Source organism: Lissotriton vulgaris, chromosome 7 (genome assembly GCF_964263255.1).
Source record: "Lissotriton vulgaris chromosome 7, aLisVul1.2, whole genome shotgun sequence".
Lineage (NCBI taxonomy): Eukaryota > Metazoa > Chordata > Amphibia > Caudata > Salamandridae > Lissotriton > Lissotriton vulgaris.
In genome coordinates, this window is record NC_141695.1 from 146,410,722 (window position 1) to 146,482,810 (window position 72,089).

Below are 72,089 nucleotides of genomic sequence, written 5' to 3' on the forward strand. Positions count from 1 at the left end.
GGGTTAGAACCCTGTTTTAGCTTCCTGGAGGTACACACTTGTCTCATCACCTGGAAGCTAAGAGCTGCATATCTTGAAGTGACCTGTGGAGGGTCCACTGACACAAGGGGGGGCCTCTGAGTTCCCTCCTTTGTCTGACATGCTTCTAGTGTGGTGTAAGTGATGCACCTACCTACACTATTTGTTTGCCTACTGATCCCTTGCTAAGAGTTGTAGTCAGGGTGTGCTAAGCCCTGTTGAACTACAACAGCTGGTTCAGTAGAACTCAGAGTATTCTAAGCTAAGTTATATGTACCTTTGTACTTATGTGATCTTTCAAATGATATTCTTAGGATACGTGTGGTAAAACAACAGCAAGCTCAAATCCCAACCGCTGCTTACCAATGTGAGAAGTTGGCATGATATGCAGTGCTCACTATTCTAGTGATCACTATGTATCAGTCCAAACAACCCTTATTGATGATTGGTTGTAAGTCAACCTTATAGACCAGCTATCCTAGTAGCATGGACAAGAGCAGTCTTTAGGCTAAACTCTAGAGGGCGTGTTAAGCTAGCTGTTATACCTTCACATATACCCCTTGAACACCAAGTGAAAGGACACCACACAAGTTGTTATGAAAATAAAAGGATATTTATTTAGAACACAACAGCCCTGGACTCTTTATGAGGACAGGGCGCTAAGCACAATACAAAGCTCTTAAAGAAATACTGAAAGTCGCACAGTTTACACAAATGCCCGAGGGGCACGGAAAACCATATACTACAAAAGTGGAATGCAAAATTACTAGCAGGTAAGTACTACTCTCAGAGACTTTGGAATCGCTAGGCCTACAATGCTGAACCCTTAGATTAGAAGCAGGAGGTCTAGGAACGCCGTGTGCAGAGTGGGAACTCTCACGCGTAAGGCGGGACAAAGTCTATGGATACTAGTAAATGCAAAAGTTAGTGTTCTCGGGCGAACCCGACTAGGTAGGTCAAAAACGAAAGTGGATCTAGACACTTAGAGAGTTGGTCTACGCTGGAGCACCGTAGCACTTGGTTTACCTAGCCCAGGGGCTGCGGCTGCATAGGGTTCAAGTGTCGTCGGGAATCCTCGTTGACGAACCAGGAGCCTGAAGTGGACGTTGCTGGCAGGCGACCAGTGAAGATTTTCCGGGCTGATCCCAAGACTGGATCAGCTGAAGAAGAGTACCCGTAAGCAGAGGGGACCAAGTTCTGAATCACTAGCCAGTGATTAGGTGGGCACCAGGATGGCACTGGACGAGGTCACTCAGCCAGGCGAAGAGGTGACACTGGATTCTGCTGCTGCACGGACCAGGGGCGCTGATGTCGACCAGGCTGGAGGTCTGCGAGCTGTCCCACGTCGGATGTCTGCTGCTGGCACTGCTGGATCCGGTGAAGGAGGCAACAAGCCTTGGCTACGGCAAGCCCACGTGACGACACAAAATGGCGTCTTGGGTGGACCGGGAGGGTCCGAGGAAGGTCCCCTTCAGGAGGAGACTAGGGCCAGTCTAGAGGAGCTAGACAAGCGGTGAAAACAATCATAGGTCGTCGTCTGGAGGGTCACTAGCCTACGGGCAAGTGACGAGACAATGTAGCAGCAACCCAGGAGCAAAAGGGCCCCACGCAGATCTGGTGGATACTGGGGGACTGGACTTCGGTGCTCGTGCTGCTTGGGGTTGGGGCTTCTCTTACCCCAGTGCACCCACTCGAGGGTCCCTCGGTGGTCGTGCTGGTTCAGTGTCGTGCTGGTTCTGATGATCGCCGGGTCCTCTGGTCTCGTCGCACCTACGGTTCTCAGCTGTGCTGTAGAGGCAGGTTGAGGTCAGAGAGGGCAGGGAGTCCGGGTCTCGTCGAGCTGTGCAGTCTGGTTCCGGAGGAAGGACGTTTCAGCAAACCACAAGATACTTAGGTGGTGTCTGCTGCTGCAGGGTGACAACTCCTTAGTCACAAGGGAGAAATCTTGAGAAGAAGTCTTGAGTCCTTTCATAGAAAGTAGTTTCAGGATTCAAAGATGATCTAATTTGGAAGGGTCCCCGCTCCCACCTTTATACTAAAGAAAGGGGCTGGTACGGGACTAGGTCCTGCCCGTGGGTGGGACCAGGAAGGGGGGTGGTTACACCCTTCTCCCATGCCGGACTTTCCCCAGCTCAGGGGCTGGTGTGTCCCTGGAACTGGTTCTAGCCGGCCTATGCATAGTGAGCACCGGGGTGCCACTTGCAGTCACCTTCCTATTCAGCCCCGCCTACCCAGGATACACAAAACCCTGTCAGGGATGGTGCTAGCACCGCCCCTGACAGGAAACCCTTTGTCCGAGCTCTCCTCGCTGGAAGGACTCCCAGCAGCAGGAGGTCAGACTTGTGTCTGTGGTGGCAGCATCCATTTTGTGATGCTGAGGCTTGAGTTAACTTTAACTGGGGTTCACAGTTACATACATGTTGTGTCCCTCTAGAAGGGTGGAATGCTAACCCCATCACCAGAATTGGCGAGGGGTTAGTATTCCAATTCGTATGACACCTTTCTCGACATGTTTTGATAAAGCGATACCAGAGTTGGCATATTACCGCCAGGATTATAATGCACTTAAGAGTATATGGTATGCGTTATCATGGAACAGCTATTAGGACTTGGTTCCGCAAGCCTCAAATGGGCTCAGCTCATGCCAGAGCACCATCTCACAAGATTCCCAGCACTCTGCCTTCAGGATTGTTAAGGCCTGCCATAGGAGTGACTGATAGGAATACGAGTGTCCATTTTAGGGTTAGATATAGGTATACTATATCTAAAGCAAAGGGTGATTACACCACCTTGCCCCAGCTGTCGTGCAGCCAGTTCTGTCAGATTTAGATGGCCAGCCAGGGGTGGCATAATACATGTCGCAGCCCCTGGTAGGCCCTGGGTACACCTATGCCCTGAGTTACAGGGTCTGATAAGGTGGCCCAGTACCAATTGGTAAATGCACCCAAGATACACGTGTCAATTTAGTGAGAGAACAGCTAGGCTGTGGGTCTGATTAGCAGGCCCACAGCCAGGGAAGTCGTAAACCAGTGAAGCAAAAAGCAAAAATCTGGGGTGATCATAGGATTGCAGACCCTATCTCCTACATGTTTGAGTCTGATAAAGGCCGCTTTATTGGAATCAGGTGCACCTTGCAGATTCCCCTCCTTGGCCTGTGCCGAACAAAACTATATCTCACTAAATAAACAAATGCCTGACAGCCCCCCACTCCCACCTCTAAATGGATCCCCAACATTGCAACATCATACAACATCCCATCTGTAACATACCCCCTACCTACCAACTGTAAATGACCTCAGTGTCCCCCACCACCTACTGAAACAGACCAGGCCTCCTGCAAATACCCCCCTTTCTTAGCTGGGAGAAGCACCACTCGAAAGCCGCTTAGCGACTTTCGACCCCCCCATAGGACTCCAGCCCCCTTGGATACCTGCGCACCCCCAAAGCCACATCCAGCGCCTCCTTCAACTGAACGATGTATAACTCCATCCCATACCTAGAGAGGTGAACCCCATCTTCCCTAAAAAAGTACACCCCGTACCTAAGCTTAGGATGCTCCATCCTACATATCCCCTCCCTGGCACAGAAATCCTTCATCTCCCTGTTAATCTTCTGCCTCGCCCTATTAATAGCCCCTGGGCACTCAGCTCCCCTCCAAAACCTCCTGGGTATAAACTTAGACCAAATCAGGTGACAACCTGCCCATTGCCTCCTTATCTCTAACAGGTCCCTCTTCATCTGCTTAACCAGCGCTAAGCTCTTACACTGTACCAGGTCATTTTCGCCCAAATGGATCACCACCACATCCGGACATACACCCCCCCCGACCACATTATTCAGTAAAGGCATCAACTCATGCCAACGCATGCCCCCTTTTCCCCGCCAATGACATTAAAACAATCTGTCATCCAATTCCAAGTTGAGTTTCAGATGCCTGTCCCACTCAGCCCTTTCTGCCCGCTTGACAAAGGAGTGTCCCACAATGTAAATATTCAAAACTGCCTCCTCCGGCCCCACCACAGCACCTGCAAAGACACACATGTAAGAGGGCGAACAGCAAAACACACAGCACCCCTTCAACCCCCCGCATCCTGACGTATGTCCGGTAACAATCCGATTTCTCCCTCCCCAACCGGTTGATCTCTTCCTTCCCCGACCCATTCCGCGCCGCTTCCGTCGCCGCCCTGATCCAAAAGGAATGCATCCCAAAAGCCTTCGGGTCCTCACGCATATACCGCAGGGCGTGCCGCAGAACCCACAAAGCCTGAGCTGCCGTCACCCTGCCGGCGCATCGTCGACCAAAGACCTCCTCATCCAAAGCGCACAGACCCGCCACCAACTGCCGTCCCCACACCGCCGGACACACCCCCTCCTTTCCTCCCAGGCCCAGCACCACCCATGTCCCCACTCCCCGTTGATCCGTCTTGGAGTGTCGCAAGCTCACCGCCACCTCCCAGGCCCGTATCTCCACATCCTCCCAGAGGATCCCGTTCCCCTTTTGGACCCACCAATTCCGACACCTGAAACGCGCCAAAGAACAGCCAGGACATTAGGGTAGAAAACAAAACCATCTCACGTCCATCCCTGCACACCGAGGGCAACGCACCAATCAGCCCCCCAAGTAAAGCCACTGTAATCGGCCGATGCTGATGCACCCTCGCACCCATCTCCCTCTCCCACCCCTCTAGCAAATGAGCCCCCAACTCCCCCGCCGACGGAGGGTACCCCTACCACAGCTTCCCCATGAACGCCACCGCCGTCAACTTGCCCGCAATCGTCACCGCGAAAACCTTTCTCCATCAACTTCAACATGAACCGCACCACCTGCTCCTCAAGTTGCCACTGATCCCCCTGCCTCACTGCACCAGACCGTCGAAACTCCTCCCAGGCCTGCACGTACGCCTTCCAAGTAGACGCGGCTACTGACGCTCTTACCACCTGAATGACCCGGCATCTCCTACCGACCAGAGCTCCATCGGGACCGGCGTCTTGACCTTCTCCGCCTCCGTGGCTAGCCCATGGAACCTCTGCCACTGTGAACGAGACAAAGCAGCTGCAATGTCATTGTCCACCCCCAGGACATGGCGAGCATGAAACAAAATGTCATTCTCCAGGCAGCACAGCACAAACAACCTCATCAACTTCAACACCTGCGGATCCTGAGCCGACTGCCTGTTCACCACCTGCACGATGGACATGCTGTCTACCCGGGACAAGACCATCTTATGCACCAGTTCGGCCGCCCACACCGTGACCACCACCACCAACGGGAACAATTTAAAAGAAGCAATACTATGCCCCCCCGCCTGCCACTGCAGCGGCCACTGCTCCGCGCACCATCTCCCGGCCCAATACAGACCGAAGCCTCCAACACCCGCTGTATCAGAATACAGTGTGACGTCCCACTCCCAGTCTTCCGCCGGCGCTATGGGCACCCCATTGAAGCGTCCCAGGAAAGCCTGCCACATGCACAAATCCTCCTTCATCCCTACCGATAGCACACATGGTGATGACAAAAAACATACAGGGAGGGGAGGGTCAAAGGGAAAAGATTAAAGACCTACTACTGGTTCATATCCCCAGCAACATCATGTAAATCACAAACAAGAACCCAGGAGGTCTATAAGCCATACACTATACTGGCCATGCTGACAGAATCTAATACTATGTCAGTTAGTGCTGCAGTCACCATATAATAACTACGAAAGGTCAAACAAAGAATAACAGAGGAGACATGTGTGGGAAGTGGGAAAAGTAATATCTAGAAAAATGTCTAGAACAACGATCACAGACAGGTCAACCAAATCCAGTGCATGAACTTTGTGGATAACCATCAAACAAACCAAGTGATCTGTCCTTTCATTTGGCCGTCCACACCGTGGCCTGGCGGGTCCCTAGATCCTCTAGACCCCACGCCACACAGTAGATCGTGAATACTGGGTACGGTCCACAGTGGAATGAACCTACAATTGTTGGCCAGTTTATGATGGTTGGTGAACAGTGATAAAGATACAGTGCAACATACAGAAAAAGTGGTGAATATAAAATAGGATGATGTGTCTAAACAACTCTTTAATCAGAAAATGGCACATCCCCTAATTAAAAAACAGGAACAGCGCAAAAGACAGTATAAAACAAATGACTGTCGAAAATAGGGCCAACATGTTTCTGCCTACCGGGCAAGACGTCCCTTGGCTTTCATCAGGGCCACTGTTCTTACAATAGTTGCTACTGTTGTATGTGTGTGAATGCAAATAAAACATCCAGCTAATCGGTGAAAAGAATATAAACAAATCCTGTAGGAACGATACAACCTGTACCTACATTCAAGTACTGATCCTCCTTGTCACTGGATATTCAACGTGATATGGAAAAACGTGTGTACATCACTCTTATTAATTACTAAAAACCTTTTTGCATAATTCCAACAACCACACATGCTCTTATTCTTATCTGGTACCAATAATAACATGAAAAAACTTTATTGCTCACCCGGAATGACAGGGGACTGGACCTCACCTCACCTGGACCGTGCTCAGGTACACGAGGCCCCGCACTGTGGAACAAATGAACGCAACCAGAGGTTCAAGCATCAAAACTCCATCCGTGATATATGAATATAAAGATGCCTATTTATATTCCCTGTGCAAACTATCACATAAGTCTACAGTGAAAGATAGGGACAATGGTAGAGTGCCCCCCATTGACTCGACTAATGCCCCCATGACAGATGCTTAAAGAAAGTACCTGTTCTATATCACAAAGACACATACCCATTATCAAATGAGCACAAGTTATCTTAACTTTAAATCATACCAAAGTTCTGAACTTGTAAAAGCTGTAGTGTAATGATGCCCACAAAACTTGACATCTGCTAACTTAACTTAACATGTCGCCTGTAACACCTCTCCGTCGGTGCCACCAAACTAACCTGAAGCTTGGGGGAGGCACCGATCGGAAGAGGTGTTTGGTTTAAGTATCCTTGCATGAAACCTAGAAAGGGACTACTTTACGTTCATGTAATCCCCATCTAGTGTCAAATTTCATCAGAGCTTAAACTGATGTGAAATCGATTAGAGAAGTGTATTACTGGATCCCTACTATTAACCCTTAGGGTATGATTGAAACCTAATGTGAGAATGTCCTAAGAGGTTGTGAGATTAGACATAATAAACAAGTGGGTCTTATAGACTGGTGTATGACAGGTGTTGCTCAAGCCCCAAAATAAGCCACAGTCTGCAATACACTTCTCTAATCGATTTCATCATCTAGAGAGTCTCCCACGGGCTAAGGACTACAAAAACGGCAGATTCTTTGTCATCCTGTAGTTCTAGTCTCGGTTTCACTCACTTTGCTTTGCTGAACTCTGCTGCCTGTTGTGTCCAGGACGGAGCGAAGGTCGGTGCAACATATAAATCTGCTTTTCTGGCTGCCGCCTCCCCTTGACGAGGACTCGCTGGTGTGAGCGAGCCCTGCAATCGGCAGGGCTAGCCTAGCGCTCCCATCTAGAGTCCCCAGGGTAGAGGCTTGGGCAAACACCATCAGCAAGCCGGGGGACTGCGAGGACCAGCAATCTCCACGTTGCTCAGCTGGTTCCTCTTCCCCCGGCGGCCACGCCCACGGACACGCCCACGCCCACCGCCGACCGATTCAAAACCTTTTGTGACACCCGCTTCGCGGGTGCCACTCACTTTGCTTTGCTGAACTCTGCTGCCTGTTGTGTCCAGGACGGAGCGAAGGTCCGCGCAACATAGAAATCTTCTTTTCTGGCTGCCGCCTCCCCTTGACGAGGACTCGCTGGTGTGAGCGAGCCCTGCAATCGGCAGGGCTAGCCTAGCGCTCCCAGCTAGAGTCCCCAGGGTAGAGGCTTGGGCAAACACCATCAGCAAGCCGGGGGACTGCGAGGACCAGCAATCTCAACGTTGCTCAGCTGGTTCCTTTTCCCCCGGCGGCCACACCCACGGACACGCCCACCGCCAACAAGTACATCATTACCATCACTTCACCCGCGACGCGGGACGCGCGCGGGGCGGAGCACGTTCTCGAAGACCGGGCAAAGAGCGGGCCGTTTGAGGCCGTTCGAGAACGTGAGAGTCCGGTCCGGGCCCCTGCTCTAAGCATTACATCTTCGGACTCCTTTTACAGGTACCTACCACCTCTCTGAAGCCAGCGACGACTCATCATTATTAACTAAAGACTTAGCATATTCCATCTACTGAAAATGAACACGAGGGGAAGTAAGCAAAAAAAAACTAAAAAAAAACGGGGTAGGAGAAAAACTGTTAGGACCAATGGATGACTTTATTTCTAAAGCAAACACATTCATTGATCAAAGTATCAGTCTGATTGAGAGTAGAGTATCAACTGAACTCGCAATCGCAAGGCGATCCTCAATGGGACTACTAGCAACCGCAAGAACCCCAGAAATACAGTCTGCCCCAACCCAAATCACAGCGGGCACAAACAGACTTAGTCTCCCAAATAATGTAGACCTTTCTGCCTCTCAACTCTCTGTAACATTCTCAGAAAACGAGTTAGAAAAAACACCCAAAATTTTCCCTGACCACACCCCGGAAGAAGTAAGGCAAGCTAGAGGGAGGAGGGAGGGAGCCATAAAGAAAAGGAAGGATAGGGAAAAGGTAGATAATACTGCAAACAACAAAGTGGTCGATCATATAGATCTGATCGACACCACAAATCCGGCAGGTTTATCTCACCAAATTGCTGACCCAGCCAATAATTTGATAACGATCCATCATCCACCACAGAACATCCAAGATACCATCACCTTAGAATCCCCCCCCACTAACAACGGGCAAGGAAAGAGAAGCATCAAGGCTAATAAAGGAGATAGCTTCCCTTCTAGATTCCTTTATTCGCCCAATAGAAACTAGACTGCTTAACATCGAGTCTCAATTGACAAAACTTGCTAGCTGTCCTAAGGCAATACCCATACAGGGACCGCCAAAAACGGGTATAAACACCTCGGCTACATTGCTTCCACAAAAGAAAGTTACAACTCTAGCCCGCCCGTCGCGTAAACAGCAACCCACAGTAAAGGCCCCTACAGCACCAAAGGCTCCCGCTGCACAGAAACCCACGCCTAAGGTCCTTACAATTCCCCCGCAGAGCAATATCGCACCAAATACACCTAAAGCAAACACGCCAACCATAAACACACTGGCCCCTAAAACTCCTGCCACTAAAAAAACAAATCTCCCAAACAACAAAGGAGGTATGAGAGGGACCACTGATAACAGGCTCCCGCTAAACATGCCACCTGAGGCATGCCCATATGTGGTAGTGATGACGGGGGTTCCTGAACTAACGGGAGAGGGGACGGAACCCAACTGGTAGTTGAAAAACAAAGTACAGTATTGGTTGAACACAAATCGACCTGTTCCGCCAACCTGGACAAGCAGGATAACATCAGTTTGTAGGACCCCTTGGGTGGGACACAGGAAAAAAAGTATACAGGGAGATTGTATAGTGATCACCTTCGAGGACCCTAGCATAGTCGAGTATATCTGTTCCTGGGACTATAATAATACAACTGGAGGGATCGCTACAAGATCCCTTTCCTTCTTTTACCCAAAAAGATATTATAATAACTATTCGAATGAATCTGATAATATCTGGCGAAAAGCATTCCCACAACCATGGGAACTAGACTTTGCTGGGCCTAAAACATTTCAGCGACATAGTGATCCTGACAATTCTTGGTGGTCAGTAAACCAGAATTATCAACAGCAAGAGGGCCCGTGGCAGACTGTGGGACCACAGAACAGAGGCAGAAACTGGGAACAGTGGGACAGACCGCGCTATTGATCATACATACCTATCTATAGAGATACCCCACATTGGCAAAATTGGCCAGGCATACCGACCATGAACCGGTTTATCAGCCTGGAAATGGTCGACTGACCACGAGTCGAAACTCCGAAGCCCCTACAGGCCAGCCCGGTCCTATCCGAAGATCCCCCAGATCCACCAGATCCTAAAACGGCAGATCCAGAGAAGGAAACCTTACAGCTCTCGGTGATTTTCTGGAACATTGCAGGCCTCCGACCAAAAATAGAGGATGGTTCTGCTGCCCGATTTTTGGAGGAAGGTAAAATTATATGCTTACAGGAGACATGGGCCACGACGCCCCTACATCTTGTAGGATATAAGACATATTCATCCCCTGCCCTTTCAAGCAGTTCAGGTAGACCCAGGGGGGGCTGGTAACTTACATAGCCAACACAATAACTGACTTGAAGGTATTAGAGGCAGATTATTTTCCAAACTTTCAATTGTTTACACTCATAATAGGGAAAAACATATTATTATACTAATCAATTTATACAATAATTTAGAGGATGACAATTTCTTAAACATCCTCTCCATAATTCAAGAAAAAATCACCCATCATAGACACCTTTATGAGAGAAAGGGTAACGTCCATATAATATGGGGAGGGGACTTCAACTTACACCCCTGCCCTTTGACGAACAACCAGACCTGTGGAATGGTGGACGGATACGAGAACCCCCTCGTGCACTTCCTCCATTCACGAACGGGGTTAGCTATGAACAAGATCCTCTCAGATCTGGAACTGCTAATAATAAACCCAATTCTACCACCAAAGAATCAACTAGAACCTACCTATCGAGGTAGGGGGCACAAGACCACAGTTGACTATATAATCATCACAGAAGGTCTAAAAGATCTAAGTAGGAACTTTAAAATTTTGGAAAACATCCTAAGCGACCACTCTGCTCTAAGGTTGAATTTACAGCTGAACCAACCAAGATCTTTTATGGCAACAATAGCAAATACCTTATCAAAAAATAGGCTTGAACTGGGCAAAAAAACGGATACACTATAAAATGGGAAAAAGTGGATCCTAACAAGCTCACTAACACATTAATAAAGACTGCTTATAATAATATAATGATATGCCTGGATCCTCAAGCAGATGCCAAGCTAATCCTGGAAAATTTTAAGATGATACTAGAACAAGTAAAAACACTGTTGACCAGATTACCCAAACAAAACAATCCAAGTACTACAGGTTGGTTTAATCATGATTGTACTAAGGCGCAGACCAACTTAAGAAAGGCGCTTGGAAAATCAAACAGAGACCATCTAGAGATCCAACACCTCCGGCGAGAGTATAATAACACCAGAAAGACTAGGAAAAAAGAGCTGAAACTGTCTTTGTGGAACGCTCTGCATAAAAGCGCACTCATGAAAGATAGTCAGTCCTTTTGGCGAATAGTTAAGTCTCCCCTGCTATCGGACTCTAATATTCCTCAGATCGACGTTGCCATCGATGAGGAAACCTGGGTGAACCATTTCTCAAAAATCTTTGAACTAACATCGTTAATAGAAGAACGCCATCTCAATCTTCCGCCGGCAGTATTCCCAATATTGATAGACTTTGAACTACAAGATGTCGAAATGGCACTATTGATGAGTAAGAGCGGCAAAGCACCCGGCCCGACGGGGTCCAGGTGGACTTATTTAAACATCTTCCTGATCTTTGGACACCAATACTCACAAGAGTCTGCACAGCAGCAGCGAAACTCGGACTGTTGGAGTCATGGTCATGTTCCATCATGGTCCCTATCTTTAAAAAGGGGGACCGCCAAGATACGAAATGTTACCGACCTATTTCGCTGCTTGACTCCCTAGGCAAAGTAGTCGGCAGAGTTGTCCTGGAAAAACTTCAGCAATGGGCAAAAGATAAAAATATCCTTTCGGATCTCCAGTTTGGATTTAGGGAAGGCTTTGGAACAGTGGAACAGGCCCTTAACTTAAGCATGCTAGTTTCGAAATACATTCACGCAAAGCCAGGGACAATTTACATGGTCTACGTGGATTTGTCCTAAGCGTTTGACTGCGTGTCGCATGCAAAGCTCTGGACTCTGCTGGGTACACTAGGGGTTGATCCTCCCCTCCTGGATTTTCTAAGGGAGCTATACGGTGAAGCCTCTGCAAGAGTGAGATATGGAACAAAAGGAGAGCTAACTGCACCGTTTAGGGTAGAGCGAGGAGTAAGGCAAGGATGCGTCCTAGCCTCCTTCCTCTTCTCCCTGTATACCAATGGACTGGAGGAGACCATGTTGAGGGGGGGTAGGACCTGCCCAGACTGAAACACCGCCTGATCCCCGCACTGCTCTATGCGGATGACGCAGTTATTTTAGCACGCACTCCTATCGAGCTTCAGAAATCTTTATCCAAGTATGCTGATTTCATGGGTGCCCTGGACTTACATATTAATGTAAAAAAAACATTTGTCATGGTAGCGGGTGGACAACGAAAAGCCACAAAGACCATCTATTTAAAAGACAAAAAAATCGAAAAGACCTCACAGTATCCTTACTTGGGCATCATGATTGATGACAGCCTAAATTGGAAGGCAGCTGTTGAGGCCAGGAGACATCTATTCAAACGAGCAATTCTAGCACTGATGAACTTCTCAAAAATACTTGGAAAAAGACCATCAGTAGAACTGTTACAGATTTATGCTGCAAAATGCCAAGCCATCGCCCTTTACGGGGCAGGGATTTGGGGACACACAGCTACTGGTTCACTGCAAAAAGAAGAAAACATTTTCATGAGATTCCTCTTGTCCACGCCAAAAGGCTCTTCCATCTATGCCTCGCATATGGAATTAGGAATCCCATGTATTGAAGACTTAATAAAGATCCAGCCACTATTACTTTGGAGGCGCGTTTGGTTGTCGGACAAAAACCTGCTGACCAAAAACATCTTACAGGACTCCATGGAATTGGATCATGTACATAAAATAGCATGGCTCTCATATATCAGACACTTCTTTTCCGATCTGGGATTACAAAAGTATTACTTCACCCCAGAAAAACTAAATGAAATATCTAAGAAAGATCTGAAACAAACTGCGCTGAGCCATCTAGAGTCCTTGAGACTGACCTTGCTGTTGACCAAAAAATCTGTGACCCATGCGAATATGATACAGCACTCCCCGAAAATCCAGCTTTATCTGACTCTAGAATTTACAACATACGATAAGATGCTCCTAACAAGGTTCAGACTGAATCTTTTTTACAGACCAGTGACTTTTCCTGAAAAAAACAATTGGGACTTAAACTTGGCCCCTTGTCCATGTGACGATTTGTCCCAACAGTCAACCATTCATACAATTTTATTTTGCAAATTTTTTCACACCCATAGAAAAATCTGGATAATCCCTTTATTAAAAAGTTGGGGCTATAGACAGTGTCGCCCAGCCATGTTAGCACTACAGATGTTGGATTCTGAATGTACCTGTTACCACGTACTCAACTTCCTAAAGTGTATTATGAGACATAGGAATAACCTTTGAAATAGAAGAAGAAACTCAGAGGGTTACTATTGTCCTATCATTTACTCAATTTGCACGGAACCTGGTCATATGTTTTAAAAAATGTGTGTAATAACTGTTTTTATATAAATACTCATGTATTTTGTATGTTGTGATAACTTTTATGGTTTTGCATTGCTAAAAACCGAATAAAGATTATTATTATTATATCACAAAGACACATACCCATTATCAAATCAGCACAAGTTATCTTAACTTTAAATCATACCAAAGTTCTCAACTTGTAAAAGCTGTAGTGTAATGATGCCCACAACACTTGACATCTGCTAACTTAACTTAACATGTCGCCTGTAACACTCACCTCTCCGTAAGAGGTGTTTGGTTTAAGTATCCTTGCATGAAACCTAGAAAGGGACTACTTTACGTTCGTGTAATCCCCATCTATTGTCAAATCTCATCAGAGCTTAAAATGATGTTGAGTAACACCTCTTGGCAAAGATTGCGATGCCAAGTGAAAGCGCAATCACAATATCGAACAACTACTCTTCCCAACCTACCGCAATTCGCGCAAATAAGGACTCTCACACAACTCTGAATATAGCATAAAAGGTCACCTTTATTACCAGGACAGCCAAAGACAGATCCGCAACATAAACTTTTCCAAACAAACCTTTTGCTTTATTTATTTTCCAAACCTTTTCCATATAAACCATTTCCATTTCCAATGCTTTATTTCCAAATAACCATGACTTGTTTTTATACCATCCGTATGTTTTCCTTCTTCTTTACATCTCTTCCCCAACCTACCCTCCCAAGCCCTCCCCCTTAGAGAAAGGATGAATCCGCTCTAGATTATCCAATCCCCTTAACACACGCCGACAACACAACAAAAAGAGTCTGCCTATAGTGTCCTGAGGTGACATCCTGACAATTGTCATGTATCAGAAATATTTATGCATGTACTCATTTATATATTTATTTCTTATCTTTTTCGCTTTTTTTTTTTTATAAACACATAACAAACAGTGACACGCGACAGTAGACAAGAACACCCTACCCTTTATTTGTGCAACCTTCAAACACGACACCACCGCTCCTCTCACTCGCTCAGAGTGACGTCAAACCCTCCCTCCCCTCCCTTCACTTGGACCTAGCCCCTCCCACCACCCTATTAGGCCGCGTGAGGTCGTCCCTCGCGCGAAATACCCCAGGGGGACATTGGCTTTGCCAAGTGCCCCTGGGGACCCATCTCGCAAATAAGGACTCTCACACAACTCTGAATATAGCATAAAAGGTCACCTTTATTACCAGGACAGCCAAAGACAGACCCGCAACATAAACTTTTCCAAACAAACCTTTTGCTTTATTTATTTTCCAAACCTTTTCCATATAAACCATTTCCATTTCCAATGCTTTATTTCCAAATAACCATGACTTGTTTTTATACCATCCGTATGTTTTCCTTCTTCTTTCCATCTCTTCCCCAACCTACCCTCCCAAGCCCTCCCCCTTAGAGAAAGGATGAATCCGCTCTAGATTATCCAATCCCCTTAACACACGCCACCCAGGAAAACCTCTGAGTTTTCCTGCCCCACCCAAAAAACCTTCCTCCCAAGTCGTAAATGGACCGCTCAAGTCACTGTAAGAATTCCCAGTGAAGGAAAACACTGCTTTTATTGTTTATCCACTCAATTTTTTTGGTTTGGAACACCACAAGTCCACACACCATAGATTGGCCAAAGTGTCTCTAAGTTCCATCAGGTAATAGGACTGACCCATCTGCGAGAGATGAACCCCATCATTCCTCAACAAAGGCAACATTTCATTGTTAAAATGCTCGTGTGCAATGACCGTGATGCCCATCGCCACACAGTACGATTTCAAGGCCTTGTTAACTTTTCGGCGAGCCCTTTCCACTGCCGCATGAACCCTTGCTCCTTTCCACTGGCTCCTGTACAAAAATTCTGTCCACACTACCCGGGTCCCTTCCCACCTGTCTTTTATCACCGCCAAATCAAGTTTCATTTGCTTGATTAAGGCTAATCCAGAACAGTCAACCAGATCGTTTTCTCCTAAATGCAGGATCAGCAAGTCTGGAATACCCCAAACTTCAGCCATTTTGTTTAGAACCGGGAACAACTCCCCCCATTTCATCCCCCTAAACCTTTCCAAATCACCTCATGGTCATTATCATACAAGCCCAGACCTCTCCCACACAGCTGCTGTTCAGCAAAGTTCGCTGCCCATTTCACTATCGAATGGCCGACAATCCAGGTCCTCTTTTTCCGAGGAAAATCCGCCACTCGACTTATGATGGAAAAAGGAACAGTAACCAACTCGAAACCCCTCTCTTTTTTTTTTTTTGAGAAGATTTACAACCTGACATATTTAAAGCAACAATTGGATTTCCATGGCCCGATTCGCTGCAACTCCTCCTTCCCCCAACCCAACCACGCTGCTTCGGTACCGGCACCGATTCTGAAAGAATGTGTCCCAAAACATTGTGGATTCTCCCCCGCCAACACCAAGGCCTTCCTTAAAACAGCTAAAAATTGGAAACAAGTCAATTGTGTTTTATTCTTATGGCAAAATATCCCGCCCTCTTGAGAGACAGCGGACTCAACAAATGACTCCCACTCCCCCACCGGGCAACAACCCCGAACTCCACTCCTACCCAGACGCACCAACATCCCCTTCCCTGCCTGGTCTGTCTTTGACTGCCTCAATGTAATTTGCAACACTCCATTACCCAGGATTTCGATATCTGATGACTGGATCCCCGCTTGATTTCGCAACCCCAGTAGTTCTGATATCCTAAGTGCACCAAAGAACAACCATACCATACATAACCTGAATCGAGTCCATTCCCTTTCATCATAACAGCAAACGGGCAGAACGCCCAACAATTTTTGTAACAACGTGAATGTAATGGGATTTCTCAACTTTTTCTCCCGCGAAACAGACCTCCCAAAACCTTTCAACATTTTTTGTAAACGGAAACCCATTCGAACCTCACACCCCAAGAACAATTGACTATAAAACGAAATTCCCGCCAAGTTGCCTGAAATGGTGGATGGCGACAAACCTTTGTCTATCAGATATAACACAAACTCCCACATAAACTTTTCATTTTGCACCGCTGTACCGTTTCTGCCTCTGCCGCGCTGTGCCGCATATCCCAAAAACCCAGACAATGCCAGCTGATAACTGCGTCGCGTGGAGACAGCTAAGGACTGTTCAACAAACTCTGCCATTCTCAGTTCCCCAGGTCCCACATGCTCGACGGAATCGGTGTCCTGCATCGGTCCGCTCCAGGTGCCAAGTCCCGAAACCTCTGCCACTGACAACGAGACAACGCGTCGGCAATTGAATTGTTGACACCAGGGATGTGTTGAGCTCAAAAACAATATTCAACTGCAGAACACGTAACATGAAAGCCTGCAACAATTGAAGCACCCGTGCATCTTTGGCCCGCTGCCCATTAACCAGGCTAACCACTGCCATGTTATCGATGTGAAACAGCACACAGCGGTCCCTGAACTCCTCACCCCAAACTTGCAGCGCCACTAACAAGAGGAAGAATTCCAAAAAGCGATGCTGCGACCTTGTTGTAACCACCCTGCCGGCCACCGCTCCGCGCACAACCTGCCTTCCCAAAACAAGCCGAAACCCATGGCCCTGGCCGCATCCGAGAATATTTGCACCGGCCAGACAGTATCTTCCGTCACAAAATTGACGGACACGCCATTGAACTCATCCAAAAAGCGCAACTATATGCTTAAGTCTTCCTTAATTTTCGTTGTCAAACGGATGTGATGGTGGGGCAAGGACGCCCCCGCCATAGCAAAGCCCAGACGCCTACAAAAGGTCCTGCCTGCCCTGACAACTCTAAATGCAAAAGTCAAGTATCCCAGAAGCCTCTGGACTTGCCGCAACTGCACTTTTTTGGCACCCAAAACTTCCCGAAGAAAAAGCCTGATCTCCTGTACTTTTGCTCGAGGCAAACGAGCCACCATTTCATTTGTGTCTATTTCTATACCCAAAAAGGTCAACGTGGACGTTGGACCTTCCGTCTTGTCTTCCGCCAAAAGCACACCAAACTCTTTGGCCACTGGCTGGAAACATGCCAAAACCTTAGCACACTGTTCCGTACCCGCTTTGCCCACAAACAAAAAATCGTCCAAGTAGTGACATACCGCCACATGCTCTGAGCGCTGGACTACACACCACTCCAGAAATGTACTAAATGTTTCAAAAAGTGAGCAAGAGATAGCACAACCCATGGGTAACACACGATCCACATAGTACTCTCCGTCAAAATACATGCCCAGCAACTCGAAATCCACCGGATGAATAGGCAACAGGCGGAAGGCAGCCTGAATGTCACATTTAGCAAGGTCAGCTCCCACCCCGGCCTTACGTACCAATTCCACCGCGTCATCCACTGACGAATATGACACTGCAGAGTCAGTGGTGGAGATGAAGTCGTTCAGTGACTGCCCTTCCGGCCAAGACAAATGATGTATCAGGTGGAACTCGCCCTGCGCTTTCTTTGGGATCACACCAAGGGGCGACACAATTAAGTTGGGCAAAGGGCAAACAGCGAAAGGGCCAACTATTCTCCCCAAATCCAATTCCTTCCTCAACTTCGCCCTCACCACTGGAGCCATCTCCTTTGCTGACCTGAGATTATCAGCCCATCGCAAGATTCTGGGGCCTTGGTAACCGATCCTAAATCCGAGCCGAAACCCCCAAAATAATTTGGCCGCTCCTTCCACATCCGGGTACCTCTCCAACGAACTCAACATGGCCTGCAATCTAATTGGGGTAGGCGCCTTTTGGCATAAGAGGCGGCACTGATCCTCGCCCCCCTTCTGACCTCTACCATGCTCTCCTGGATGCTGGTTGGGAAAGCACTGAAAGATGGCATGTCTGCCACCACACTGAGCGCATTCGTGCTTGAATTTACAATACTGGCGCACACAGGAACCCCTATTAAAGCTCCAACATGCTCCAGTTGTGGGCAACTGACCCCGTCCGACACTACCCGCCCCCATTGTGGCGGGACGCTGAGAAAAGGGCCGGTAAGGAATCGGCAACCCACTTGCCGTATGGATCGTGTTAGCAGAGGAATGACCCGACAACCACTGTAACCACAACTCCTGGTCGACCTCCCCCCACGGCTTATCGTTAAATAAACTCACTCTCGCCCGAAACTCCTCGTCATAGTTTAGCCACGCATATCCCCCTGCCTGCAAATGCGCCCTTCTAAAGACATCTATATATTTAAACAGCGAAACCGCCCTCTCAGGATAACGTTCGCAATACACGCTGGCATAAATAAGGAACGCCGCTGCCCAATTTTCAATCGTTTTCGGCACCTTGGGCCGACGGGACAATTCAGCTTCCTCCTCCTTGGAACCTTCCCTTGCCTGTAAATCCCTATGTAGCAGCCGGAAAACATCCACGTAATCATGATTCCAGATACGCTGCCTAGTTCTGTTCGACAAATGTATACCCAAAGGCATTGACACCCCCATATAAGGCAGTTTCGCGCCGCTTACTCTCGGAGTCTCACTCTGTCCTGAACTAGTCACCTACGACCTGGGGATCCCCTCCCTTCCTTATCCGTCCTCCCCCCTTGCCCTGACGTAGACTGTAGGCATTCCCCATGTTTTGACCCCAAACCTTCACCCCCAACCACCAACTCATGCCCACCCTCAGCAGGCGCCACACCTGTACCACCAGCCAACGGCCGTGTCCAAGCAGCCCACCAGTCTGTCTTACCTGCTACTAACTGCGCAGCCCGTTGACGAAAGTCTTCCAGACCATCACACTGATGATGTCCAATCTGCCCACGTGCCGGTGAGAGAACCGCTCCAGAACTCTGAAACACACTGGCAGAAGTTATTCGTCTCACCCCCCTCCCAGCCCCCTCTTTGCCTCCATGAGACAATCCACCTCTTGAATAATACTCATTTTCTTTATCTGATTCACCATCATCACCATCAAACTGTTTTTCATTTTCCGATATAGCAAAACTTGTACCTGGCCTAGTGCCAGACGCTAAGTTAAGAAACCGACTTTAAACCTCTGACTCAGGCCTCCGTGAAAAGCGCCCAGTCGCAGGTGTGAAATCCGCACCAGATCCATTTCTTGAACTAACCCCTCCCCCAACTACAGCGCTCAGCAGCGCTGACTGAGAGAAAAAGAACTGCTCATCCGTCACTAGACCAGCAGCCCCCGTGAGGTACTCGCCGCTCGAGCGAGGACCTATGACATACTTACCCGCTGTTTGCGAAGCCGAAGTGCCAGACCTTTTTGGCACTGGCAGCTCCGTGTGCTCCACCCACACCCATTGGCCTTGAGGAGTCGCAGACCCTTCGTCAAAGGATACCTCAGGACGCCCAGGCCGAGGCCTGGCGTCTGGAAACAATGCAGCGGCCTCCTTCAGTTGCCTACCCCCACCCCTGCCACCCATGTCCCCCCACCTCCCGCTCCTGAATTGCCTAACTTGAGGCTGCCACATCACACCCCCTCTCAGCTGCTGCTCCTGTGGAAATTGAGAATCATATGTTACATTGACATGAACATTTTCATTGAGAAATTGCTTAGGGGGGCCTCTAGACTGAGGGACAATAATGTCTTGGCAGTCCATGAACTCATCCCGTTGGAGCTGGTCATCGGCATCAGGGGAATCGCCCCTGCCATCGTCGCCTTCATCAGCTCCAGACAGAGCATATTTTTCAGACTCGCTATCGCTGGAATAGACCACCAAAGTCTGTCTCTACTTGTCAGCATCTAATTCTGGTGCTATTTCAATTCTCTTGCCGCTCGCCGACAGGCCATCCGACCTCTTGAGCACTTCTGACAAAACTTTCATGCTGGGTCGTGACCTGACCCCTCCGGACTCCTGTGACGCAGTGGCCATATGTTCCTCGAAAGCCCTGTCAGCACTTCCTTCAGCCAGCTGGAAATGCGACACGCGCATGTCAAAAACGCCACCGGTACTGCCTCCGCGCCTGCCGGCCCGCCGCCTGGTCGGTGTAGTGACCAACTTGCAGCCCTCCCGCAACGCACTTGGGGCCGAAGACGAGCGCAGGGGTGGAAGTTTCTTACCCCGACCTCCTCTGCTCACAGAACGCGCTCTCCTAGCTCTTGCTGCCGGCACCTTCACGCCACCTTCCTCCTCAGAAACATTACTGTGAACAGGCTGACAGGCGGCCACAGCTCTCGACACTCCCTCCGCTGCTAGGCGGCGAGGACGCTTCACCACCACTGAGGTATCTACCACAGCGTCAGGTCTCAGCAAATTGCACCGTCCCACAGCCATCAATGCTCTAACTGCCTCTAATGCAATATCCTCAGCCGCCATTCTTCAATTTCTGACAGAAAATCGTCGAAAAAACAGCTCACAGAACGTGTGACAGCGCTGACAGGATTACCTCACAGCTGCTCCTGTCAAACATGACACCACCGCTCCTCTCACTCGCTCAGAGTGACGTCAAACCCTCCCTCCCCTCCCTTCACTTGGACCTAGCCCCTCCCACCACCCAATCAGGCCGCGTGAGGTCGTCCCTCGCGCGAAATACCCCAAGGGGACATTAGCTTTGCCAAGTGCCCCTGGGGACCCAGTAGCAAACTGCTAACGTCCAAAACCGGCATTCGTATCCATGCGCGGAACTACAGAATGGCGTCATCGGGACTCGTTCTGTAGTTCCACAAGCGCACTCATTCGAAATGGTGCTTCTATCGGAAAAGACGCTGTTGGCAAGCCTCTTCCAAATAGATAAGAAGCGTCCACTTTGTTTTCTATACGTATAGTCACTCATTTCTCTTCTTGCCCGGCATGTCCCGATGCTAGTCTTGTGAAAAATGTTAAATGAATTGAAATCGAGACTAAAACTACAGGATGACAAAGTATCGGCCGTTTTTGTAGTCCTAAGCCCGTGGGAGGATCTCTAGATGATGAAATCGATTAGAGAAGTGTATTGAGACTGTGGCTTGTTTTGGGGCTTGAGCAACACCTGTCATACACCAGTCTATAAGACCCACTTGTTTATTATGTCTAATCTCACAATCTCTTAGGACATTCTCACATTAGGTTTCAATCATACCCTAAGGGTTAATAGTAGGGATCCAGTAATACACTTCTCTAATCGATTTCACATCAGTTTAAGCTCTGATGAAATTTGACACTAGATGGGGATTACACGAACGTAAAGTAGTCCCTTTCTAGGTTTCATGCAAGGATACTTAAACCAAACACCTCTTCCGATCGGCGCCTCCCCCAAGCTTCAGGTTAGTTTGGTGGCACCGACGGAGAGGTGTTACAGGCGACATGTTAAGTTAAGTTAGCAGATGTCAAGTGGTGTGGGCATCATTACACTACAGCTTTTACAAGTTGAGAACTTTGGTATGATTTAAAGAGATAACTTGTGCTCATTTGATAATGGGTATGTGTCTTTGTGATATAGGACAGCTACTTTCTTTAAGCATCTGTCATGGGGGCATTAGTCGAGTCAATGGGGTGCACTCTACCATTGTCCCTATCTTACACTGTAGACTTATGTGATAGTTTTCACAGGGAGTATAAATAGGCATTTTTATTTATATTCATATATCAAGGATGGAGTTTTGATGCTTAAACCCCAGGTTGTGTTCATTTGTTTCACAGTGCGGGGCCTCGTGTACCTGAACACGGTCTAGGTGAGGTGAGGTCCAGTCCCCTGTCATTCCGTGTGAGCAATACAGTTTTTTCATGTTATTATTGGTACTATATAAGAATAAGAGCATGTGTGGTTGTTCGAATTATGCAAAAAGGTTTTTTATTAATTAATAAGAGTGATGTACACAGGTTTTTCCAGATCACGTTGAATATCCAGTGACAAGGAGGATCAGTACTTGAATGTAGGTACAGGTTGTATCGTTCCTACAGGTTTTGTTTATATTCTTTTCACCGATTAGCTGGGTGTTTTATTTGTATTCACACACATACAACAGTAGCAACTATTGTAAGAACAGTGGCTCTGATGAAAGCCAAGGGACGTCTTGCCCGGTAGGCAGAAACATTTTGGCCCTATTTTAGACAGTCATTTGTTTTATACTGTCTTTTGCGCTGTTCCTGTTTTTTAATTAGGGGATGTGCCATGTTCTGATTAATGAGTTGTTTAGACACATCACCCTATTTTATATTCACCACTTTTTCTGTATGTTGCACTGTATCTTTATCACTTTTCACCAACCATCATAAACTGGCCAACAATTGTAGGTTCATTCCACTGTGGACCGTACCCAGTATTCACGATCTACTGTGTGGCGTGGGGTCTAGATGATCTAGGGACCCGCCAGGCCACGGTGTGGACGGCCAAATGATAGGACGGATCACTTTGTTTTTTTGATGGTTATCCACAAAGTTCATGCACTGGATTTGGTTGACCAGTCTGTTATCGTTGTTCTAGACATTGTTCTAGAAATTACTTTTCCCACTTCCCACACATGTCTCTTCTGTTATTCTTTGTTTGACCTTTAGTAGTTATTATATGGTGACTGCAGCACTAACTGACATAGTAGTAGATTCTGTCAGCATGGCCAGTATAGTGTATGGCTTATAAACCTCCTGGTTTCTTGTTTGTGATTTACACATGGTGATGAGGCAGGGTCAAACCTGACAATGCCAAACCAAACCTCCGACAAAATGTCCGTCCCACCCGCACAGCCGAAATCCCTCCCGAAAACCTTGACGCAACTCTGCCACATCATCCGCCCGCGGATATGCCGCCAGCCAAGGCTCCATCCGCTCCAGTCTATCCGGCGTATGAGCCTTTTCCCAAGGCTCCACCCTGCCCGCCACCCTGCGCCCCTTGGTTCTGCACTCCTCCCAGCGCGGGCTGTTGCCCCGGCGGAAACCAGACCCCCCAGCAGGGCACTACTGGGTGACTCCACCCGCATTTTGAGCACTCGTGCCGGAAACGGCACACTGTCCGACCTCACGCCACCTTATTGAAATCCCAGCAAGGCCCGACCGTGCCCTGGCCGGATGACTTACTCTGCCCCACCCCCCCACGGGCAGGGGAGGGCCAAAAAGGGGGTCGGCACCAGCGGCAAACCGCTGGCCATATAGACTGTGAGCCCAAACTTGGCACGTCCATCATCTGCTGGTATGTCAGAATCCAGCTCCCCCCATTTCACGTCCGGGACGGCCGCCATACGCGCCCGGAACTCCTCATCATAGTGGGACCAGGCGTACCCACCGTATGTCACCTGCGCCCTCCGCACCACATCCATGCACTTAAACAGAGATATGGACCGATCCGGAAACTTTTCACAATATACGCTTGCGTATATTAGGAAGGCCACCGACCAATTGTCAATCATCAGGGGCACTTTTGGGCACCTCGCCAACTCCTGTTCCTCCTCCTTAGACCCCTCTTTGGAAGTCAACACCCTGTGCAACTGCTTCAGGATGTCTATGTACTCCCCTTTCCAGATCTTTTCCTTCATAGTTAGTGACAGGTGCGCCCGAGCGGCTTCGTCACTCCCATGTACCACACAACACTCCTTTCCCCCACTTTTGGCTTCCCCGCCTTCGCGCCGCCCGCTGCTGTCTCCCCACCAGCACCCGACGCCACCCGGCGATGCCCCGCAATCCGTGCCTACACCTGTGTCCTTCACGTACCGGCCTTTTACCAGCCGCCCCCCTCATCACCCCCAGTGTCCGTCCCCACCAACACCTGCTCGCAGCGCCGCTTGCCCACACCACTCCCCATTCGGTCTCCAACCTTACCTGGCATCAAGGTTGGCGTCCGCACTGGGTCCCGCCGCCTAACCAGTGGAGCTGAGGGGGCCGTCACTCTGGCGTGTTCTGCCTTGACCATACCTGTAACACACTGTCAACAAGGTTACTCAATCCCCCCCTCCCATATCTCGCCTCCTCCTCAGACTCCCCTGCACCAACATCCCGGAAATCCCAGCCACCCCCTAGAGGCTCCAGCCGGCTCAACCCCGCCTTCTCCCTACACACCTGCATCAGGTCCACCAACTCCATATTCTCCCCCTGCCCCTCTGCCCCTCTGCTGCACTCGCACCAAACTCTGAAGTATTTGCGTCCACAGGCACCCCCCTATCCCCGGCGGCCGTCACGACCCTTCAAGGGGGGCTAGCGGGGACATATCCCGCCTCGTCCACTGTGGTCCCCTGACAAGTCCCGCTTTGGAGGGCGGCCGCCCGTACAAGGCGGAGCCGGCCCATCCTCTTGCTGGAGCCGAGCCGCATGCTGCTCATCTGAGCGCCTCGCCAACAGTTCCTACCAAGGAAAGAAGGTGGAGTCCAGCATTCCGGGGTAAAAAGGCCCCTCATCCCCCCACGCGCTGCCCCTACCCCAACCCCACTGTGCCCCCCGCCCCCAACCCGCCTAGTGTCCTCCTCGCCATGCCGGGTGCCCCACGCCCCACCCCACCCTCCAATCCCACCACTGTGGACACACTGGCCCCCACACCCCGTTCCACCAACCTGCCCCCCACCCCCTATCCCCCCAACCCAGCCCCGCTCCCCCACCGCGCCCCCCCCCGGCCCCCCACCGCTCCCCCGTACCCCACCATCTCTCTGCTCTGCCCCCCTGGTGCCAGGCCCCTACCAGCCCCCCCCCCCTCATGTCCCCTCCCCCCCACCCACTCCCTGAGCCCACCCCGGTGATGGAGACCTGCTCGGGCCCACCATGCTCGCCCCCTCCCCCGAAGACAAAGTCCCCCAGTCCAAATCGCTCTCCCCGCCCTCCTTCCCTCCCAACCCCCCGCACCCCCTTCCTCTTCCAGTTCAGAGTCCTCCACTTACAGCGGGGACACCTCCTCCCCCAGCATCTCTCCCCCCTCCAGTTGCCCCTCCCCCTATCCCCCTGTGGCACCCCCGTATCCTGCCCCATGCCCCCACCTCCACTGGCAGCCATGTCCCCTCTCTCCACCCCCAGGTCCACTCCACTGCCCCCTTACCCGCTCCCAACATCCAGGCCCTCCTCCTCCTGCCCCCCGGCCCTGTCTACAAACACCAGCGCCGGTCGAGCTTTCCTCCCCTTGCTCCCCCCAGCCCCACCCCACGTGCTCCGGCGCTTCGCGGCACAGCCTCGCTTCCCTTCTTCCCTCGCCCCCCCCGCCTCCCCTCCCGCCGCAAGGAGCCTTCCACGGCCAAGACCGCGGAGGCTCACAGGCCAACACCGTTGCTGCTGGCAGCGTGCCATGACGGCCTTACCTGGAGGTCGGGCCGCACCAAGTCCATGCTGCCCGCCTCCCCCAACAGCTGCAACACCTCCTGCACACGGGGGTTCCCTAAAGCCGCCATCTAGCCACTCCAGGACGGTCAATGGAGCGCACCAAGGATCGCCTCAACCCACTGAGCTATCGAAGGCTCCCGCGTCACCAGGGTCCCCCGCCGCAACCAGGTACCGTCTGAAATAGCGCAGCACACCGCCACAACCCTACACCACACGTAGCAACAGGACTTCCACAATCAAAAGCTCGTGCCCCAAACTGTCCTAGCCAGCTGCTGTGTCACTGCACACCAAAATGGTGGGCAGCGACACAAAATGTCCGGTCATATACACCCCCCAGCCCAAACAAAGCCCAAAAACAGCCCAACTGACCTCCCCAGCCCAAGGAGCCTAAAGTACTCTTTCCTGTTTACTAGCACCCCTTACGCCCTACTGCCCCAAAACTACCCGGGGGAGGCAGGCCTCCCCCTGGTCGGCCGCACCCCCAAATCCCCATTCACCAAACAGAGTATGTTTATTAAACTCGGCGGATTCTGTTCTTTTATGTTTCAAATCAACTGAAGTTCACCGGAATTTCCATGTCTTACAGACACGCTCCTGTGATGAATAGAGAGGAGAGTAGTCTGCTGTAAATACATGGACTGACTGGTCAAGCAAGCAGGAGGCCCTTGGGTGCGAACCCATTCTCCATATGACAGAAGAGGTAAAGGTTGTAGTGGTCAGAACAGATCTGTTCATGCGAAAACCTGGGCGCCGACAAACCAGCGTGAAAATCTGGGCGCCGACAAACTAATGCAGCAGATCCTACGCAGCTCGACTGAGTGTTGGTTTACTTTTCTTGCTCTGTATCTATACTCCTGTGCGTTTGTCTTCACTCTCGTGTTATCGCTTTCATTTGACGTTTTTACTTTTAGTGATGAATTTAGGCCCAAAGTAAACAGACATAAAATATTGTCAATCTGCAGTACAGCGAGAAAGGAGGCAACGGCTATCAAAGCAGCATGCAATGCCAGCCTTAGCAGAGGAAATTGAACCAAAACAAGCATGTGTTTTAGCGAAAAGCTTAAGCGATTTTAGGATCATGATGTGAGAACATTGTAAGAACAAGGGCGGCCCGCAGCTGCAAAAGTTAAAGCAACGCTGAGGGTGTAAAGATGACCAGGATACCACAGATGGCACCACTCAAAGGTGTTTAAGTGGCGCGCGCAGCCGGAAGTCCATGTATGGCGTTTACCTCGTGGGAGCCAGCGCGATAATTACTAACAGATGGCGCTGTTGCTGGCTCCCGCGAAGTAAATGCCATACATGCACGAGTACTAATAGGAAACCTTGCAAAACATGCACGAGTTTCAACTAAAGCCTGGAGCAATCCCAAGAGGTCCCTCTAAGCAGTGCTTACGCACTGCCTAGCGAGACCTAAAAAGGGGGATAAAGACAAACTGCTGTGCTACCGCCCTAATTCCCTCATTGATTCCGTAGTTAAGGTGCTGGGTTGAGTCTTTCTAATTAGACCCTCCTCATGTCCGACGCCAATCAAATAATATTGGAGGTCCAGTTTGGCTTTTTTCCGCGAAAGTCATTTATTGATCAATGTATCAACCTCTACCTTTTAATGAACAAATATACAGTTGCACAACCTGGAGCCCTGTTCTTAGCTTTTATGGACCTTACGTCCACTTTTGATTGAGTTAACCAGAAGAAGTTGTGGGACATACTGACCTTTTTAGTTGTTGATCCCTCTATTATATCCCTACTAATGAATCTTCATGCCTATACGAAAGTGGCAGAGTAAGATTCCGCCAAGGAGGGGGGGGGCTAACTGAAAATGTTATTTGCACCCGGGGGGTCTGCCAAGGTTGGTTTTAGCCCCTTTTTTAGTCTCAATGGATACTAATGCTTTAGAAGCTGCCTTCCTGGCTTTACAGTCTGATTCCCCCAGATTTTGGAGGTGATCTTTGACACTTTTACTATAAGCTGATGATGCAGTGCTTATGGCTTGCACAGCATTAGGATTGCAGGTTTTAATTGATGGGTTTGTTGCTTTTATGGATAGGTTGGACTTGTCAGTCAACTTCACAAAGTCGTACACTTTGGAAGTGGTCCCCCGGGGTCTCAGGTCAAAATTGTTTACAGCAGGCTCTCGCACTCTAGCAAAGGCCCAGTCTTTCCCCTATTTGGGAGTTTTATACAATGTCCAATAAAAATAGAAAACATTAGTTGAGAGACAGCTGACCGATCTGAACAAATCTATAGGCGCCATCGTTTGCAAAGCCTGCAGATTGGGATCTTGTGCACCTGAGGTGATCCTAAAATTGTACCAGTCCATAAGCACCTCAAAGGCACTATATGGTAATGAAGTATGGGTACATTGTAGTACAAAAGTAACAGGTGGCTAAAAATAAGTTTTTGCATCGAATCTTGCGGGTCCTTCTTGGCACGTCAGCCTATGTAGTGCAGGAAGAATTAGGCTGTTAACTTCCTAGTGGATCAGGTGGCAATTAAGCGTCTATTCTGTTGGATAAATATTTGGCCGAGGGAAAACATGGACCTAAATCTCCTTATCCTCTCAGATTGCCTAACACTAGAGCATGCAAATAAAATTCCATGGATATGTTATGTAAAAGAGTCCTTCTTTGCTCTAAGTAGGCCAGATATTTTTTCCTCATGCGTCCCGGTATGGCCTCAGTATTTTAACATTATAAAAGTCTTATACCTCCACCCACTGTGAAAACACTGAGCTTAGGAAACCAACAGTGAGGGTGCACGCCTTGTTAAAGTCTGCCCTCACTACTGCAGATGACTGGTTTTTAGTCACCCGCTTTAGGTTTCTCCTTCTACACCTCCTCCTGGCATCCCCGTTTGCCTTTATCCACCCCCCCTCCTCAAACTTGAGAGGACCCTGTGGCTGCGGCAGAATGACACGTCACATTTTGTCCTTCTGTGTACATTTTTCCCTCCCTAGAAGGCAGTTTCTTTGCCTCCTTTTAAAGAGCTTGAAGTTTAATCAAGCCTGAGTGGCACTTATGTTTTTACAGCTGTTGCCAAAAGAACTCACTCTTTGCAATGACAAGTTTTCTGCAAGCCGTCTATAGATTCAGACTTTGTAGACTTGATTGCACATTGATTGGTCTTCTGTGTTTCAGTAGTGCTTTTATTTCTCCCCTTTTTAGGTTGAGCATTTCAGACCTCTTGTATTTGCTTTAGTATATACTTATATGTGTATGTAATTTGTGGGCCATGGAGATCCGCCCTAAGACTTGCCTCTATTTAACTGTCTCAATAGAAAATGACCAGTAGAGGTCAGTAAAATACCAGAATTGCTTTCTTTTGGGGGACTTTTTTTCTGGCAACTGCCTCTATTTAGGTTTCTTGATAGAAGACGACCAGCAGAGGTCAGTAAAATACCAGAATCATTTCAGCATTCTCTAGATTCCAGTCCATAGAATTGTCTTCCATGAGCACCCATAGACAATATTTTTTTCAAATCTTGTATTTTCAGTGATGCGACCACTAAAGGCCCTTGTTTTATATTAAAAACAGAGCTTTGGACTATACCATTTCCCACTGAAAGGCAATATTTCTCTCCATGTGTTCCCATCCCTGTCGAATCACGCAGTTTGGTGCTTACATTCCCTCCATGTTAAACAACAGTAGATGTTTCAGCACTCAGGCTAATGTACTGCAAAGCTAAATACATAGAAGGTCCCAAAGGAGAGACCGATTGCATTGCAAATGCTTGTTATAACTATTCTTTGGTTCTCCTTTCATTTAACCAATTAGTGGACAGCATATACCAGGGCAACTTCTCACACCAAGGTAAAAGGCATAGCTAGGGTGAGAGACACGTGGCCCACTGTCTTTTGTCATCTATGCACAGTATCATGAAGATGAATCAGAATGTTGTGCACATTGTAAACAGCTTACCATTTTCAGATGTGAACAATGGACAACACACTTCCAAGTTCGATAACTGCATCTTCACAATGATTCTGGTGGAACCCCATGCCACTGGCCGGTCTGGGTGCATCGTCTGTACAGACTATCAGTACTAAACCTCCAATCTACATGTCCAATCCAATGTCCAGTCAACACTGTATCCCAATCCTGTCTAGACTACCGAGGTCCCCATTTGTATAGCCCAAGTCTAAATGTCCCTCACTTCTATCAGACATATTGCACACTTTCTACAGCTTACATTGCTCTTCTTTCCCATCTTATTTTTTTTACTATTCTGGTATATTTTACACCTCTCAGGCTGACAGTGATGCTTCATACACATGGTTTACAAAGCCCCAAGTATTTATGGTCACAGCATTTACAGACATATCAACTGTTGTGAATGTGGATCCAACACCATACCTCACATTTTTAGTCATGTTCCAACCAGTGACCACTTGTGTTTGTCAATTAATGGCATGTGTTGTCACTATCACCTATCACAGAGTCAGACTCATGGACTCACTCTTTTGAATGGAGAGAATGGAATCTTCTACACAATCATGTGACGGACCAGTGTGACTGATGACCAGAGTTACCATACCTGTAATCGGCCCATGGGATACATTTGATTACCCTGAGCACCACGGCTAGGATCTACCATTGGCACAATGAGCAAGCAAAACTCACCAAGGCCTCTTTATTGATGTCACTTGCTGCGGGGATGTATAGCATGACCTCTTTACACTTGTGTGCTCCAAGAACAACATACTTCACAGAATTGTTTAAACCACACCGAGAACAGAAGATACATTAGTCAATGTGCTGGCACATGTTTGGCAATTGCATTACTCTAGAAGGTTACCTCCATGCACATGTTGTTGTAATTTGTGCTGATCGCATGAACATGACACTGCTGTCACTTCCCTTAGCATCCTATTCACAATAGAGAGTGACAGAAGCAGTTCAGTTGCAGTCTCCCGGGTTCAATTGCATCACAAAAAGGAAACTGCTGCTGTCTTTCTATCCCTAAGGATATCCAGACTATCAAGAAGGAAAAAAAAAGAGAAACTGAAAGTGGTTTTGTCAGGGTAGTATACTTTCCCGCCACTCAATCTTTGGGTGCTGGTATATCCAAAGATATTGGAGAAGACGATTTCCTCACTTATCATGCCATGCTTCATCATAGGCGTCTGTCCACACCCAGGTAAGTACTAACTGGGTGGACTTAACCAAAGATGTCATGGGAGTTCTTATATAAATCAAAAACTGGCCATGCAGAGAACCAGATTAGTGATCTTAAAAATACCTACAGGTATACCCAAACAGTATGTTTATTTGGTGGTTATCTGGGGTATGGGATAAAAATGTTAAAAAAAACAGATTGTATCTGAATATTTGGATTCAGCTGTACCCTCTAAGTGCCAACATGTTTCGGCCCATAATGTTAGCCCTTCTGGGTCTGGGGCCTTCTTCAGGGCTCGAATATCTACTCTTATGTATCCCTGCTCTGAAAAGTAGCATAAATTCCATGCAACAAATATGAGGCCTAATGCGCTCACCTGTGTTTCTCTGTTCTCCAGTAGTTTTTCTATGGAAAGGAGAAATAAGAAAACACATATTGCTGGGACATTAAACCAGGTTTGTGGATAGACAACCTCCTCTCACCGTGATTTTCTTCACTATTGTATACTTAAAATATTTTGTATACTAATAACTCCAGTTATCCTACATATTGTGATAAAGTGTGTGGAATTTCCTCCATACTATATCTATACCGTGGTGATCTCCGTGAAATTTTATAAAGAACTATGGTGTTGGTTTGACACATTAAAAATATTTCTGTGCACTATAATAATTTGTGCTTCAATGAAGATCCCTTCATTGTGTGCTCCCATGCCAGTCACCTTTAAATAAAGTGAGATAGACTAACACATGTCCCTGCATATCAAGTGTGACCACATTCGTGACAGTGGCTTTCACTATTTTGTTGGTTGATATGCTTACCTACCGGGATGTGCTAATTTACACCATGCGGGTCAGGCAGTTGGTGCTGTATTATTGTCACACACTAGAGGATTAAACAAAGTATATCGCAAGTGACATTTAGAGGGAGATCGTGTTTGTTCTCTATAATCACAAGTTTAAAATGATGTACAAGAAATGACATCTCCTCTATGCACTCTCACGCTGTTGCTTGTCTGTCTATTCTCCAAAGAGGAGTGCAAATCAATGATACACACTCCTGAGCTCATTTGCCCAACTAACAGTGAAATACCAGAAACTGGGGTTATATATTCTTACTCTTTGTTCCTTTTTGTTCATACCTTTATTTGCATTGTGCCTCTGCCATTTACTCAATTGCATCACATCAAGTTATATTGTTTAGTATGGGGAGAATCAATATTTTCATGCACTATGGTATCATGTCACCCGTAATCAGTGTCTCAAAGTGCATATTCACAGCCTCTCTTTTCCATGAACATCCCTGCACACACGCTCGTGTCTCAGCACACAGCAGTCGACTCACACATACCACTTACCTCATCAAAGTACAGTCACCATCATGGTACCTGTCTGTCTCTCCCTGCCCGCCGTTAAGTGAACAGAGGCAGCAGCATGAGACTCTATGTACCAGTGGTGACGCCATCCCTCTCTGCGGGTGCCTTGATCCACCATTGCCTAATGGGAAGAGTAGTTTTTTTCTCTCTTTCCGTGATATCCCATTTTTTCCTGATCTTTTCTCTTGTAGATTGTATAACGGCAAGTTTTTTTAATCAATACATTCATTTTCACTGTGTTCTAGTTAGTCGAATCATTAATGAAAAAACAGGCTCAGACTTGTTCTTTTTTGTTTTTTAATCACAGAGTTAATCTACCCCATTGTTCCTGGCTAGGAATGATTGAGAACAATGAAATTATATTGACACCATATAGAAATTATATCACCAGACCCCAATACTCAATGAATGAGGGTATCAATCTGGTCAAGGATGCATCAGCATGCTAAGTCTGTGTGTATGACATATCACTGTTTGTATATAATTGCTATACTAGAATACACTGTCAATATGCCAATATGGTCAATTCTTCTATCCTTCTACACATGATGCCCAGTTTACTATTCATGTTATCACAGCTGTCCCTCCAATGTTGTTGATACTCTAATCTTTGTGATTTTGTGCGTCATTTCAATCTGTACATTTGGGATTCAAAGTCAGGACATGAGCAAGTTTTTTGTGCAAAGTGAATTCTTTTAGTGCATGACGTAATGATAACAATACACAAAAAACAAAGTGCATAGCCCTCAAGGATTCTTCTTCCCATTACCCTCTTTACATTTTTTGGGGGACACTGAGTTGCAGGCAGGGGTAGTGCTGGGGACTCTTCGCCAGAGTCCAAGTCACTCCTTGTGGTATGCGCAGATGTTGATGCACTGGACGTTGTGGGCACATAGAGAGGTGTGGACTTGTTGTTAGAAATCTGGTAGAGGCAGGTGACCATGTCCCTGTGCACTGCAGTCATGTCATTAATTTTGCTCATGAACATGTCCAGTTTGTCATTTTGGGCTGTTGAATAGTCCTGAGGATCCCAACGACCTGGCCAAAATCTCCTTGGCAACCCTCATGGGCATGGAGGATTCTGGAGAGTTTTGGGTGCTCCTCATCAGCAGCATCAGCTGCATGACGGCCCAGGTCCCCACCGCCCCTCCCACCACCCTTACCCACCCAACCAGGACCAGATGTTGTTGGCAGAGTCAACACTGAACCTCCTTCTTCAATGGCAGGGATGTTGTTATCTGCCAACTCCAGAGTGCTCTGTGTTGTTGTGCTGTTGGTTGTGTCCTGGGCTGCTGTGTGTGATTGAGGGTAGGGGTCAGTTGGGTATTGTCAGCTAAGGCAGGAGTAGTCGCAGAGGATCCTGCTGAAGCTGCTGCTGGTGCTGTGGGCTGACCCAAACCTGATGGTCCATGTCGTTCCTCGTCATCCGAAGATGGTTGAGAGGCCTCTATGCCGGAGAGCTCCAGGTGAACCAGAGTCTGGGACTGGCTTTCCTGTTTGCTTCCAGTGTTGTTCCCAGCATGCCCTGTGGGTACATAAATGTCACAGTGATTGATGTGAATGTCCACTGCCCCTGGAATCATAGCCATTAAATAGGCTACTGAACCTAATGATGAGTTTATGTAGGTAGATTTGCCTCCTTCATCCATGGCCTATGTTTTTTTTAGTACAATGTATTTCGGAAAAGTTGTGGATTGATGGACATGTCCAGCTGTGTACATAAATGGACATGTTGTATTTAGTTGACATTACGTTTCCAAAGACATTGACTGGTTTGTGATAGCCTGTGAATGGAAAGGTGGGCTGGTGTTGGCCACATCTTTCCTTTCACAGTGACATAAGTACTCTTTTTCTCCCAATGTAGGTATTTTTGAGGAGTGTGTTCTGGGCTTAGTGCATGTCTTTGACAGTCACATTGGTGTTGCTGCCTACACATTCACAATCTGTTAATCTTCCCAGATATTTTATGGAATGGTGTGAGTGAGGTGCTTCAAGTTCTCATCTCATTATACACATGATAATTGTCAGTGAGTATCAAAATATGTGGCTGATTAGCTTTGTGCCTGCACAGATCGTGTATTTTTTACATTGGTCCCATAGTCAGATGAGTTCACTCTGATTTCTGCCATTTTGTTGCAAAGAACTTTGATAAACTGTTGTTTGTGTGCTTGTGCTCTAATTGTGAAACTTACACCCTTCCTCCTACTCAGCCCCAACATGCCACCAGGAAGGGTTTTGTCCAAACAATGTTGGTAAGGGTACTTGCAAGATATTTGTCACTGGTGGCTGGTGTTTGTAGCCCAGGGGCACATGTGGTAGTTGTGAGAGGTTCAGATATCAGTCCCCAGTTTCTGCTATCTTGCTAGTAAACATCCCCTCTGACTTTACAACAGGTCCACTGATGGCCTTGTGCTCCACACACCAGTCTCCAGTCTTAGGAATTTTGTTGTTACAGTTTCACTCATTGTCAGGTAAGCATGCTTCATAGTGGGCCTGCAGGGCTGGGTGGGAGGAGGAGTGTTTTCAATGGCCAGATCTCCCATCAGGCTCTGCACTACACACACTCTTTCTACCGTGCACAACAGCACCCCTGGAGCTATGCTTTCCTGAGAGTGAATGGATATGTACTGACTTAGCTGGCTGACACTGGTGCCAGGTGTTTGTAGCACAAGGCCCTGTTGGTAGTTGAGGAAAAGTCAGAGACCAATGGCCAGTGTCATGCATGTTGCTAGTATATTTTTAAAAACTGGGGGTACGCTTAGTTCCTGTTAGGCTTTTTGTGCTGGGTGGGAAGGTGTATGTTGGACAGGGCCCGATGTGAGTTGTAGCCATTACAAATATTCCTCCTCCCACCCAGTCCCGTGGACTCCAGACCTAGCAACTTTGTCTCCTGAGGCGGAAGCCGGGAGCTGTTTTAAATTGTACTCTGTTTTCAAATTTGATTTGCGCCGCATTTGCTACTTACTTTGCTTATTTTAAAACGCATCACCCCTCATTTCCACTCAGCCGAGTTAAGCACTGAGGGAATCACCGTGACACACAGAGCAGCTGCAGAGGCGGCAGCAATATTGGACAGGTACTGGGACACAGCACTCTAGTTGTTGCCACCTCGGGTGCATAAAACGAGGCAGCCAGCACAAGCCTTTCAGACCTAGCAACTTTGTCTCCTGAGGCGGAAGCCGGGAGCTGTTTTAAATTGTACTCTGTTTTAAAAATTGATTTGCTCCGCAATTGCTACTTACTTTGCTTATTCTAAAACGCATCACTCCTCATTTCCACTCAGCCGAGTTAGGCGGTGAGGGAATCACTGTGACGCATGGAGCAGCTGCAGAGGCGGCTGCCATATTGGGCAGGTACTGGGACAGAGCGCTCTAGTTGTTGCCTCCTCAGGTGCATACAACGAGGCAGCCAGCACGAGCCTTTCAGACCTAGCAACTTTGTCTCCTGAGGCAAAAGCCAGGAGCTGTTTTAAATTGTACTCTATTTTAAAATTTGATTTGCGCCACACTTGCTACTTACTTTGCTTATTTTAAAATGCATCACCCCTCATTTCCACTCGCCGAGTTAGACAGTGAGGGAATCACCGTGACACATGGAGCAGCTGCAGAGGCGGCAGCCATATTGGGCAGGTACTGGGACAGAGCGCTCTAGTTGTTACCTTCTCCGGTGCATAAATCTACGATGTCAGCATGTACGTGCAGCGGACGCGCGCAGTGGGTGCACCGATGGCGCGCCAAAGGTGTGCCAAAGGTAAGCCCATTTCCGCCCGTCCTCGCTACGACGAGCCCAGAGCCCAGAGGTGCCGCACAAAACGGTCTATTTGACCCTGATACCACCCAGTTAACTTACTCTGGCCCTGCTTTACTGAACCACAGAGCCAGAGCAATTAATGAATCCATGGGTAGTATCTGTTGCCCGCTAAAGCTCCCGGCAGCCCTTGAAGGCCCAGTTGCTTGTATCTCTTGCAACTTTCATACTCTCGCTGATACTACAGCACGGTACGGCCAATTTAACAAATCCCCCCGTAGCTCTATTTTTTAATATTTTATGCAACGCAAGCTCACTTGTTAAACATTCTATAGAGGTATGGGACATGATTGTCTACCACTCCCCGGATGTTTGTTTTATCACAGAAACCTGGATGACAGCGACGAATCTCCCTGCAATCTACCTGGCTATTCCCGAGGGATACAAAATTATCCATTTAGATAGAGTGGGTAAAATGGGCGGTGGAATCGCCATTGCCTTTAAAAACCATCTAAAGGCTCAATGGATGTCCTCCATTACCAATGACACCTTAGAACTAGGGATTTTAAAAATCACCTGTTCGCCCTCGGAGGTCTGGAATGGCGCCTTAGTTTACTGTCCACCTGGCCTAAAATCGAACTTTGCAAATCATTGATCGAACTTATAGCCATGAAAGTCCTCGCCTCCACAAATTTTCTTCTACTTGGTGATTTTAGTTTTCATGCTGACGACACTGCAAACCCAGAGGTTAATAAATTAGTCTTCAGCCTAAACCAAATGGGCCTGGTCCAAAAGGTGGAAGGCCCCACACACCAGGCAGGCCACACGCTGGACCTTATCTTTACCAATATGGAAGGTCTCAGTTGCCTCTCCATCTCCCCTCTTACCTGGACGGATCACTTTATGATTGTATTCACAAACGAAATTCATCCTGCCTCATCTTATCCTGATTATTTACAACAGGAAAAGAAACGTCGAGGTAGACTTGCATAAACTCATTCTGGAGGCCTTTAACATGGCTATGTCGCAAAACAGGGAAGAAAACAATAAGAAAAATAATAAAGACAGTACCTATGAATAGTCAGGGATAAGTTGGCCTACTTTAACGCAACATTGACGACCACATTTGACCTAGTGATCCCCCAATCAAATCATAGTACGATTCAGAAATGACCTTAAGCCACCTGGTATTCTGGAGAACTAAAAAATTTAAAAGCCAGGTGCAAGCACCTGGAAAGACGCTGGAGAAGCACAAAAAGTCATCAAGACCGACTAGTCTATAAATTGGCACTTGCCAATTATCATCAAAATATTAAGACAGCTAGACGTTCTTATTTCCTGAACCAAATTGAACTTGCAACTAATTCCTCTAAAGCCTTATTCAACATAGTCGAATACTTTGTAGCGCCTCAGGTATGTAAGGAGACACCAGCGGAGTCGCATATACTCTGCAACTCAATAGCGGAATTCTTTCATTATAAAATCGAACTGATCTATGCTAACTTCTCTTCCTTGCGACCAGACACTACAGCTACTACCCCCTGCCCAGAGGCTGAGAGGGCAACATCTCCCGCTGTGTGTCTTGACCAGTTCAACATCATCTCATCAGATGAGATAGAGAATCTTCTGCTATCAGCAAAATCAGGCTCGCCAGCGGACCTTTGCCCTCCAAAAATCATGGCCCTCCTTTCCCCAAGCTGTGCACAGGACATTGCAGAAATATTTAACTGCTCAATTCAATCGGGCATTATCCCCGCAAACTGGAAAGAAGCTTTTGTTCACCCGATATTAAAGAAAGCCACCGCTGACCCCCAGGTGCTCACCAACTACCGACGTATATCACTGCTCCCCCTGCTCGGTAAACTACTAGAAACATCAGTAAACAGACAACTTAGCTATTTTCTGGAAACAAACGGGATGCTTCATCCATCTCAATCTGGGTTCAGCCCAGGGTTTAGCACAGAGACAGCGATTCTCGCTGTAACCGATTCTCTGAGACGGTCTCTGGATGCGGGTGGTTCTATGGTTCTGATTCTCCTCGACCTCTCCGGAGCATTCGATACCATCTCGCATAGAATGCTCGCGGAGGGACTACATGCATGCGGCATACGACGTAAGGCCTTAAAATGGCTCAACGACTTACTGACAGACCGATGGCAAACCATCATGTTAGGGCCTTATCTGTCAAAAAAATATCGGTTAGACAAAGGGGTACCCCAGGGCTGGATGAGAAGACCCAATATAGAGAGGCAATCAAATCCTATAAGGTTGAGGTTAAAAGTGCCCTGTCTACCTACTTCTCGGATAAAATCATGCAAGCCAAGTCTAAACCAAAGGAAATTTTCCAAATAGTGAAAAGCCTCACTAAACTCCCCTCCCCCGGGATGCACCCGGGTAAAACCACAGCCCACTGCAATGACTTGGCAGAATTTTTCCATCACAAAGTCAATCAAATCTACTCCTCTTTTCCTTCGATAGCACCTGACTCCAGAGCTCAGGGACAGGCAAACCTGGGGGATGCTCTATCGCAACCCCCGATAATTCTGGAACACTTCCCATTGCTAGATCCCAAGTCCCTGGATTCCTTAGCCCGCGAAGTAAAATCTGGGTCACCATGTGACCCAGCACCTCCAGAAGTTATGATGCTGGCACCTCTGGTCGTTTTACCCACCATCATGAATCTCCTGAATGCCTTCATCACCTTCGGCACCGTCCCACCTGCCTCGAAGCAGGCCATGGTCCGTGCTCTGCTAAAAAAATTGAACTTGGACCCGGTGACTTCAGTAGCTATCGTCCGATCTCCTTGCTCCCCTCAGTGAGCAAAATTCTCGAGAGGCACATCAAAGTTCATCTGGTGGACTATCTTGAGAATAACCAGCTGCTAGATGCCACCCAGACGGGTTTTTGACCCAGACATGGGACGGAGACCGTTCTGCTGGCAGTCACCGAGGAAACCAGAAGGATTTTGGACCAAGGGGGATCAGTGGCAGTGATCCTCCTTGATCTAAGCGCGGCATTCGACACGGTCAGCCATGACACCTTGCTGAGCCGTCTCTCGAATGCCGGAATATCAGGCAGGGCATGGCTGTGGTTCAAATCATTTCTGAGCAATAGGTACTTCCAAATTTTTGATGGAGACATGGTATCCACGAGCAGGCCGTTGAGCTGTGGAGTCCTGCAGGGCTCCACCTTAAGCCCTGCGCTTTTTAACATTGATATGAGACCGCTAGCTGAGGTTGTCCGTCCGTTTGGAATTAAAATCACCTCTTACGTGGATGACACTCAGCTAAAGGTCTCCTTGGCGCAGGAGGATGGCCTACCAGCATCAGCGGGGCTGGCGTAGTGCCTAGAGGAGGTAAAGGGTTGGATGACTTCATCCTCCCTCAAACTTAATGGGGACAAAACGGAGCTGATGCTCCTGGGCCCCACGAGTCCCATACTCTTTAACTCCCTCTGGCCCCCATGCATATGCACCCCTCCAACCCCCAAGGACAACATAAAGAGCCTGGGGGTCTGGCTGGACAAAGCTCTATCTTTCAATACCCAGGCCACAAAACTCTCGGTAACCTGCTTTGGTCTCCTTAGGATGCTGAAGAACGTTCTGCCACTTATACCTATGGAATCCAAACAAGTGGCCATTCAGGGCCTGATTTAGTCCCGACTGGACTTTAGCAATGTCCTCTATCTCGGTGTCCCTGAATACACACTGCATAAGTTGCAGATACAAAACTGCGCGGCCCGTACATTGCTCCAGCTGCCGCGTAGACTGTCAGCCAAACCTGGACTGAGCAGTCTGCAATGGGTACCGGTACGACAAGGAATTGCCTTTAAGGCTATGTGTATATCCCATCAAGACTTCTGGGACACAGGACCGGCAATCATCCGTGAACTAATATCACAGTACCATCCCAGTAGAAATCTTCGCTCTAGCCAGGCGTTTCTGGCCACAGTCCCTAGAATAAAAAAGGCAAGAGCTGGCGGCAGGATGTTTACTTACAACGCTGCCAAGATATGGAACTCACTCCCCCTTCAACTCAGGTCCAACCCTAATCTGTCCTCCTTTCGGAAGCAGCTGAAGACTTTTCTTTTCAACGTTCCTCACTAATCCCCCAGCTAAATCCCTCTGCTAAGCTAACTTCACCTGTCAATTAGCGCTTGGATGCCTCAGGGCAGCAATCGAGCTTTACAAACGTACTTTTAATTTCATTTCATAGAATGCTCGCGGAGAGACTACATGCATGCGGCATAGGACGAAAGGCCTTAAAATGGCTCAACGACTTTCTGACAGACCGATGGCAAACCATCATGTTAGGGCCTTATCTGTCAAAAAAATATCGGTTAGACAAAGGGGTACCCAAGGGCTCTTGCCTGAACCCCACGCTATTTAACATTTATATGGCCCCACTGGCTTCCATCATAAAACCGGTTAGGTTCCAAATTATTTCATACGCTGACAACACTCAGCTATTGTTCCCAATAGGTTCTAAACCAGAAGAAGAGAAAGTGCGTTTCTAAGAGGGCATGCTGGCCATCTCCCAATGGATGACTAAAAATCGCTTACAGCTGAACCCAGGAAAAACGGAGCTAATGCTCATGGGCAAAGCATCATCCTTCTGGAATGAGAAATAGTGGCCAGACCTTTTCGAAAAACTCCCTTGTTCCATCATTATCAGTAAATAATATGGGCCTAAAATTAGACCACGCCTTAACAATGAAAGACCACATCTCAGCTACAGTGAGCTCCTGTTACTACAGCTTACGTCTTCCGCGCAGAATAATACAATTTTTGCAAGAATGCCATCACAGAACCGTGGTACAGGCGCTGGTCATCAGTCACCTCGATTATGGTAACGCTTTATTGGCAGAAGTGGGTGAGACCGCACTGGCCAGACTACAAGTCATTCAGAACACGGCCGCCAGGATGATATTAAATTGTGCCCCTGGCTCTCCATCACTCCCACTACTGAAGAAATGACATTAGCTTCCAATAAAGAAACGTTTGTTCTTTAAAATTTGCTGTCTGACGTTCAAAGCCTTGGAAGGCAGGGGTCCTAAATATCTTCAAAAGCTGCTTGTCCAACAGATCCCGGGTCACAATCTTAGGTCCAACTCCCTAGCACTGCTCAAAATTCCACGCATTGGTCTTGTGCGCACCGGTGGCAGAGCATTTTCCTATGTCGCCCCCAAATACTGGAATCAGCTCCCCTTACCCCAGTGAAAATGTACCTCCTACCTGATTTTCAGAAAACTCCTGAAAACTTTCCTGTTTAAACTGCTCCCGATTCATGGTTATCTTCATGCCCTTACTGTATTTGCTAGGTTGAAGTGCCGAGATGCTCCTGGGTGATTCGTGCGCTATACAAAAACCCCTTACATAACATAAACCCCTAACACTCCTCTGAGGCTGTTTGCTGGCAGTGAGGGGAAGTGAAGTAGCAAGGAGGCTGACATGGGTGCATGGTGTTAAACTTGAATTCAAATTTCCAACACAACCTTGGGCCTTAAACACCATGCAGCAGCGTCAGCCATCTTGCTAGTGAATTTCATTCACTGTCAGGTTGCCTTAGGCCCAAAAGAAGTGGTTGTGCTGGGGGAGTAGGAGCTCTGTCCTACACACACACTTTCCACCCTGAATAACTGACCACATAGCAGTATGGTTTCCTAACCGTGTTGGAAATGCATTATCAGGATGTGTGACATTTGTGCCTGGTATCTGAGTTGGCCACAAATCACAAATGTGCCTTGCTGTCCACACATCAGTCCCCAGTGTCAGCCATCTCGCTAGTACATTCCCACTCACTGTCAGATAAGCATACTTTGAGATGGGATTGTTATGCTGTTTGTATGAGTATTGTTTGCACTGAGTATATCCTCCATTAGGCCCTGCACTCCACACACCTTCCCAACCAGCCCAAACAGCACACCTGGTCCAATGCCTATCTCACAGTGAGTGGCAATGTACTATCAAGATGTCTGACACTGGTACGTGTTGTCAGAGTTGACCACAAATCCCACCATGGCGTTTTGCTCCAAACACCAGTCTCCAGTGTCAGCCATTTTGTCAGTACATTTCCTCTCACTGTCAGATAAGCAGAGTTCCAGTGGGGCTGTGTGTGCTGGGTGGGAAGAGTGTGTGTAAAACATGGCCTGCTGGGAGATGTAGTCAGGGCTAGCACTCCTCTTCCCACCTAGCCCAAACAGCCCACCGGGATCCCTGTTTACCTGACAGTGAGTGTAAATGTACTGTCAATATGTCTGACACTGGTGCTTGTGGTCAGAGTTGACCCCAAAAACCCCATCAAGGTCTTCTGCTCCATACACCAGTGCCCATTGTCAGCCATCTTGGCAGCACATTGGTACTCACAGTGGGAAAGCAGAGTCCCAGGTAAGCTATTTGAGTTGGTCACAAATCACAAAAGTGACTTGTTGTCCACACATCAGTCCCCAGTGTCAGCCATGTGTGACATTTGTGCCTGGTATCTGAGTTGGCCACAAATCACAAACGTGCCTTGCTGTCCACACATCATTCCCCAGTGTCAGCCATCTTGCTAGTACATTCCCACTCACTGTCAGATAAGCATACTTCGAGATGGGATTGTTGTGCTGTTTGGAATGAGTAGTGTTTGCACTGAGTACATCCTCCATCAGGCCCTGTACTCCACACACCTTCCCCACCAGCCCAAACAGCACACCTGGTCCTATGCCTATCTCACAGTGAGTTGCAATGTACTATCAAGATGTCTGACACTGGTACATGTTGTCAAGGTTGACCACAAATCCCATCATGGCCTTGTGCTCCAAACACCAGTCTCCAGTGTCCGCCATTTTGTCAGAACATTTCCACTCACTGTCAGATAAGCAGAGTTCCAGGGGGGCTGTTTGTGCTGGGTGGGAAGAGTGTTGTAGAACAGGGCCTGCTGGGAGATATAGTCAGGGCTAGCACTCCTCCCACCCAGCCCAAACAGCCCACCTGTATCCCTGTTTACCTGACATTGAGTGGAAATGTACTGTCAATATGTATTACACTGGTGCCTGTTGTCAGAGTTGACCATAAATCCTATCAGGGCCTTCTTCTCCAGACACCAGTGCCCATTGTCAGCCATATTGGCAGCACATTGACAGTCACTGTGGGAAAGCAGAGTCCCAGGTAAGCTATTTGGGTTGGGTAGGAAGGTGTGTATCTGACAGAGCCTGATGGGAGTTGTAGTGACAGCAAACACTGCTTCTCCCAACCAGCACAGACAGCTCATCATGCCTATCTGTCAGTGAACAGAAGTGTACTAGCAAGATGGCTGAACCTGTTGCATGGTGTTTGGAACCCAGGACCTTAATGGGAGTTGGCTTAAAGTTCAACAAAATGCACCAGTTTCAGCCACCTTGACAGTACACTTCCCCTCTGTCTTGCTTTGCAGTTAGTATAAACAACGGAAGAGTGTATATTGGTAAAAAAGCAAAAGAGCATGGAACAGAGTGTGAAAATCAATTAGATTTGTGTAGAAGGCCCTCACTCACCAACCTGGTTGGTGACATGCTTCATCATTGGGCCCCACCGGGTGAAGCTGAATGCCGAAGCAATAAACATTACTCATAATCCTCTAGAAAGGGGAAGCACATCAAAGACTCTCTTTTCAAAATAAGGCTTGTGGTGCTATTTCAGCAATGCTCTCAAACAGAAAGGCTTTCCCAGATGTCAAATGAACAACATTCAAATGTATGTATATATATGCAGCGTGAACAAGGGCACTTGTGCTCGAAACGCTTAGCTGATTTGGCTCTGTGGATTTAAAATAAACAAGATCATTGCTGACTTGGTGGTCCGTATCCCTTTTGTTGTTGGCGTGGAGGCTGTGGCTACGAACGCAGATCTAAAAGAGGGGGAACTTTGTGCTCTCATATATATATATATATATATATATATATATATATATATATATATATATATATATATATATTACCTACTGGCTATCGCCAGTAGGTATATATAGTTAGGATTTTTTCCCTATGGGATTTTTGAAAATTCTATGTCTAATAACTTTGGCGTTTGTGGACGGAATCGGCTGAGTTTTCCATAGGGCGGTTGGACTCACTTTTAGCTCGAACGGCTGAATGGATTTGCACGAAACTTGGCAAAATTGTAGGGACTGTTAGCCCGATGTGCCTTTGCTAGGTCTCAATATATGTGCTTCAGTGGATTTTGAGAAATTAACGTTTAAATCAAGATATATATCTGTAACAGCGCTCCGGGCAGCGATCCGGTCCGCTTACTTTTCGCGTTTCGGAACTTTGCGCGCAGAAAGCTGATTGGCTCTCCGGTGTCTGTCAACATTCTAAACAGTCCGGAGCGGCCGCCATCTTGTCTCTCGGTAGGATCGAGAGAGAAGAAGAGGTGAAAAACGAAGGGGGAATTTAATGAAAGGGGGCAAGGTATCCCCCTCTTGACCCCCTAGGAATGTTGTTGGGGTTATTAAAGGGTCCCGTGGGGAAAAGAAAAAAAAAATGATTTTTCACGGTAGAAGCGCTTCACGGGCCGCGAACTGGGCCGCAAACTGGTAGCGAAACGGGAATTCGCCATTTTGTGCTTCGTTAATTAAATTACTAGGTATAAGGGGGTGCGGGAGACGTATCCTAATCCCCTATGTTTCCTGAGGGTGGCTGAGGAGGCTGATATATGTTGATACATCTCTTCCAGCGGCTGTGCATGAGCTTTTTTTTTTTTGCTGCGTGACAGTCCGGAGCGGCCGCCATCTTGTCTCTCGGTAGGATCGAGAGAGAAGAAGAGGTGAAAAACGAAGGGGGAATTTAATGAAAGGGGGCAAGGTATCCCCTTCTTGACCCCCTAGGAATGTTGTTGGGGTTATTAAAGGGTCCCGTGGGGAAAAGAAAAAAAAAATGATTTTTCACGGTAGAAGCGCTTCACGGGCCGCGAACTGGGCCGCAAACTGGTAGCGAAACGTGAATTCGCCATTTTGTGCTTCGTTAATTAAATTACTAGGTATAAGGGGGTGCGGGAGACGTATCCTAATCCCCTATGTTTCCTGAGGGTGGCTGAGGAGGCTGATATATGTTGATACATCTCTTCCAGCGGCTGCGCCATCTTGCCTTTTTTCCAATGCCACAATTTTGTCGTGCACGGCAGCCATTTTAGATGCCAGGCTGGTCCCAGGCTATCACCTACCCCTGCGGATGTAGTTTATGGCCCCAGCTGTAGAGAATTCAGACATGCCAACCCTCCCGATTCAGGCGTGAGACTACTGATTTCAGTGCTAGTCTCCCGCCTCCCGATTTCTGCAAGCAAAAACCCGGGGGCATATTACGAACAACTAGCGATAATTTTTGTCTCTAACTTGTTTAGAGACAAAAATTATCGCCGCACATCGGCGATTTTTATCGCAGATAAACCTTGCTATTATCGCAGAAAAGTCAGCGATATTCATGTATTATCGAGAAAATGCTCTTAGCCATGTTATCCACCTCCCATTGGATAACATGGCTAAGAACTGCTCAGGGCAGGTGTTAGATTTTGGAGATATTCGCGCTTAGCGCGAATATCTCCAAAAGTTGGTAATAGGAGATAGCGATGTTAGGGACTGTTTCCAGTCGCTAACATCTTGGCACGCCACTTTGCATGTCATTAGTGATAAGTATCACTGACATGCAAAGCGGGGCCCAAGTTGGTCGCTATCTCCTTTTAGCTGTCACTAACTGGTGTTAGCGACAGCTTGGTAATAGGGAGATAATTTTATCTCCGCTTTCATGGCTTTTAAAGCCAAAAAAGCGGAGATAAACCCCCTTGATAATATGCCCCGCGATTCCTTGGGGGTTTCAGCTGACAGGGCTTGGTATTGTGTTACATGGTAATTTTTCCAGGAAACGTCAGAGGGTCGATGCAGGGGTTCTAGAAGAGGTGATAAACCATTTAAGCCTCATGAACAAGCGCATGGTCTTTTAAAGATTTGTGAAGTACTCGGGCGGCGGTGTGTGTGTGCTCTCTTTCAGGAGCGGGCGGGGGGGCACTGCCAGCAACTTGCCAGGTCAGGTAGTGTTCAACACGTGCATCACCCTTTCTCTGCCTGCTATTGCGCTCCATGCTTTGGAAAGGTAAGAAAAAGAACGTGCATTTGAGTTTGAAATCTCCGATCCTGCAGCAGCACACTTCCAAAGCCCACACATGACAATAACCCGATTCAAGGCCCCATTCACCCGTTTTTAAAAAAATAGATAACACTCCAACAAAGTAAGATTATAAAACTTTATTAACTTTTAACTATAATGAACGGAACAAAAACTAAAAACATTTAAACATTTTTCAACCCAAAAAGCAACAATGGTTAGAAGCTGTCTTTTGTGCGAATAGTCTCAAGGCAGCACAACGTGCAGAGTTCTGGACGGCACCCAGGTGATGTCGCCTGGGTGCCGCACTGGTTTTGGGATCCTACAATGCAGCACAGAAAAACAGCGTGGGGCGTCCCGGGTGGTGCGGGGGGAGGCCTCGTCAGTAGCGGTCTGTTGTGCGAATAGTCCCAAGGCAGCAGAACGCGTTGAGATGTTGATGGCACTGTGTCCAGTGTCCCATGGCTGACACAACATGTACGACAGGCACCCAGGTGATGTCCAGTAAACTGCCGCACTGGTTTTGGTATCCTACAATGCTGCTCCGAAAATTGGCGTGCGGAGGCCCGAGGGGGGGGGGGGGCGTGGGGGAGGCGGCGTGAACGGGCCTCCCCAGGTGGCGGCCATCCAGCTGAGTTGCGCCCGCTCTTGCGGCTACAGCGTCTCGCTCACCATGTTGTTGAGTTGCTCCCACTCTTGCAGTGCAGCGATAGGCGGCTGCCACATGACTCTTAAAATGGCGGACGGCTCCTCGGTTTTGGGCCTGGTCCACTGAAATGGCCCTGGGACACCTTGGAACTCGGACGCTTGCCTGCTAGGGCTTGGGTCCATTCTCGAAAAGCGTCCCCTCAGCCGTGAAGATTCTACAAAAGTCTTGGGGGCCCCCGACTCCCGCAGGCTTCCGGTGGGGAGCGGCTGCCATGATTGCTCGCGGAATGACCACGACGGAGCCACGAGATGGTGGTGCTCTCATGCTGACGCCAGCTTCAGTCTGAATGATCCAGAAACAAGGTGGGGCTTTCATCGTTTGGGAAAAAAAAAAGTTCTAAACCAATGAAAAGTGTTATTTTTAGGTCATATGACCAAGCCTTCCATCTTTAGGAAACCAAAAGTAAAATGAACCAATGAAAAGTTTTATAAACAAGTCACATGACCTGTTATGCGGCATAGGGCTACAAAAAGCGTAGAAAATCAGTTGGCATGTGAGGCGGCGTCAGTAGCGGACCGATGTGCGAATAGGCCGAAGGCAGCACAACGCGCTGAGATCCGGATGGCACCGAGGTGGTGTCCAGCAAATTGCCGCACTGGTGTGGCCATCCTACAATGCTGCGCCGAAAGACGGCGTGTCCAGCTGAGTTGCGGTCACTGTTGCGGTACAGTGACTCGAACGCGCCGAGATCCGGATGGCACCGAGGTGGTGTCCAGCAAATTGCCGCACTGGTGTGGCCATCCTACAATGCTGCGCCGAAAGACGGCGTGTCCAGCTGAGTTGCGGTCACTCTTGCGGTACAGTGAGTCGAACGCGCCGAGATCTGGATGGCCCCGATGTTGTGTCCAGCAAGTTGCCGCACTGGTGTGGCCATCCTACAATGCTGCGCCGAAAGTCGGCGTGGGGTGCCCCGTTGGCTTATGAGGTGATGTCAGTAGTGGACCGATGTGTGAATAGGTCGGAACCAGCACAAGGCGCCAAGATCCGAATGGCAAGTCCTGGATGTTGAGTGCCTCAGTTGAGAGTTCTGAGCAGTGCTTGTAAGACTGTCTGAAGCTTATTTGCACCTGCTGCAGCTTCACTATTGCCCTGGTGTGGCCAAAGGTCGCACATGACATAGGCGGTCGGCTCCCGAGGTCCGGCGGAACTTTTTTCCTTTTCCTTTCTGCTTCTTTTCCTACAATCCGTTTCATCTGAAGACACGACCAGGTCCCTGAATGTGTGCAGGGGGACGCTATTGATTGAATGAAAATGGCGGCTTGACACAAAGCTGACTCAAGCGTTACTGTTGATGCTATACAGACAAAAATTGGTTTTCAGTTTGTACATTCTTCAGGTTTTTTTTTTCCATCCAAGTCTGATTGAGAGTTTGTAGAAAAATGGCTTCAGATTTTCCACATACTACTCTTCAACATTCTTCCTAAATGTAACAATGTGAAACTCACTAGGAGAACGGCTGTTTCTGTTTCCTTTCAAAATGCTGCCAACAATATTTTCTGAATGGAAGACACCATCTTGTAGCATAAAGGGCCGAAAGGGGTTCTGGTCTGGCTGATGGTTGGTGGAGACATTTTGACTATATATTGGACCTGCCCGGCCTCGCCCAAAATGGCGCCGGTATAAATGGGACTCGTAACTCCTTGCCCGCAAATGTATATCTAGAAAATGTTATTGTAAGTGGCCCTGTCTTATTTTAATTACAAAATGTACGTCCACCGATTCCGCAACTGTTAGACACCTTTGTTCTTGCAACCTAATGGCCCGCTCGTTACGTTCTTCTACAGTGTAAATGTCTCCTCATCATATACGATTTCAGTTTGCTCCGTGGCCGGCCCACGTGGTTATAGGCCCGTATTTGTATACTGACATTTTCACAATAAAGGTTTTTAAAACAAAACACGGTAGTAGTATTTATATTGGTAAAGTTTTTACTTTTAGTCACTGTTTTCGAATCAGTAAAAGGCAAGTGAAATAAAGCAGTCCAATTACATGACGGATAAAAGGTATAATATGTAGGAACGCAGTAAAGATAAATGGTCAAGGGCAGTTGTGTTTTTCATGTCTGCAACATAAAGTGATCGATAAGAATCTGATAATCAGGCGTATCGGCGACTAAGACAGCAGGCGGAATCTCTTTTACTCAACGGCTCCGTCATGGAAGGAAGAAACGCCCTTTTTCTCGAAAAAGGAATATATTTTACTTGCAAGACAGTTGTAAATTTTCCGGGAAAGTACATTAGCCTGGAATATTATAACATATGTTTGAAAAAAAAATATTGTTCGAAAACAATAAAAAGCGTATTTTTTAGGTCATATGACCAAGCTTTTCATCATTAAATTAACAAAAGTAAAATGAACCAATGAAAAGTTTTATTAACAAGTCACATGACCTGTTATGCTTACGTTACGCGCTGCGCGCCGCGCCTCGGATCACTTCCGGGTGCGCTAACGCGGCGTGTCATATAACGCATTACGCGACAACGTAGGTCAAGAATATAGTCAAAATGTCTCCACCAACCAGCGTTCGGAACACAACCCCTTTCAGCAGTCCAAAAAGTTCTGTTAAATGACAATAGAGGGGACAGGCAACAAGAACCATCAGTCAAAGAGGGGAGGGCAAGTTCTTCTCTTCCGGGTCATGTTGGGGCGCTACCGGAACTGATCGAATTGGTAGTCTACAGTGTTTCTGGATGTTTCAGACTAAAGCTGGCGTCAGCATGAGACCACTACCATCTCGTAGCTCCGTCGTGGCCATTCCACGAGCAATCATGGCAGCCGCTCCCCACCAGAAGCCTGCGGGAGTCGGAGGCCCCCAAGACTTTTGTAGAATCTTCACGGCTGAGGGGACGCTTTTCGAGAATGGGACCCAAGCCCTATCAGGGAAGCGTCCGAGTTCAAAGGTGTCCCAGGGCCATTTTAGTGGACCAGGCCCAAAACCGAAGAGCCGGCCGCCATTTTGAGAGTCCTGTGGCAGCCGCCTATCGCTGCACCGCAAGAGCGGGAGCAACTCAACTACATGATGAGCGAGACGCTGTAGTCGCAAGAGCGGGCGGTAAACAGCTGAATGGCGGAAGAGGCACAGTGTAGCAAAAGCGGGCGGAATGGCAACTGAAACGGTAAAGGGGCGCCCCACTACAGCGTGTCTTCAGGCCAAACGGATTGTGGGACAAGGTTCAGAATTGAAGAGTCATCAAAAGGCAAAAAGTTCCGCCGGACCCCGGGAGCCGGCCGCCTATGTCGGGGGCGATCTCAGGCTACACCAGTGCTATAAGACTTGGGGAGGGTGTCGGAGCCAAGCGTCTTCTCCGAGTCCATGGCCATCACACCGCCCCTCAGGGGCCTCCGTCAAGCTGTTTAGGAAGGTAACATATCACATTGTTTTCTAATGCAGTCAGGTCCACAAACGACACTCACTTACTTTGAGAATAGTGAAGCTGCAGTAGGTGGAAATAAGCTTCAGACAGTGTTACAAGCACTGCTCAGAACTCTTAACTATGGCACCCAACATCCAGAACTTATGCCACTTGAGAATGGCAGTGACATCGAAGCAACTCAGGGACCAAAACCATTAACGTACTTTCACGTATGAAAATCTTACTTGGGGAGGGGGCAGGAGCGAAGCGCCCCCTCCCAGTCACGGCCACCACACCGTATGTTGAAAATTTGAAGCCATCGTTCTACAAAGTCAACCAAACTTGGATTGAAAAATCTAGAAAAATGTACAAACTGAAAACCAGTTTTGGTCTGCATAGCATCAGTAGCAACGCTTGAGTCAGCTTTGTGTCAAGCCGCCATTTTGATTCAACAAAGCACAGGCATTGAAAAAGGCTCAAACTCAGAACTCTGAACTATGGCACCCAACATCCAGGAGCTTGCCATCCGGATCTTGGAGCCTTGTGCTGCTTTCGACCTATTCACACATCGGTCCACTACTGACATCATCTTATAAACCAACGTTATGTAAATAGTTTTTTAATAAAATGTTTTACCCTGTTTCTTTGCTGGTGTGTTGTCTATATTTTTAATATTTGCATAGGGTTTGTCGTTATTTTGTGCGGGATGGGTGATGGAGCCGAGCTGTCTTGCAGCCCTCATGGTGTGGAGCTCAGTTCATCTCACTATTTTCGTATTTCTCATGAAGGGTTGTTCCTAATATTTCTATTTTAGCGAGGTCAAAAAGAGATCCAATTAGTGGCCTACTGATTTTGCTCGATTACTTTTATTTTTTTACACGATTTTTCACTATCTGCAAAGACTAAACAGAGTATTGCGACTTTGTGCTTGTTTGTAAATAGAGAATGATCCAAAGAGAACCAATTCTAAAACAGTAAATGCTTGGACAACAATCAATCAAATGGAGAGACAAGCAGGCACGACGGATTACAACGGGGGCAAAGGCTTGCGTTAACTACCGTTCACTATCTGCAAAGAGAGAGTACTACTAAGACAAAAGAGGGGAGGGGGGGGTGCAGCGTTCAAAGCACATCAGCGTGCATAAATACGAAAATGTTTTTATCTATCACGTACTTGACATTTTAAAGCTTTTCATATTTGCTATTAAAAAACCAATGAAATTCACAGAAAAAACCATAGGTTATAGTGGATATATAGTTAGGAATTAGCATTTACAAAACCTTGAAAATTCAATGAAAAAACCATTGGTTTTAGGCCATATATAGTTAGGGATTTGCATTTACAAAACCTTATTTTACTCGCATAAAACCATTGAAATTCCATATATAGTTATAAGCGCTAACTATATATCGCGCACCCGCAATCCACTGCTGATGATGTCACATATTACATCATTCATGACATGGTTAGTGACATCACTGATGACATCACTGATGACATCTCAAATGACATCACTGATGACATCTCAAATGACATCACTGATGACAACATCCAGTGACTGTATGTTTCTGTAAAGTTAAAATATGTCTTACATATTGAAGAATGAGTGGATGTATAAGTGTCTGGATGAAGGATTTAGTAGGTGCATGACTGACTGTATGAGTGAGTGATTAAATGTGTCTCACTGAGTGCATGGGTTAGTGACTAAACTGTCTTAATTTGTGCATCAGTATGTCTGTTGTTGTGTAAGCTGCTGCATGTGTTGATCAGTAGCTATAAGAGTGGCTATATGGGTTATTGATTGGTTGCCCAAGTATTTGAATGGGAGGCTGAGTGTGTGTGTGGGTGGCTGGGAGGTGTGTGACTCTGTGCATAGATGTGTAAGCAGTTGATTCACTAGGTGTATGAGTTCAAGAGTGCATGTGGAAACAGCTATATGGGCGGTTGACTGTGCATGGGTGTGTTGGTGAGTGAATGGATATCTCAGTGCTACATGTGCAAGTAAGTATGTATGTAAAACACAATACATGTGAGAGTTGACATATATAAATAACTGTGGATAAGAGCCAGTGAATGTGTGAGTGGCTGTATGAATCACTGTGAGCTTGTATCAGGGATTGTATAAGAGAGTAAATATGTGTTACTATATGTTTGAATAAGTAAAGTGTGTATAACTATATAGTTGAGGAAATGGAGTTGTGATTGATTCTTTGCATGACTGACTAGGTGTGTGAGTAACTCCATGGATGTGTGACAGTCTGTGAGTGCCTGTTTACACTGAGTGTATCTAAGGTTATATTAGAGTCTGAAGATGTATTATCACATAAATGATATCATCAGTGGTGTAATCAGTAATGTCAAATGAGATGTCAGTGATGTCATCAGTGATGTCATTTGAGATGTCATCAGTGATGTCATCAGTGATGTCACTAACCATGTCATGAATGATGTAATATGTGACATCATCAGCAGTGGATTGCGGGTGCGCGATATATAGTTAGCGCTTATAACTATATATGGAATTTCAATGGTTTTATGCGAGTAAAATAAGGTTTTGTAAATGCAAATCCCTAACTATATATGGCCTAAAACCAATGGTTTTTTCATTGAATATATATATATATATATATATATATATATATATATTGCTAGATTTGGGGGTCTCTAGTTGGCAGAGGTAGGTACCTTTGACCAAATAGGGACCTGTGCGCCTAGACAGGGTAAGGGGGTACACTCCTAAAATAACCCCTGCTCGCCCCCTTGGTAGCTTGTTATGGTATGTTATGTTATGTTATGTTAACCCCTTCGATGCTGGTGACGGAACCATTCCGTCATCAGTCATGGTTGAGCTGTGCTGGTGACGGAATGGTTCCGTCATGACCACACCCTATTCATAAAAGAGCAGCACAGCAGGAAAATTCCTGTAGCAGGGATGTGGTTAATAGGAACTTGTGAAGCGCACTGTCACCAAAAGTTTCATGGCGCTGATAATGTATGATGTTGTTGCGGTAGACCGGGTTAGCAGGATTGCATGAATAGCCATGTTTTCAAGGCTTTTCTGAAGCCCAATAAGTTGTCACAGATCTTAATAGTGAGGGGGAGGGAGTTCCAGAGCCTGGATGCAAGGAATGAAAACCTGCAGCCTCCCTGCCTTTTCAACTTCATGGTCGGAGTGGTGAGTAAGTGAAGGTGAGTTGAACGGAGATTAGGAGTAGGGACGTGCTTTGTGAACAAACTACTGAGAAATTTTGGGCTGTTACAATGCAGTGCTTTGAAGACCAGGCAGCCTGTCTTGAAGGCAGCTTGTTGCGCTATGGGCAGCCAGTGGAGTTTTTGCAACGAGGGCCTGGCCGATTGCCATCTCAGCTGTTTGTGAATTAATCTTGCCGCCTGGTTCTGAACCATTTGCAAACGGTTGAGCAAGGCCTGAGGTAGCCCAATATAAAGGGAATTAGAGAATTCTAGGCGTGAGAGCCCCAATGCAATCACTACCTGTACAATGGCTGTGTGAGAAAGCAGATGAGAAATCTTCCTGATTTTGCGTAGTTGGAAGAGGCTAGTGGATATCACGGCTCCCACATGTCCTCTAAGTGAGAGATCAGAGTTGATGACCACCCCTAAACTTTCCACTGAGAGGGAAGGGGTGGGAGGAGGTCCTAATTTGCTCGGCCAAAAGTGTGGTCCCCAATAAGCTACCCTGTTCCCAGGCAGCACCAGTTCCGTCTTGCCCGGGTTGAGTTTTAGGTGATTGAGATCCATCCAATGCTGGATGTGGAGCATCACAGATTGGAATACTGTGGCGGCGTTGGGGGAGTCCAAGGGGAAAACAATCTGAAGGTCATCAACGTAATTAAAGACCGTTATTCTCCTGGCTTTGAGTGAGTGAATCAATGGCCAGATATAAAGAATAAACAGCAGTGGGGAGAGGGACGAACCCTGCGGGACTCCGCATGAGGTAGATAGTTTAGGGGCAGTGAAGGTACCGAGACGTACTGCTTGGGTTCTGCCTGTGAGAAATGACTTCATCCATTTAGAGGCAGGACTGTGTATGCCTGCTTGTTCGACACGGTGCAGTAAGATGTTGTGGTCGACCGTGTTGAACGCAGCCAACAAATCCAGGAGCACAAGGGCCTGAGGGACCCCCATGTCTGCGTTTGCTCTCAGTTTATCCAGTACTGCCAGAATAACTGACTCCGTTGAGTGACCTGGCCGAAAGTCAGCTTGGTTAGGCTCTAAAACTCGATTTTTCGATGAAATTAGAGAGGCACCTTGCCACGTGGGCCTTCAAAATTTTAGCCAAATAGGGAAGAAGGGAAATAGGGCGGTAGTTGGAGGAGTTCGCGGGATCTGCCCCGGGTTTCTTCAAAAGAGGAATTAACGTTGCATCCTTGAGGGCGCTAGGTACTATGCCCTTACCGAGGGATTCATTGAGAAAAGGGAGGATACTTTGGGGTAAGGCCGAGAAAATGTCCCTGAGAACAAAGGGAGGGCAGCAATCATTCGGAGAGCCCGACTTGACATGGGTCATGAGTTCTGAAAGTGCATTGTAGCATATACCCTTAAAGTGATTCAAAGTCAATGACTTACTGGAAATATCATCAAGAGATTCCATGTGGGCGGGAGGGGGAATGCTGGCCCTAATAATCGCGATTCTTTCCACAACGAAGTTGTTCAAGGAGCTGCACAGCTCTTGAGTGGGGGCCTGACTAGGTAGAATTCTATCATCACTGCTGAGATCATTCACAATCTTAAAGATTTCCCTTGATTTGTTGTGCGCAATAAATATTTTCTCAGAGAAATACGCAGCTTTGGCGGTTAAAATCGATACCTTGTAGTCCTTACGAACTGACGAATACAACAGTCTATCTTCCCTGGAGTAACCACGCCTCCATTTCCTCTCTAGTTGACAGTTTAAGTTTTTGGTCCTTCAGTTCACTGGTGAACTATTTGTGGGCATTAGAGTGTCTGGCACAGGAGTATTTAATGAGAGGGGCGTGCTTGTTACTGGCCACCAATAGCCAGTTTGCGATGTCTTTTTCCATAGAGTCAACATTGGAGTTGGAATAAATGGTGGGAAGGGTTCTGGCTAAGGAGTTGATAAATCCCTGAGAGTCAAGTGTTCTCCACTTGCGAGTCAGACCTCCTGCCACCTTGGGAGACTTAGCCCTGCCTTTAATGATAACTGTGAATTCGATCAGGTGGTGATCAGACCAAATGCAGGGGGAGATTAGTGAAGTTGACAGTGTGACATTGTGAGACCAAATTTGATCAAGGGTGTTACCCTTGGTATGGTTAGGGACAGATAACTGCTGCATCATGTTTAAGTTAGAGAGCAGTTCAGAGAGTTCTGCCGCATATGGCCCACCGCATGCAATATTGAACCAATAGTTAAGGCCTCCAATAAGTAGGACTCTGGAATGGTTGATGATGAGATTTGCCATCTGTTCTCGGTTGGGAGAGGGGGAAGGAGGGCATGGACTGAGGGGGGGCGGTAGATGAGCACTAGTGCCAAAGATCTTGTGATAGTTTTGAGATTGATGACAATATTCTTGACTTCAGGGAGAACTAGAGAGGTTGTGGTGCTGAACTTGTGGTTTTTGTGTATAATGGCAGCTACCCCCCCCCCCCGCCTGACTTCCCCGGGGGCCGGTTGACATTCACTAGGGAGCGCGTATTGAGGTACAGGACCTGAAGAGTGGTCGAGTTAGCTGTAATGGTGCTGTTAGAGAGGAGGGGGAGTGGGGTAGAAGAGGGATGAGTTGAATGGCCCATTTGGTCTCGCAGAATACCATAAGCTGAGACGCGATCAAGAATATCCGGTGCTAGCGAGAATGGTGGTTGTTCAAGTGTTCTAAGTGCCTTAGAAGTATATATGGTGGTTTGGCCTGGGCTCATGGCCCCTGGGCCCGACCGGGCGTGGACGGGCGCAGACGGGCTTGCCTTTTGCGCGCCTTCGGCGCCCGCCGCGCGCGTCTGCTGCGCTCCCGCGTGGTGGTATGCATATAAGCCCAGGCCTTGCCTCCACGGTCCACCCTGTAGCGGCCGATTTGCTGGGGCCTATGGGAGGAGAGCTAGGAGTGCGTCGGGGACAACAGTGAAATTCCCAAGCGAGTGATTTCTCCGCGATTCGAGTGATACATTTTTAAAAACCAATTTCTAAAAGCAGTGCAACAATTCTATTTAGTACAAGTACAAATACAAGCTTTCATTCAGTCAGGCGCAAGCTAGCGAGGTCAGCGCGGCAACAAACAAACAATTGCCCGCTTCCAGCGTTGAGTCTGATTTTGACTGCCTGGTCCCGCCTCCACGGTCCAACCCCTACCGGCCGATTGGCTGAGGCCTATGGGAGGGGAGCTAGGAGTGCGTCAGGGACAACAGTTCAATTCCCAAGCGAGTAATTTCTCCGCGATTCGAGTAAGTGATAAATTTTTTAAAAACAATTCATTCAGTCAGGCGCTAGCTAGCGAGGACAGCGCGGCAACAAACAAACAAAAGCTTGGCACGAGCATACAGCTGTATCTGTGAGACAGTGTGTGAAGCATTTGTGAACACATACAGTAATCCAGTGACAACACTTCAGATGGACCCCACACAAGTTGTATATTAAAAATAAGTATTCTTTATATAGATTTAACACAAGACCACAAACAACAAAAATCCATAATACTGTACTTTAAAAATGGTAGAATTAGCTTAGTTCTCTTTAGATATTAAAATGCAACACTTTGAGTCAATGTACCTTAGGATGCGTAACGCTATACAATGAAAGTGTTGCAGGGAAGGTGATGTGTCCGTTCCTTACATGCCAGAACGGTGATGCGTCTGGTCTCTACTGATGCGTAGGGGTTGCGTCGATTCTTCTCTGTGAGGGGTGGTGATGCATTGGTTTGTTACTGCGCTTCGGTGGCGATGAGGCCTGTAACGCCGTGATGCGATGAAGATCTGGTGCAATAAAACAAAGATGACTTCTACTCTTGAATGCAAGACGATGCTTGCACGCCCAACAGACGTGCAGGGACTCAACAATTCTTCCGAGCTGCGACAGGCCCTGCGACACGCTTCCTGGTGATGCGGCGGCGTCTAATGCAACGTTGATACGCTTCTTCGGCGATGCGAGATGCTTCCGCAATGATGCGACAGCTTGCAGCGTTGACACGCTTTCCCACCGATGCAACGACAGCGGCTGCAGCAGCGACATGTTTTTCCGATGATGTGGTGGTGTCTGGTGCAACGTTAATCCTCTTCTCCTGCGATGCAAGGCGATTTCGTGTTGTGAAGCGACTGCTGCAATTCGACGACACTCTTCTCCTTCGTGAGTCGCACTTCCAGGTCCTTGTGTCATGCAGTCCCTCAGAAAGCCCAACACAACTGTAGGCACTTCAAAATAACTCTTGGGGAGCTGGTAGTTGAAGTCTGATGTCCCTGAGACTTCAGGAGGAGGCAAACTCTTTCTCAAGCCCTTGGAGATCCTTCACAAGTTGATGAAAGTACCCACAAAGTTCCTCTCTCCTTTCTTTGGCAGTCAGGCAACCACTGCAGGCCAATTCCCCAAGCAGCACTTCAGCTTAGGGATAGTCTCACCTCAGTTTCTCTGGTTCCTCTCCTCAGCAAAGGCTTCTTTTTGTTTCCCAAAAGTGATCTAAAGTTCCGGGGTCTGGGTCCCCTCTTTTATACACAGTTTATCTTTGGTCTCTGAACGCAGAGAGGCCTATGCCTAGTCCAAACCAGTTCTGGTCAGTCCTGGGGCACTCTGTTTACATGACTCCTTCTTTACTTTCACAGTGCAGGGGATGGACATCAGATGCACCACAGGAGGTGGAGCCAACATTGTGGAGGGAAGGCACAGCCTATTCAGGTCCCAGGTGTAACTCCTCCCTCCCATCTGCATGCAGTTGTCTCTATTCAGCCCTATTCTGACTCACTCAACCTGTCTCCTGGAATCCCCTAGCCACTGTCTCTCAAACTCCAGACAAGGAACACACAACCTACTAGAGGCAGGCTTGGATGGTTAGACAAGAAAATACCTACTTTCTAAAAGTGGTATTTCCAAACACAGAATGTTAAAACCAACTTCACTAAAATATGCATTTTATCATTTATTCATTTATTTAAGTATTTATATAGCGCAGCATATACCCGAAGGCGTCAAGGAACTTGAGGAAGCTACATCTGGTGAACATTGACTGTCATAGGCTCGGAACATCTCCAGGTTACAGTTTAAAGAGCCAGGTTTTTAGGCCTCTCCTAAGAAATAGCAAATCAGGGGCATTTCTCAGGTTAAATGATAACTAGTTCCACCATCTAGTGGAAATGCTAATAAAGCTGTTTCCACCCCAGCTTTGAAGACAAAACGTGAGTTCCTACATTAGCTTCAATGAGGTCGAACGCAAGGTTCGACAGGGGGTATACCATTTAAAACACTTCATCACATAACAGGGCCCAAAGCCTTGTAATGACTTAAAGGCAGTACACAAGACCTTGAACATTGTGTGTTTTTCCATGGGTAACCAGTGTAAAGTTTTGAGAGCATGTTTTGCTGATGTAAATTTGGTTAAACCAAATAGCAGTCTTGCTGCAGAGTTCTGAAGTACCTGAAGCTTAACCAACAAGGATTTGTTTACTCCTACCAATAACCCATTACAATAGTCAAGTTTTGATAGGACTAAGGCTGACATCACTGTTTTTTGTAAATTTCCTGGAATGAAAGGGAGCACTTTCCTTAAGAGTTCCTTAAGATGAAAAAAATAGAAAAGGTGATTTTCTTTATGTACAGGGAGAAGGAGAGAGTGGAGTCCATTATAATTCCGCGATTTTTAACTTTGGTCGCTGGCGAGGGAGCCGCTCCCAGTTCTGAAGGCCACCAATCCGCAGACCAAAATGTTGTATCTTTACCAAAAAGTACCACCTCTGTTCTATTTGAATTTAATTTGAGGCAGTTTTTGGCCATCCCTTCACTGACACTTCTCATGCAACCTTTAGATTTTAATGCTGTGCCCTGCTTATTACTTGAGATTGTAATGATTATCTGTGTGTCATCTGCGTATGACACCAATTCAAACCCATGCTTTTTTATCAAATGAGCCAGGAGAGCAACATAAATGTTGGATAGGGTGGGGCTCAACGAAGAGCCCTGAGGGACTCCGCATGGAAGTCTAAAAGATTTTGATTTAAAGCCACCCGATTCAACAAATTTTTCTCTACCCTGCAGGAATGATTTCAGTAGTGCAGGGACCGTGCCACTAACACCAGCCTCACCAAATCGATCTATTAAAATGCAGTGATCTACCATATCAAAGGCTGCTGTCAGATCAAGCAGTACCAGGACTGCTGATCCACCTTTGTCAACTCATTCTGAGTTCAGGCATACTGAACTCGAATTTCTACCTAGTTCCCTGAGTCAGTTAGGATTATAAGATGTAATAATCAAACATGCCCATTCTAGCCTATGAGGAACAGGTAGCCTTCCAATAGTCAAAACGAAAATGGCTCTAATTTACTATTAGGGCATGCCACACACATCAGGGCTTGTCCTACCTTTTACCTACAATGCACCCTGCCCTTGGGCCTACCATAGGGGTGACTAATATGCATAAAAGGGAAGGTTTGGGGACTGGCAAGTGGGTGCACTTGCCCAGTCAACATGGCAGTACCAGACTGCACACAGGCTCTGCAATGGCAGACATGAGACACACTTTTACAGGTTGCTTCTGTGGGTGGCACAACCAGTGCTGCAAGCCCACCAGCAGCATTTGGTTTACGAACCCTGGGCACACTCAGTGCACTGTACTAGCGTCTGACAAGTAAACCAAACCTACCAATCATGGAATCACTAATCCATACATCAATTTACAATAGGGAGAGCATATGCACTGTGGCACTGGACAGCAGTGGTATAGTGCCCACAGCATCTATAACCAGCAAAAACACATGACGCAACAGCAAAAAATGGAAGGGAGACCCATGCCAAGGTGCCAGGTCTAACGCGTGTCCCCTCCAGCTGAAATGTGGGGAGAACTACCCTACCTCCTGGGACTTCTCATCACTAAGGTGGAAAAATCCGGACAAACCATCAGCATTGGCGTGTTCTTCACCAGGGCAGTGTTCCACCTTGAAATCCATTCCCTGTATGGAAATGGGCCACCTCAACAGCTTTGGATTCTCACGCCTCATCTGCATCAGCCATCTGAGGGGCCTGTGGTTTGTCTGAACACGGAAGTGAGTCCCAAACAGGTATGGTCTCAGCTTCTTCAGTGCCCAACCCACAGCAAATGCCTCACGGAAAAGCGCACTCATGTTCCTGTGGAAGTAGCCTCCTACTGATGAAGGCTACAGGTTGATCTAGGCCAAAACATCCCCCGCACCATGCTCTGAAGCGACTGTCTGAACAATAAACTCTCTGGAGAAGTTGGGTGCCAGGCGCACGGGCACCGTGCACATGACAGTTTTAGGACCTCAAAAGCTTTCGGACAGTTGTCAGTCCAAATCACTCTATGGAGCTGCTTCTTGGAAGGACCTCTTGACAAACCTCCTGTAATACCCAGTGAGTCCTAAAAAGGCTCTCACCTCTGTCTGGGTCTTGGCGGGCTCCCAAGCCAGGATGGTTTCAATCTTGGGCTGGAGGGGCGCCACCTGGCCGCTCACAACCTAGTATCCCAAGTACACCATAGAACCCTGCCTGATCTGGAACTTACCTACCTTGATCGTGAGGCCTGCTTTCTGCAGCGCCATCAACACTTCCCAGAGGTGGCTCAGATTTTCTTCCCAACTGACGCTAAACACTTCAATGTCATCCAGGTAGGCGGCAGGGAACTCTTCCAGTCTAGCCAACATCTAGTTGACCAACCTCTGAAAGGTGGTAGGGACATTCTTCATCCCAAGTGGCATCACCCGGAACTGGTAGAACCCGTCTGGTGTGGAGGAGGCTGACCTCTCTTTCTTGCCTCATCAGGTAAGGCAATCTGCCAATACCCAGATGTTAGGTCAAACGTTCTGAGGTTCCGTGCAGCTCCTAACCGATCGATGAGCTCATTACCTCGGGGGATGGGGTGCGTGTCAGTCCTCCTGACTGAATTGAGACCTCAGTAGTCCACACAGAACCAGAGTTCTGGTATGGCACCCGGTGCAGCAGCCCTTGGAACCAAAACCACTGGGCTGGCCCAAGGACTGTTAGAAGACTCAATTACCCTTAATGAAAGCATCTTTGAGACCTCCTCTTTGATGCAAGCTCTCACCCTGTCAGTCACCCTGTAAGTTTTGTGCTTCACAGGAGGACTATCTCCAGTGTCCACATCATGGATACACCAATCTGTGACACTTGGAATCAGGGAGAACAGATCAGAAAACGGTTCCAGCAACTGGCAGCAGTCATTCTGTTGCTCAGGGGTCAGGGTGGAAGAGAGGTTCACACCATCCACAGTCCCATCTTGCTCTGTTGCCGACAGAAGGTCAGGAAGTGGCTCAGTCTCCTCCTCCATTCCATTATCTGTCGCTAAGAGCATGCCCACTTCCGACATCTCCAAGTGGAACTTCAGGCGGTTGACATGCAGGACCCGCAAGGAGTTCCTGGGAGACCACAAGTCCACCAAGTAGGTAACAGGACTTTTGCGCTCCACAACCTCAAATGGTCCGGTCCACTTATTCTGGAGTACGCAAGGCTCCACGGGGCCATGGCCCCCACTTTCTGACCAGGCTGAAGCTCTGCCAGAGTGGTATTCTGGTCATACCACTGCCTCATATCCTCCTGTCAGGTTTCCAGATTCACCTCAGCGAGTTGTCTGAATTGCCTAGTCAGGTTCCTGAAGGCCAGCATGTAGCTATATATATCCTGGGGAGGGTTCCTGGGAGATTGCTCCCAGCCTTCCTTGACCAGACTCAGAGGTCCTCTCACATGGTGACCATAGAGAAGCTAAAAGTGACTGAACCCTAGAGATTTCTGTGGCGCCTCAAGGTATGCAAACAGCAGGCATGGTAAGAGGACGTCCCACTTATGCCTCATAGATTCCTCAAGACCCATAATCATGCCTTATAGGGTTCGGTTGAATCTCTCAACCAACCCATTTCGTTGAGGGTGGTAAGGAGTGGTAAAATTGTAGTTTACCCCACACTCCTGCCACAGGGACTTCATACACTTGGAAATAAAGTTTGTATCTTGGTCAGACACTACCTTTCTAAGGAATCCTACTCGTGAGAAAATTCCCATCAATTCCCTATCCCACCACTCGGGCAGTCACTGTCCTCAGAGGTATGGCTTCCGGGTATTGGGTGGCATAGTCCACCAAGACCAGGATGAACCTGTTGCCCATGGCTGTCTTGGGGTCCAGTGGCCCCACAATGTCAATCCCCACCTGTTCAAAAGGGGTGCTGACCACAGGAATGGCTGGAGAGGAGCCTTCTGCTTCCTCCCACTCTTTCCACTAGCCTGGCAAGTCTGACATGTCCTGCAATGAGTGGTGAACTCTTCAATCAATCAATCAGGACATTTGTTAAGCGCGCTACATACCAGTGAGGGTCTCAAGGCGCCGGGGGCGGGGGGGTGCTGCTACTGATCGAAGAGCCAGGTCTTGAGAAGATGTCTGAAGACCAGGAGATCCTGGGTCTGCCGTAAGTTGGTGGAGAGGGTGTTCCAGGTCTTGGCGGCGAGCTGGAAGAAGGATTTGCCCCCGGCAGTTGTTCTTTGGATGCGTGGCACTCTGTTGAGGGTGAGGTCAGTGGAGCAGAGCTTGCGGGTAGGGGCGTATAAGCTGAGTGCTTTGTGTGCGTGGATGATGAGTTTGAAGGTTATCCTCTTGTTGACGGGGAGCCAGTGTAGGTCTCTAAGGTGGGGTGTGATGTGGCTGCGGTGCGGGCTGTCGAGGATCAGTCATGCCGAGGCGTTCTGGATGCGTTGCAGCCATCTCAGGAGCTTGTTTGATGTTCCTGCGTAGAGGGCATTTCCGTAGTCTAGCCTACTGGAGATGAGATTCTGGGTTACTGTTCTTCTCCTTTCGGTGGGGATCCACTTGAAGATCCTGCGGAGCATTCACAGGGTATTGCAGCAGGATGAGGAGACAGCGTTGACCTGTTTAGTCATGGAGAGGGTGGAGTCAAGGATGACCCCCAGGTTGCGTGCGTGGTCAGTGGTTGTCGGGGCTGTTCCTTGTGATGTCGGCCACCAGGAGTCATCCCAGGCTGAGGGGTTAGAGCCGAGGATGAGGACCTCCATCTTGACCGAGTTCAGCTTCAGTCAGCTGTTCCTCATCCATTCGACGACAGCCTTCATTCCTTCGTGGAGGTTGGTTTTGGCAATGTGAGGGTCTTTGGTGAGGGAGATTATAAGCTGGGTGTCGTTGGCGTAGGAGATGATGTTGCGGTCGTGCTGATGGGCGACGAAGGAATGGGGTGCCATGTATATGTTGAACAGCATTGGGCTGAGGGAGGAGCCCTGGGGTACGCCGCAGATGATCTTGGTGGCGGTGGAGCTGAAGGGGGGGAGGCGGACAGATGTGTTCTGCTGGAGAGGAAGGATGTGGTCCAGTCCACGGCTTTCTTTTGGATCCCGGCGTCGTGTAGGCGTGTTCGTAGTGTGTGGTGGCAGACCGTGTCAAAGGCGGCTGACAGGTCCAGAAGTATGAGGGCTGCTGTTTCTCCGTTGTCGAGCAGGTTCCTGATGTCATTGGCGGTGATGGGGGCGGTTTCGGTGCTATGGTTGCTGCGGAAACCTGATTGGGATGGGTCCAGGATGTTGTTGTCCTTGAGGTAGCGGGTTAGTTGCTTGTTGACGATTTTCTCAGTGACCTTCGCCAGGAACGGGAGCAGGGAGATGGAATGGAAGTTCTTAAGGTCTTTGTGGTCCGCCTTGGGTTTCTTAAGTAAGGCGTTGATCTGGGCGTGCTTCCAGCTCTCTGGGAAGGTTGCTGTCTCGAAGGAGGTGTTGATGACTTTTCAGAGATTGGGTGCGATGATTGTGCTGGCTTGGCTTTGTTGAAGGCGTGGTGTAGGCATGGGTCAGACGGTGAGTGGACGTAGTTCATGGTTTTGATGGCGTCATCGTCGTTGACGTTGGACCATGCGATCAGGCAGTAGGTGGTGGCTGCGGTGGGGTCTCGGTGGTTGGCGGGGCAGTCGTGGCATTGAAGCTGTCGTGGATGTCTACGATCTTACGGTGGAAGTAGGTGGCCAGTGAGTCGCACAGGTCCTGCGAAGGGGGATGTCATTGCTGTTGGAGCTGGGGTTGGAGAGTTCCTACGCGATGCTGAAGAGCTCTTTGCTGTTGTGTGCATTGTTATCCAGGCGGTCCTTAAATGCGGTCCTCTTGGCGGTTCTGATGAGTTGATGGTGTCTGCGGGTGGCGTTCTAGAGGGCCGTGTAGTTGTCTGCTGATCGTTCGTGGAGCCAGTTCTTCTCCAGTTTCCGGAAGGTACGCTTGGAGGCCTGGAGGTCTTCAGTGAACCAGGTGGCTTTCTTGCAGTGTGGCTGTTGGAGGGTGTCTTGGGCGGGGCGAGGGTATTGGTGCAGTCGTTGATCCACTGTCGGAGGTTGAGGGAGGCGATGTCGGGTTTGGTGGGGTTGGCTAGTGGGCTCTTGGCAAGGGTGGTGGCTAGCTGCTCTTCCGTGACTTTTCCCAGCAGCAATGGGGCATCTGTTGGGTATGGCGATGTGTGGTGGGCTTCCTGAAGATGAAGTGGACGCAGTGGTGGTCGGTCCAGTGTGGTCGTCGCGGCTTGCAGAGAAGATGGGGTCTAGCGTGTGACCGGCGGCATGGGTGGGTGTTGTCACAAGCTGTCTGAGCCCGAGGTTGGCGAGGCTCAGGGTGGTGGAGTTGACGTTGTTGTTCTCGAGGTGGATATTCAGGTCCCTGAAGAGGATGTAGTCAGTGGAGGCGAGGGCGTGGATGCTGATGAGGTCAGTGATGGAGTCGCTGAACAGTGGTCTGGGTCTAGGGCAGAGGTCTTCAAACTTTTTGATGCCGAGACCCCCTTGTCAAACCTTTTTAGGGGTAAGGACCCCCTTCTGACAAAAGTTTCTAGAAACTGGTACTCCTCATCATCATCTTTTGACAACCATAAATGCGCCTGTTAGACCTCATCACATCCATCCATCCATCATTCATCCACCCACACTTTCACACTTCCATCCATCCTTTCATCCTTCCATCCATCCATCCTTCATCCATCCACCCTTTCATCTTTCCATCCATACATCCATCCTTTACCCATCCACCCTTCCATCCATCTACCCATCATTCATCCACCCACCTTTTCACACATCCATCCATCATTCATCCATGCAACCTTTTATCCATTCATACATCCATCCACCCTTTCATCTTCCCATCCATACATCCATCATTCATCCATCCACCCTTTCATCCATACATATTTCATCCATCCATCCATCCACCCATCATTCATCCCCCCACCTTTTCACACATCCATCCATGCATCATTCATCCATGCAACCTTTTATCCATCCATACATCCATCCTTCATCCATCCACCCTTTCATCCTCCCATCCATACATCCATCCTTCATCCATCCACCCTTTCATCCATACATCCACCCACCCACCCTTTCATCCATCCATCCACCCATCATTCATCCCCCCCACCTTTTCACACATCCATCCATGCATCATTCATCCATGCAACCTTTTATCCATCCATACATCCATCCTTCATCCATCCATCCACCCTTTCATCCATCCATCTACCCTTTCATCCATCCATCCACCCCATCATTCATCCCCCCACCTTTTCACACATCCATCCATGCATCATTCATCCATCCATGCAACCGTTTATCCATCCATACATCCATCCTTCATCCATCCACCCTTTCATCCTTCCATCCATCCTTTATTCGTCCACCCTTTCATCCATCCACCCATCATTCATCCCCCCACCTTTTCACACATCCATCATTCATCCATGCAACCTTTTATCCATCCATACATCCATCCACCTTTCCATCCATCCATCCATCCTTCATCAGTCCACCCTTTCATCCTTCCATCCATCCACTCTTTCATCCACCCTTTCATCCATTCATCCACCCTTTCATCCATTCATCCACCCTTTCATCCATCCATTCGTCCTTCATCCGTCGACTCTTTCATCCTTACATCCATCCATCCATCATTCATCCATGCAACCTTTTATCCATCCATACATCCTTCATCCATCTACCCTTTCATCCTTCCATCCATCCACCCTTTCATCCATTCATCCTTTCATCGATCCAACCACCCTTTCATCCATCGATTCATCATTCATCCACCCACCCACCTTTTCACACATCCATCCATCCTTCATCCATCCATCCACCCATCATTCATCCACCCACCTTTTCTGTGCCTCTCTCATGGGGGGGGGTCAGTATCTCTCTGCGTCTTCTTCCTTCTCTCCCGATCATGGGAGGGCATCTCTGTGCCTCCCTGCTGGGGGCGAGGGAGGTGTCACGGGACCCACAGCTCCAGGCGCGCAATATCCATTGACCTCAAAGGGCTACACCAGTGGTTCCCAAACTGTTTGAGCCCATGGCTCCCTTGACCTATTAGTCATTGGCCGTGGCTCCTCATTATGTTACTTTATTATGTTGGTGGGGGAGGTGCAAGTTCGGCCTCAGGAGTACTTCCATTTTTCTCCCTGAAAATGATTGGGATGAAGCAGATGAAGGAATTATAATCATATACAGCCTGAAAGCATGGAAACACGCCCATTAACCTGGAATTGCGCCCACAAACCTAAGACCACGCCCATAGGGAAATAGCCTCTAGTCTTGTACAGGTCCAGCCCACAGGCCAAAGAAATAGAAGCCACCAGCGCCCCATTCCGTGGCTCGTCGCATAGCAATCCACCTAGGTCATGGAGTGTTCTAGATCTGTTTGTGTTGCCTGCATTTCTGTGACCAAGCAATGTAATATATGCATGCAAGAAGTATTTGTCTGGGAGAACCTGTACATCTGGGATTGCTGCAAGGAGGTATACGTGTGCAGTTTAACATGCATAGATTGTACTGCAACCAAAGTAGCAATGGTAATTTTCTCTTTAGTCTGCAAAAACTCTGAATACATGTGTGCATATATTCAACATCTGGACTACTCTCCATGTCATGCTCATCACATTGTGAGGCTCATCAACGAAGCACTGGAAAAAATGTCTGCCTCTTCGATCACATCAGTTTTAGGAAACGCAAGCACCAAACATAAGTATTTATATCTTCTAAGAAAGCCAATGTTATGTGTATGGTACATTGAGTTTGCCTTTTGGAGCTTTCTGTCCCCTGCTAATAAAGGCAAGTGTATTTATGATTACTATAATTGAATTCCTAATACATATATGACTGAAATTGGGAATTTTCGTGAAAATCCTTTTTTAAAGGCCCCTTGAGGCAGATTAACACACATATTGTTAGTTTTCTTTTCTTTTAAATGTTTTAATGTTTATTTTAAATGTTGAAACCGTTTCCATTGTTTCTGTCTGCCTTAGTGGTTGTTGTCTGTCGTCCCAGTAAATAGAGCAGGTAGCTTTTGTCCCCACTACAAGAAACGACAGATTTCTACAAAAATGCATTTTAATTAAAGTAGCGGATTCAATATTCATGTCTGCGGTACATAGTTGTCAGCTGCTTAGGCCCATCAATCTGGGAGAAGCCCAGCTGATCTGCTGCTCAATTAGCCAGAGCGTGAGCGGTATCTAGTCTGCGCGCATGACGTTTGATGGAGCCTGCCTTGCATGTACATCATTTGCTGCCTTTGGAAAACTTCACTGCAGAAGTTACACACAGGAGCTAGACAACTTGAGCAATGTGCAAATAGCGAGCAGCAAAAGATATCGCACCACCCAACACGACTTTAACGTTTGCTTTAGGAAATCAGCCAAACAAACAGCACAGAACAAAATGCTCCATTTTCTTGCCTGTTTTCAAGAATGGCGATATTGTTCGTGAAGAATTTAAGGCTTCTTAGAAATTATCAGACAATAAACTGTTCCCAGTATTAGTGGCAACACTCTTTAAACACCGTAAAAAGCCACAATGTGTTATTATCATATGGTGGTTTCACAGTTTTCCAGCCTGGGTAAAAGGCTTAGCTGGCTAGCGATATTCTCAGATTTATCAGCTAACGCTGGTAACAACTGTAGTGGGCCAGCGGAAAAGAGCCTAACAGTTTGCACCCTAATTAACTTCCGGTGATTCCCAAACTCTGTGCGTGGCGCCCCTGGCTAGTTTGCCAGCGCACCTGGGTGCCGCGGCGCACAGATTGGTAACCACTGGGCTACACTACAGCCTGCTCCCCCAGCCACCCCCCCCCACTTCCCCTCCTCCCCCACTTCCCCTCCTCCCCCAGCTCGAAACGGCTTCAGGGACACACACACACACACAGCCACACCAGAGTACTTGACAGGTCTTATAAAGACCTTTTACTTGTTAATGAGGCTTGGATGTTTTTCACACCTCGGTGTGAATTAGGCCTCCGCTGTGAGCACCCTCGATCAGCCCACCACCAGGAACTGCACTCTGACGGATTCTGCGACCCCCTTCCAAGGACTCCACGACCCCCCTGGGGGTCGCGCCCCACAGATTGAAGACCTCTGGTCTAGGGGGTCTGTAGATGAGGGTTCCTCTGAGGGTGGTGTTCGGGTCGATGTGAATCTGGAAGTGCAGGTGTTCGGCGGTGCTGAGGGGATCGTCGATGCTGGTCGAGATGCTGAGGGTGTTCTTGTGGATGATGGTAATTCCACCTCCTGTTCCGTTGGTGCAGTCTCTGCGGGCGATCTGGTATCCTTCCGGGAAGGCTATGGCGATGTCCGGTGCTGATGCGGGGGTCAGCCAGGTCTCCGTCAGGAAGGTGACGTCTGGGGCGGTTGAGTCGAGGAGGTCCCAGATTTCGATGGCTTGTTTGCGGGCAGAGCGGGTGTTGAGGAGGATGCACCTCAGATGGTTGGGTTTGTTAGTTGGTGGTTTCACGGGTCGGATACTGTCTAAACTGCAGTTCCGCCAGGTGAAGGGCACTAGGCTGCTCTTCGGGATGGCCCGGTAGCATGTGTGTTCTCGCCCGGGGTTGAGTGCGTGGAGGGTGCTGTAGTCGTAGTGTAGTCAGGTGTCCTGGTGTCTTCGGGGTCCAGAGATTCTGGCGCTGGGCGAGGTCCAGGCGTGGACAGGCCCAGACAGGCTTGCCTTAGGCGCGCCCGCTGCGCAGCCGCACAGCGTCCCCCATATAAGGGGATGTGGGAGGGAGGAGCAGCTGGGAGGTGGGAGCGGGGCGGCAAATGGGAGGCCGGGGGCGGGCCTGAGGGAGGCAGCGACGGGAAGGGATGGGACAGAGGGATACAGAAGGCAAAAGAGGGAGGGGGCAGGGACGCTATACAACAACGCAGGGCAACAGAATCAGTAAAGAGTGAAAAAATAATGGCACAGTACGATTTTAGAGCAAACAACAGAGCAGGAACAAAACGGCACAGTACAGTTTTATCAGCGAAGAGGGGGGAGCGGCGAAATCACGAGGCGGCAGCAGCTGGCTCAAAGGCAGGAACACACAGGCAGAGCTGTGTGGTGTGGGCGGTGGCCTGACCTGCAAGCAGGGTCAAGGGTCGCCAATTCTTGCGCTTTTGGGGCCAGTGAAAGTGGGTGACAAGCCTCTCAAAGGTCTTTTCCTGCCCTAAATGTCCTGCCAACTGCACATCATGAGCCAGCCCCAGTAGGAAGGCTCTGAAGCGCTGGGGTACCACCAGCACACAGGCTGACCCAGGCTCAGCAACCTTAGGCTCACTATAATGGAGACCATTCTCCCAGTAGATCCAATGTGATCCAGACTGATCACCTTCTGCCTGGCTTGCAGCCTGCTGCCGCAAACCCACAAGACAAGGGCACTTGTTCTGCACCTCACAGAACTCCTCCCTGGAGGGTCCTCCTTCTTGCTGCCAATGGGTCAGCTCAGGTAGGTCCCCCAGTTCAGCTACCTGTTCTGCTATAGGCTCCAGGACATCACCTCAGGGTCTGCCTCCTCCTAGACCATGGGAACTTTGGGTGCCATTTTCCGCACCCTCTCCCTCTTCTCTTTAACGTTGGTACCTGGGTCTCCCTCTCAGGCTCCAGGTCCTCTTGAACACCCTTACTGGCTGCCATGGACCGTGTGGTTACACAGCCTAGTCAGGCAGACCCAACATCTCCAAATGCGCACTTAGCTCCACCTGTGCACAAGGTGAGCTCTCCAAATCATTCCCTAACAAACAGTCAACAGGCATGGCGGGCCTCACAGCTACCTAAAAAGTACCAGAGACCCCCCCTTCTGAAAGGGAACCTGAGCCACCTTGCAGTGGCTCTCTGGGTTGTCAGCTGCAACAACTGGGTAAAATGCATTGGGGACAACCTGCTCTTGAGACACCAGGTGAACCTTGACAGCTGTCACACTGGCTCCTGTGTCTCTAAGAGGCTCCGCTCTATGGCCATTGATTGTCACCCACTGCCTGTAGTTTTCCTTGTAGTGTTGTTCCTATATTCCCAATAGGCCCTGTGCATTGGAATAATATATACTGTAGTTTAGACGTAGGACTGAGGTCTACTAGGTCTCTACCGAATATATTAAACTTAATAGTGAGTGCCAGCTAGCTTAGAGGTCACTAGAAACTTTCTTGAATTCACAAGAAGGGATTAGTTTCTGACAACCGCATAAACATGACAACTTTGTTTCCCAAGAATAAGAAATCAAATCTCTAGAGTTGCGGAAACAATAGATAACTATTTTACTCAGTCAATCGTGCATGCTTCGTTTCAATAGAGATGCAAAGAAATAGAGAGACGGGCGTTTTCAATAAAAGTATTTATTGAACAGTCTTCTTTCTCAAGCATTGGAAATGAACTGCTACAATCGCAATACTGGTTATAAAGTACAAGGCATCTAATACGAACAGTATCATAAAGTAGTAATAAAGTGCATAAAATGTATAAAATACATACAGTAATAAATATTGACTAAAAGTACTCAACTGGTGCTTCTAAAATACGCCTACCCCGGTGTACCTAACCTGAGTCTAGTACTAGGGAGGAAGTAAGTGAGGAGTAGCCTAAGTTTAGTAGTTCTCTGCCAGGAATCTATTCCAATAATTTTCTAAGAGGTCTAATCAGCTCAGTACCTTGGTTTTAGAATGAAGGAGGTCTTGTATCTCTCTCTCAGAACTCGATTTCCCAGATACCTGCAAGGGTAGCCCAGAAACACTGGAGCTGGATTTCTCGGCAAGAGAAAATACAGCGTCTTTCTCAGTGCGTCAGCTGCAGCCTCGGCTTCCTTCGGCACTTTCTGCTGCAGGGCGTCGGGCAAGTAGATAGTCGATCTGCTCCAAACCGCTGTGTGTTTTACTGGGCAAACCTGAGCATATTTATTTCTTTTATTTATATTATTTTTACAATTTATACAGAGCGAACAATTGCCCGTAGGCGTCTCGGCGCTTGAAACAGTGCATAGAATTCCCCACAAAGGCTAAAGACAGTTATTCTTGAGAAAACAGCCAGGTCTTTATTTTTCTGCGAAATTGCATCAGTGACGGGCTTTCTCTGATGGCTACTGGCAGGGAGTTCCAAAGCCTAGGAGCGGCCACCAAGAAGCCCCTATCGCCCTAGGTGACTGTTTTGGTTCTCGGTACCAGCAAATGATTGAGGTTGTTGGATCTAAGGGATCTAGTGGATAAATGGAACCTAAGATGGGTTTTGAGAAAGTGTGGGCCCTGATTATGCAGTGCTTTATGAACTATACAAAGGGTTTTGAACTTGATCCTGTTCCGGATCTTGAGCCAATGAAGATCTTTTATAGTCTCCGAGATTGGCATGAACTTTGGAGTTCCAGACAGGAGGCGGGCTGCAGCGTTCTGGATTGTCTGCAGTTTGTTGGTCACTCTAGCCTGGGCATTGATGAATAAGCCATTGCAATAGTCGTGGGAAGACAACACCAGGGAACTTGCCAGTGTCTTTCCTGCTCCAACTGGCAAGAACGGCATAATTTTCTTTATCAGCCTGAGTTTATGGTAGGCAGTGGCTGTTGTTTTATTTGTGTGGGCCATAAAATTCAGATTCTCGTCAAAAGTCACTCCG